The sequence below is a fragment of the Uloborus diversus genome, chromosome 7, assembly GCF_026930045.1.
Source record: "Uloborus diversus isolate 005 chromosome 7, Udiv.v.3.1, whole genome shotgun sequence".
Lineage (NCBI taxonomy): Eukaryota > Metazoa > Arthropoda > Arachnida > Araneae > Uloboridae > Uloborus > Uloborus diversus.
This window is the reverse complement of record NC_072737.1, coordinates 91,667,946-91,740,034: the sequence shown is the minus strand read 5'-3', so window position 1 is coordinate 91,740,034 and position 72,089 is coordinate 91,667,946. Positions and strand designations below refer to the sequence as shown.

At 35.1% G+C, this 72,089-nt stretch overlaps 1 protein-coding gene across 3 annotated transcripts; it reads left to right on the top strand.

Annotated features, from left to right (window-relative positions):
* The first annotated feature begins 39,942 nt into the window (after nucleotides 1-39,942).
* Nucleotides 39,943-67,860, top strand: LOC129225531 (acetyl-coenzyme A transporter 1-like). 3 transcript variants are annotated; one of them, XM_054859967.1, is made up of 9 exons: nucleotides 39,943-40,060; nucleotides 47,571-48,110; nucleotides 49,456-49,610; nucleotides 51,601-51,782; nucleotides 55,701-55,885; nucleotides 56,838-56,958; nucleotides 59,735-59,947; nucleotides 64,731-64,888; nucleotides 67,807-67,860. In XM_054859967.1, the coding sequence occupies exons 2-9, from the start codon at nucleotides 47,605-47,607 to the stop codon at nucleotides 67,832-67,834; spliced, it is 1,548 nt and encodes a 515-aa protein (XP_054715942.1). In that variant the 5' UTR covers nucleotides 39,943-40,060; nucleotides 47,571-47,604; the 3' UTR covers nucleotides 67,835-67,860. The 3 variants fall into 3 exon arrangements, with proteins under 3 accessions (XP_054715942.1, XP_054715941.1, XP_054715943.1); XM_054859966.1 differs by having other exon boundaries at nucleotides 39,968-40,276; XM_054859968.1 differs by having other exon boundaries at nucleotides 39,968-40,276; nucleotides 64,731-64,906; nucleotides 67,807-67,836.
* Nucleotides 67,861-72,089: the final 4,229 nt, after the last annotated feature.

The following is a 72,089-nucleotide window of genomic DNA, read 5'->3' as shown; positions in this document are numbered from 1 at the left end:
ATTTATTGATTTTCCAATTTTTAAAAAGTATGTGATTAATTATTTATTTATTTAATTTAAATCTTAAAGCGACATCTAAGACGTATTTCTATTTAATTATTTAGTTTATAAGTTATTTTTCTGATCACAGTATTTTTGTACTTTTGAATTAGCCCCTTTTTAAAATGCTGTTATTTTTACTTACTTTCTTATTTATAGTATCAATAACCATTAAAACATGTTTAAAAATATTTTTATAATATTAAGTCATTTTTGTTTTTAAAATTGGTGTAATTTTATTTTTTTAAATCGAGGGGGAGGGGGTGCATCTTCCTGCCGGTTCGAGTAGACATGAGCGAGGGAATAATACTTATCGTGATGTATTTTGCAGTTCTTTAAGGTATCTTGCAATTTTTCAATATGTTTACCAATTTAATTTTTATAAGGGGGGTCAAGGGTTTTAAGAATGCCCCTAAAAATAATATAAACACGTAAATATAGAAGAAAACCTTTTTATTTATTTTTTTAAATTTCTTATAAATAACTAGTAAAAAATTTAATATGAAAAAAAATGTCATTTGAAAATTGTTTTTTGATTTTTTTTCCAAAAGCCGTGAGATATAGAACACCTCCTGCACCGCCCTGCCGGTATCCATGTGCGCATGCTCTTATTCCCTGTGGAAGTAATAGGTGTCATATCATTGTCGTATGATTTACAAAAGTAAAAGAAAAGGAAGGAAAATAATGAGTAAAAAATAAAAATAATAAAAATATCGAGATGAAATGCAACGTAAATCCGCTTATATCGAGACGGCAGAAGAAAACGTAGCTCCACCCATTCTGATGACATCAGTAGTCAACGTAGCTGTGACGTCAGCGGTAGACCGTTGCAGATTTATCCGAACGTAAATTTACAGTTCGCTATCGACCAAAAGTTGAGATGAAGTACTGAATAATGATTTGAATGGAGGAAAGCCTTCGAAAATAAGGGATTTGAATTCAATGACAGGTTTTAATTTCGCAGAAATTAAGAGGTTTTAATTAATTTCTCCCGAACTAATTGAGATTTCGAAAAATCCTTTCTTAGTGGTTACTTTCGTAATCATGTGGACATGCCTGCCAAATTTCAAGTCTGAAGCTTCAGTGGTTTTGGCTGTGCATTGATATATATATATATATATGTATATATATGTTATCTCAGGACATTGATTTTTATATATTAAGATTAGCCAATAATCGAGTAATGCTCCTGCTGTCATCAACAATGAAACTCGCGCCACAGCATGATAATTTGATAATATGTTTTGGTAATGTTTAGTTTAAAATGCAAGGAAAGGCTTATTGTGACAAGGCGGAACTGGATCGAGTAACTTTATTGTTTTACTGGTAAAAGTTGTCAATAATAAACGCTATCTACTGGAGTTTAGGGTTAAAATTTCAGCTATCAAAATATCACCATACAGAATATTGCTTCGTTCAAATGTAGAAGCAATTTTCACCCGTCGTATCTTGACTGGCGATTTTCTAGTTATAAATAATAAAATCAATGTTGCTAAAGCACAAATTTGCTGAATGCTGCTACGTACATGTGTTTCAAGGTTACTAGACCATCTTTTGAAATATGAATGACATTTCAAGTTTATAGACATCAAGCAGAAATCACAATGAACTATTATTAGATCATGTTGGTGAGTCAAACCCATCTACGGAATGAACGCAAGTAGTTTCTTGTGGACTAACTTACATGTTTTGATTGATATCTGAACAATCTTTTTAGTTTTTCACTACACTAAGAAATAGCTCCTTTTTTATGTGTGTTGCTTTTTTCAGAAAACTGGACAATTTTAGCAAAGTTAAGTTTGCTCAAAATGAAAGTGTTTCACCTCTCAATGCTGTTAATAAAGAAATTATTTTCTAGCAAATAATCCTTGATTGCAAATCCTTCTTAATATCAAAACAGACTCAAGGATTTTTTTTTTTAACTAGAATTTTGTCAAGTCTTCTGAACTGTACTACAATTTCATGCTTATTTAATCAATCTTTTAATAGACATGATATTTTTCTTCAGATCTGCTATTTTAATTCATTTTTCTCTTTTCCATCTGAATTTTTCTACATTTTTTTTCTTTTGTGCATATTTGTGTGCAGGGTCGATCCTAGCAGGTGTGCAGAATGTGCACCGCACACGACCGGCCAAAGCAAGGGGCGGCCGCAGGCCGCATCATATAGTTCTTTTAATCAAGCAAAATTCCTCAAGAATTTCTCACAAGATAACCCAAAATTGCGTCTTTAAAACTTCTGTTTCAGAAAATTTTCGGGAAGAGCGCCGATCCTTCCTAAACTAAAGTCACAAAAAATAGCTGCAATTTGACATCAATTTTGAAAGAATTTCAGTAAAGAACTCCAACATTACTTTCCCCTCAAATTTCGAAAAATTTCCTTAAATTGCAATTTTTGACGTCAATATTGAAAATTTCTCGATGGACCTTGAATGTTCCTGACTCTTTTGTCCTTGCAAACAAACACAACCAAAGAATAATTACAGCTATTTTTCATACGCCAATTGTATATTTTCTGGGAGCGATCCCCCCCCCCCTTCCTCTGATGTCATCAAAGACAAACTGTTAGAACGTGATACAGAAATTTTAAGAAAGATTTATGTATGGCCGTTAAGTATTAGTCAAAACATAGAAGTTGCTCTTCAGGGGCGGCACATTAGGTCTTTGCACACGGGCTGCCGACGCACTAGGATCGGCCCTGTTTGTGTGTGGGGCATGTATCTAAAATTGCTAATCCTGTCCCAATGCTAAGCTGATGTTAAAGAATACTTTCAACCAGGGCACGGGTACTATGCTGCTTCAGTCTGTAATGTTCTTATCTGTTGCAAATCAATCAAAGAAGCCTTCAAAAGGGTTTGAAGAAAAGCTGAATAATGTTATTTGTTGCCATTTCTTGCTTGAGTGTCAAGAAGTAAAATTTCGCAGTTGGTTTTTAACGCATTAGGGCTTTTGTTTGTGTGTAGCCAGCATTTAAAATATATTCGTTGTTGATTAGGTTTTCTCAAGTCGATGTTTTCATGTACGATTTTAATAGATGCGTAGTCTTTAAAAAAATCTGACTCTTACTGGTTTTGTTAACGTTATTTTTAAAGGTGAATGATATGTTTTGTTTTAATGGCGATATTGAGGAATATTTCTCTTACGACTCTCTTTAAAACTGTTACCTTTATCAGGGCCGTCCCAAGAGGGGGGCGAGCGGGGCAATCGCCCCGGGCGCCACGAAATGAGGGGGCACCACAAGGTGCCCTCGTTCGAAGGAACACGACAACATTCACATGAAATGAGGGGCCCCCCCCCTCATCGTATAAAATGTCCCGATTGTATAAATCAGCGGCGCCTTGCGGCGCGTCCTCATTTCGTGTATCATAGACACACTGTCATAGACATGCAAAACAAAGAATGTTTTTCATGTCTATGACAAGAGTAGTCTATGAAAAGAGAATGCAATGATTCTCTACTTTTTCCTAGGGCACGAAAATATTCCTCGCTCTAAGTCTCTAAAACATTAGTTTCCTTTGCATCATTGAAGCAGTTACAATTTCTGAGGACATAACTGTAAAGAATCAAACAAAAGGCACTTCTCCTGTGTCTAGTTCTGACCAAATTTTCTTGAATTCTGCGTGCAGTGGCGTAACCAGAAAAAACTTTTAAGGGGGCACATTGAGAAATCAAAAAACAGATTTTTTTTTTAATCTGATAGGAAAAAAGGTCAAAAGGTGTCCGGTCAAAAGTCTGAAACTTCTAGTTTTGAAAACGCAATTTTAGCCTTAAAAACGCGATTATAGATCATGTTTATCGACGTTAGGGCAAGGAAGGAAGCTCATAAACTGTTTCTCGTCGATTATTTTTTTTAATAGATTGAAATCAATTCCTTCTCCCCCTGCAAGTTTTCGAAATTGAAGTTCCAAAACGCAACTTTCGACAAACTTTGAAGATTTTATGGCAAGAGAATCTGGAGCATTTCCCAGGAAAAATTTTTAAAATTATGTTTTAAAAATTTAAGCAATGTTTTACATACAGGGGCTATTCCCCTTAAATTTTTTGTAAGTGTTGTTTAAAAAAACCATTTTTTGTGACGTTTCAGAAAGGTGGCATGGGACCCTTGCACGAATATTTTCTTAAGCGTCTTAAAATTTACTCACGAATATTTTCTTAAACGTCTTAAAATGCAATTTGTAAGGCCATATTTTGTGATACTAGGGGCAGTGGTTTTTCGAAATTTGAGCACCAAAAACGCAATTCTGTGTGATGTTGTTGAGCACTTGTGGGTTTCTCCCTAAAACTTACAAATATTTGATGCAAAAGAATAACATCTTTCATAACATATATGAAAGTTCGTATTAAGTTGGTGCAAATAAAACCAAAAAATTCTTAAAAGAATCATTGGATAAGTCCATATCAAAATTTGATTTTGATGCAATTTACTTCGATAAATACACTTTCTCTTCATAATCAGTAACTTATTTATTTGTGTTCTTAGTTTGATCAATATAAATAACCTATTCAGTTTTGATTGTTTGTTTTTTATCTAGTAGGATAACATTTTACTTGATAAATATTTGAATTTTTAACATTTCCATTTTTTTGAAGTTTTTGGGGCATTAATGTTCCACAAATATTAGAAACAGACTCATTGCTTCTGTTTTAATTCGATTATGCATCGCCCTCTGATTGTTCTGTTCATTAATACGTAAGAAGTTCAAGTATGTATTATACACTGATGTAATAGCTAACTTGATTTTTCTGTGTGTAAAGGAGAGGGGGGGAGCGCACAGTGTTTCGATTAATACAAGCTAGCTGGACAAAAGTCAAGTTCAGAATGCATCATTTCATCACACAAAATTAAAGTGTTCCTAAATTAACATGATTTAATTGTTCAAGATGGATATTATTTATACTGGTAAGTGCTTTTTTTCCCTAATTTAATTACTCTATCTGATAATTAAACAACATGAAATTTTTTTTAAAGATAAACGAAGGAGTTTTTGCACGTTTAAAACCTTTCAAGTGATGGTAATAGTTCTACCCGTTTGTACCCGGGCTAAATATTCTGTATATAGTAGCTACAGCTTTCCCATTAATAATAAGACGTATTATAGTCCGCACACTCTAGTACAACATATTGTTACAAATTCTGTAAATAGTAATTTTTTTATGATTAATTTGTCGTAATCTAGCTAAATTCGGCGTTTACTAAATTGTCTTTCATCTAAAATTATTGTAGCAACGTAACCTGTAAATAGTTTCCTGTAGTGAATATACAGCCCCTGTACTTTCGGCTGAAGTATACGGGGCCCTCATTTCTGAATAATAAAATTTGTGAATAGAAAGAAATAAGGTAGAGGTAGAACCGTCTACGATTTTCGGGAATCTTGTGGAATATTTGAGAGTTCTCTTTCGATGTGTATAAAAAGCCGTTACGCATGATAAAAAGTCAGTCTCAATTGAGAATTTGTACTGAGAGTGTATTAGCTCTGTTTATTGCGAGGCATTTCGCTGTGTTGTTTTCGTATTTGGAAGTAAATACGTGTGTAAACGTTGAGTTTACGGTGTTTAGTACAGTAAAAATAGGGGTCGGACCCAAACATCCAAAAAAAAAAAAAAAAAAAAAGCTGAACCTGGCGCAAATTGTTTATTACCCTCCCAATGAGAGCAGGTAAAAAGTCCCACCCCATTGTGCGTCGGGTTTTGGAATGGGGGGCATCTAAAAATTGCTGTTTTGGGTATTTTTCCAGAATTTTTAGAGTAAATTTAAAGTGAGAATATTATGTTTGACTAAATTTAAAAGCATGAAATTAAAGGTGTTTGACCCCCAAGAGGGATGACATAACCCACCAATGCTACAGAGCCCCCCTATCCCCGTAAAACGAAGCAGTACCACCGAACCCCTCTTCATACATTTCATATGGAAAAATTATTTTATGCTAAGTTAAAGTTAGAAATCGAGTGTGTCCATTTTCCAAGATCGATGATGCACCTCCTCTCAAAGCTACAGCACCCCCCCCCCCCTCCACCAAATAAAATTAATCCTCACCCCCCCCCCCCTTTCCCTTTTATTTCAAGTAGAAGTATTATTTCATGCAAATCAAAAATGCATTAAATCAGGACTGTCCACCCCATAAGAACAGTAGCTCACCTCCCAAAACGAAATTATATACTAAAGTATTATCCTTCCCCCCACCCCCTCTAATGGTGCACATTTGATTAAATGGCCAGAAAAATTACGCTGAACTGTTTTTTTTTTTTTTGCTTTCAAATGATTTCTCCTAAGCTTCTAACAAAAAGGTTTCGTTATCAAGATGTTTTTTTGGAATCTAGATCCTCAGCAAACTCGTTATTGTTGCAGCTATGTCTAACACAGTTTGTGCATATAATTGAGCACTTCAGTCCAATTTCGGACTTTTCAAACATTCACTATATCCAATGAACTCCTCAGAGCAAGCACAAGATTTGAGACGCAGAAAGTCTTCTAGAGCAGAAGGCTTGACAGTTGTAATAGGACGCAGATTATATTTCTGTGGTGCTTTCTTTGCACCCATCAAAAATGACACTAGCTTTCTCATACTTACAAATTACCTATACACTGCATTGCTGGCATATTTCCTTGAAGTTTACAGATCATTACCAAAAATATGATCAAGCAGGTATCTTCCATCTATTACATATGAGGCAGTGAGAAGCAAAGGGATGCAAGTGGAAAAATTAAAAATTTGGAGATAACCAGTACAAATGACTGTGAACCTCTCCTCTATCTTGAGGCAAGAGATGTTACTAGTAGACCTGGTATTTGCTTCTATACAGCATAATTTTGAAAAGAAAATCAATGAAAGCCTACCTAGGATCTTATCTTTAAACGCGTTTTATTCAAAACTGCCTCATATATGACACCAGCTGTTCGTTCTCTGATGGTGGATGAACCTTTTGCTTCAGATAATAGCACTTTAACTATACAAGATTTCTTTCCTTCTGAAACCAGATTCATCGAATACTGATGGAGGATCAGCGCATAACTCGTACCAGAAGTTTTTAACAATTTGTTATTCCATCTTTACTGTTCATACCATTCGGTGTAAAAGATGGTTTGGGCTTACACATCTTTACCAATAGTAACTACTCTCCTAACAGAAGCTAAGACATAACTGTTTACCTCCTTTACAAAGAAATGCCACAAAATTGTTTGCCTTTCAATATCCTTTGATGTTACTACCCGAACGTTTAAGGTCTCATCGCAACTCACCTTATCATCAGCGAGCAATACCACTACCAACTTGAGAGGGAAGAAACTTCTGGGGGCTTTAGAAACGGATTGTGATTTTCCAAACTGGGAGACAAAAAGGTGCAAATATTTAGCATTCTATTGTTGTATTGCTCATTGCTCTCATCAAGACTTGTTCTACTCGTTGAATCACTACAGGTTCTAGACCACCTGAATTTGTCACTGAGTTAGATCGTTGTATAGCTGATGTTTGATGTGATCAAATTTTTTTTTATCGCATAATGTACTCAAAAGCTTGAGATAGTGTTGAAAGTATATGTCTGCATATTTAGCATAATTCACATAACCAGCTGCGTAAAAGAGAGATAGCTCGGCGTTTGCAAATGGAGACCCCCCCCCCCCGACTTAGAGGGTGCAGAATTGCAGCATTGCCCATCTCACTATTGGCAATTTCGGTTTGTCCCCCCTTACGGTGATGGCAAAAGATTGTAGAATAGTTGAAGTTTGTTAATCAAGAAGAAGTAGGGAAACTTTGGTCAATTTGGACTTTTTTTATGCTGCAAAGGAATTTTTGTTTTCCAGCGCTCTAAACAGTTTAACAACTCCAGTCACAAATAATTTGGTTACTGAGCTCGCTTAGATCTTTTAGAATTATCATTCTGACATTACTATATCATTGTGTGGCATTTTGTACTTCGGAAAAGTTTAAATCAGGGAAATTTTTTCGTAAACTTCACTGCAATAGTTGATTTTAAAATGTAAATTCAGGGTCCCCCCCCCCCCCAAAAAAAAGCGATGGTGCACCCCTTAAGTGTAACGGAGTATCCATCCAGAATAAAAGAACTCAAAAAAGAAAGAAATACCCCTTGAAAAAACTGTCTTAAAAATTCCAATGACGCAAAGCAGCTCCATGAACCCCCCCCCCATCTCCCCCCCCCCCGCCTGTGTACCCCTGTTAATTAGATTTTTTTTCTGTGAGAATTTATTATTTTACTATTATAGAGTGGTTTCTGCGAGGTTTGAGAATTTTTTTTAAGTAATAGAAATTATTTTTATTTAAATAGAGGATTATTTTGTCCCCCCCCCCCCTTCCCCCCAAAACCCGACGCGCAAAGTGCTGGGACTTTTTACCCCTTCTTGCTGGAAGGGTAAGAAGTAATTTGCAACAGGTTTCACTTTTTTTTTGGATGTTTGGGTTTGGCCATTTTTTGGCCTAATTTTACTGTACTAGTTGTGTGATAATTGCTTAATTGCTGATGAATAATTTAGCAGTTGTTAACGATTTCTCCTGTACATAGTGTAAATAAAGCTCCTGTGTTTTTATCAAGAACTGTGTCTTCATTTCAAGAAAGTGGAAGTCGCGCCGGATCCGTTATAATTGGCGCCCAACGTGGGGCTTCTTCTGGACTTTCTTGGAGTAAGTGTGACTTTGGGCATTTTTTCATAAAGACTGTTTGAATTTATAGACTTTGTTTTTATGGTGATTACTCGCGCAATGGATGACCAATTAAAACAACTTCTGGAAGCAATTAATGCTGCGATAAGTGACTTGGCTGAAAGTATGGCAGCTAATCATGAACAATTAAAAAGTGATTTGACTGCAAGTTTTACTGCAAATCAAGAACAATTAAAAAATGACATTGCGGCTAATCAAGAACAATTGAAAAGTGATTTAATGGTACTGAAAAATGATTTAGCTTCTAACCAAGAGGAAATTAAAAACGACCTTACTTCGGTAAAGACTGTGATGGAAAATAAATTTAATGAGATAAAGCATCGAGTTGATGCTTTTGATGAAAAATTTGAAACAGTAGAAAACCGTATCGCAACAGTTGAAAATCATGTGGATGAGAAAATTAAAAACATGGAAAGGAGATTGGCGATCGCGGAAAGCAGCTCTGTACAGTTTGGCGCTCCCACATCGGTTGCTCGACCGTCCATTAAACTTGCCACATTTGATGGGAAAACTTCGTGGCAGGTTTACAAAACTCAATTCATGATAGTGGCGGAAGCGAACGGATGGGACTCTGCTACCAAGGCCTGCCATCTTGCAGCATCCCTGAGAGGTGACGCAGCGGACATTCTTCAGACACTTCCGGACAGCCAGCGCCTGGATTTCGCCGCCCTCACATCTGCGTTGGAGCTTCGCTTCGGTGAGAAGTGCCAGAAAGATTTCAGCCGACTCCAGTTGAAGTCCCGTTTCCAGAAAACTGGGGAAACCCTGCAAGAGCTAGCGGCGGACGTCGAGAGACTGTCTCATCTTGCTTTTTGCGACTGTCCTGCGGATGTTCGAGACAACCTGGCACTCAACTACTACATCGACGGGGTTCGAGATCCGGAAATCCAGAATGCTCTACGGATGGCGGATGTCAAAGACCTGAATTCTGCTGTTGTGTATGCGATGAAGTTGGAGGCCGCCCAGCAAGCAACCCGCAAGGATCGCCATTCAATCCGCGGCGTGAAAACTGATGAGCCTGATCCGGTCTCGTCACGCTTTGCTGAACTGGAAAAGCAAATAAAAGAAATTGCAGGAACCCTCAAAAGTATTTCGGCTCCCAAGGACCAAAATCGACAACCACTTAAGTGCTGGAAATGTGGCGGCGAGGGTCACTTGCGAAGAAACTGTGAAGCCCGCCAAGAAACCGGAGGGAAAAGCGCCTCTTCCTCTCAGGTCCAGGAAAACTAAGCCATGGCAATCTCGCGGGCCGGAGGTCGCCAAATTGGAATGAGCCCCATTTTAAAGTTTTCCATATTTCATCGACGAGTGGCGGCAGTCGTGGACTGTTTGTTTACGCATATGTAAACGGGTTTCCCTGCGAACTGATTATTGACACTGGAGCCAATGTTACAATCATTAGAACAGATGTGGCTCGTCAATTTGGACTCAACATTCTATGGACGCCGCCCTGCGTTACCCTCCAAACTGTGACAGGTGACAAGATCGAGATTGAAGGTAAAGTGAACTTAGAAATTGTGTTTGGAAGTGCCACTTACCATCATACGGCATTCGTTGCTGCTATCGCAGACCCCTTCATTCTCGGATTGGACTTTTTAAAGAAGTATGACTTCAACCTCGACTTCAAGACTAATGAGCTGCACTCGATGAGAGAAGACATAGCCATCTTCAACGCTGAAAATGATGTAAAATCCGCTCATCAAATAATAGCCCAAACAGATTTATCGATTCCCTCAAGGTCAGAGTCATTAATACCTGGCTCCATCGAAGAAAGCAATAGTTTTCGATTTGGACTCATTGAATACACTAACCTAAGCAATAACCTAAAAGGAGTGCTGGTAGCATCTACGCTTGTGGACCTTTCTAAGGATGTAATCCCTGTGAGAGTCGCCAACGTGAGTGAAAGGCCAAGGAATGTCCGGAAAGGTGAAGTGTTGGCAACTTGTACTCCAGTAAACTGCATCATTAGAAGAATCAATTCCCCCCTCCCCCCGAGACTATGTCTTCTGAGTCCTTGACATCGAAGTTAATTGGGAGTGCGCCATTATTGAAAGATCAAAGAACTGCTGCGGAACAATTGTTGGACGACTTCAAGCAGCTGTTTCCATCTACATCGAAGGATGTTGGCCGTACGAATTTAACGCAGCATAGGATCTACACTGGAGAACAACTCCCTGTTAAACAGCATCCAAGACGACTACCGTTCGCCAAGAAGGAAGAGGTTGAGACCATCCTGAAAGAGATGCAGGAGAATGATGTCATCGAACCCTCGTCCAGTCCTTGGGCCTCTCCCATCAACTTGGTCCGAAAGAACGATGGCTCCGCCAGATTTTGTGTCGATTACCGACGGCTGAATTAAATCACCAAGAAAGACAGTTACCCTCTTCCACGGATAGACGACACCTTGGACACTCTTTCCGGACACAAGTGGTTTTCGACCCTCGACTTGAAGAGCGGCTACTGCCAGGTTGTGATACACACGGATGACCGAGAGAAGAGAGCGTTTACAACTGGACAAGGCTTATGGCAGTTTAACGTGATGCCCTTCGGCCTCTGCAATGCACCAGCTACGTTCGAGCGTCTTATGGAGACAGTGTTAAGAGGACTCTCCTACGAATCCTGTCAAGTCTATTTAGACGATATCATCATCGTGGGACGCAGCTTCGAAGAACATCTGGCTAATCTTAGGAAGGTGCTGTAAAAGCTTAAGGAAGCCAATCTGAAGTTAAGCCCGTCCAAATGTAATTTGTTCCGCCGGGAAGTGAACTACCTCGGTCACATCATCTCTTCTGATGGTGTACAAACCGATCCAGAAAAGTTATCCGCGGTCAAGAGTTGGAGTCGTCCCGAAAACATCCATCAGCTGCGAAGTATCCTAGGGCTCTGCACGTACTACAGGAAGTTTGTGAAGGGGTTTTCCAACATTGCACGACCTTTGCATAAGCGGACGGAGAGCAAGGAAAAGTTTGAATGGTCCAAAGAATGCGAAGATGCATTTCTACGACTGAAGGAGGCTTTATTATCAACGCCCATTCTCTCATATCCTCAGCCTGGAAAATCCTTCATCCTCGACACTGATGCGAGCCACGAGGACATCGGAGCTGTTTTATCCCAAGAAATAGACAGCAATGAACATGTCATAGCTTACTGGAGCAAATGCTTATCAAAGTCGGAGCGAAATTACTGTGTCACCAGAAAGAGTTACTGGCCATAGTGAAAGCTGTAGAACACTTCCATCATTACCTCTACGACCGAAAATTTCTGCTTCTGACAGATCATGCCTCGTTAACTGGGCTTTTAAACTTCAAAAATCCGGAAGGCCAGATAGCCAGGTGGATACAGCGGCTCCAGGAATATGACATGGAGATCAAGCACCGAAAAGGGTTGTCTCACGGTAATGCAGACGCTTTATCAAGAAGACCCTGTCCTGAGAACTGCCACTATTGTTCCCGAATCGAGACACAGTATGGAACGACTAGCGCTACTGCCTATCAGGTGACAGTGACTTCAACATCATCAGAACCTGATCCATGAAGTGACGACCAAGTTCGAAAAGATCAACTTGAAGACCCAGACATGAAACCAATTTTGAAGTTCACGAAAAATGACAGTCGGCGACCTAGCTGGCCGACGTTTCCACCTTCAGTCCTGCAACAAAAAGATACTGAGCTTTATGGAACTCACTCCATCTACGGAACGGCGTTCTGTACCGAAAATGGGAATCTGATGACGTCAAAACATCTAGCTGGCAATTACTACTTCCCCGATCAAGGATTTCAGATGTTCTGAAAGAAATACATAGTAGTGCGACTGGAGGACATTTTGGTGTCTTGAAAACCCTCAATAAAGTTCGGGAGCGCTTCTTCTGGAGCAAGGCGAAGGATGACGGGGAGAAGTGGTGCCATTCTTGTGACGCCTGTGCTGCTCGTAAAGGACCGAAGAAAAGAAGCAGAGGGAAGCTACATCTGTACAACTTTGGAGCTCCCTTCGAACGAATTGGGATCGACATCCTGGGTCCTCTACCAAGAACTACTGATGGGAACAAATACATTCTTGTTTCCATCGACTATTTCACCAAATGGCCCGAAGCATATCCCATTCCAGATCGAGAAGCTACCACCGTAGCAGAGACTCTAGTCCAACATTGGATCTCGAGATACGAAACATCTTTGCAGATTCATTCCGATCAAGGGAGGAATTTCATCTCTGCTGTGTTTAAGGGCCTATGTCAAATTTTCGGAATTGAGAAAACTAGGACAACACCACTACGCCCACAATCGGACGGCATGGTGGAGAGATTTAACCGCACAATCCTGAATAATCTCTCCGCTTATGGTCTCCAGAAATCAACAGGATTGAGACGAGAAGCTACCTTTGTTCCTGCTGGTCTACCGCAGTGCTGTCCACGAGATTACTGGATATGCCCCATCTCAGATGCTCTTCGGACGAGAGCTTCGGCTACCTTGTGATCTCGTCTTCGGTCGTCCTCCGGATGCGCCTGCATCGCCTGAGGAGTACATCCAGGATCGCCAGGTCCGGTTGGAAGGACGTTCATAACTTCGCACGAGAGCGAATCAACATCGCGGCGGAGAAGATGAAGACCCGATACAACACAAGGTCTACTGGACATGAATTCAACGAAGGCGACAAGGTTTGGTTATGGAATCCCATCGACGGAAAGGTCTTTCACCCAAATTGCAGTCGCATTGGGATGGACCCTATAAAGTCCTCAACCGACTGAATGACGTCGTAGTGAGGATCCAAAAATCACCTAATTCAAACGTAGGGTTGTACATTATGATCGGTTAGCCCCATACTATGGCCATAGCTCTTGAGTATTACGTAAACAACCATGGCTGATAACATAACAATTGTAGATAATTTTTGCTTTTAATGTTTAGTAATATTTCTTGTTATTATTGTGTTTTCGGTGTATTATTGGTTATTATTTAATGTGTGTACTATCTGTGAACTTGTGATAAAAGTTTGGCATCCTTTCTGGGGATTGTACTGCCCGGAACGTGAAGTCCTTAGGACGGGGGCAATGTTACAAATTCTGTATATAGTAATTATTTTTTTATGAGTAATCTAGCTAAATTCGGCGTTTACTAAATTATCTTTCATCTAAAATTATTGTAGCAACGTAACCTGTAAATAGTTTCCTGTAATGAATATACAACTTCTGTACATTCGGCTGAAGTATACGATCCCCTCATTTCTGAATGATAAAATTTGTGAATGGAAAGAAATAAGGTAGAAGAAGAACCGTCTACCATTTTCGGGAATCTTGTGGAATATTTGAGAGTTCTCTTTCGATGTGTATAAAAAGCCGTTACGCATGATAAAAAAGTCAGTCTCAATTGAGAATTTCTACTGAGATTGTATTAGCTCTGTTTATTGCGAGGCATTTAACTGAGTTGTTTTTCGTATTTGGAAGTAAATACGTGTGTAACCGTTGAGTTTACGGTGTTGAGTGATATTTGCTTAATTTCTGCAGTTGTTGACGATCTTTCCCGTACATAGTGTAAATAAATTTCCTGTGTTTTTCTTAAGAACTGTGTCTTCATTTCAAGAAAGTTGAAGTCGCACCGGAACTCTTAACAATATTTTTTTTTCTCTACAATTACTTCTTTCGAGTAGGGATATTTTTGAATTATTGAAGCACTCAAAGTTTTGAGTAAAAAAAATATGTTGTACTTGAGTGTGCTGACTATAATACGTCTATTATTAATGGGAAAGCTGTAGCTACTATATACAGAAAATTTAGCCTGGGTACAAATGGGTATAAGTGATTGCTATCACTTGAAAATTTTGAAACAGGAAAACATTCCGTCGTTTATCTTTGAAATTTTTTTAAATATTGTTTCACTATCAGATAGATTAATTAAATTAGGAGAAAAAAGAACTTACTAGTATAAAAAAATATCCATCTTGAAAAAAAATCATGTGAAATTAGGAACACTTTAATGTTATGTGATGAAATGTCTGGAACTCAAATGATTTATTCAATTACAAACGGATACGTACCTTTGAACCTTAATACTCACGTGACAGAAGGTAGTTAGACATAAACACATAACTACTGTCCAATCACGGATTGTATGGAATTTTCAAACGTCCAATTAAGACCAGTCTATCTGAATGAGGGGAAAAAGTAAAAATTTGATGCCGGTATTCCGCTCGTTTGAATGAGACTCTGCTTCTGCAAAAGCTCGCATCGCTAAAAAATAATACATTCGTCCATTTCCGGCTGTAAAACGGATGATTGTCTTTCCATACAATCCGTGGTCAGACAGTAAGTATCATGTTTTGGGTTATTGTTTGCATTATCCCAATACCAAAGTTTAGAATGTTGAACATGACTTTTGTCCACTTAGTGTGTACTAATCGAAACACTGGAGCGCCAGGAAACTTTTGCCCCGGGCGCCGTCAGAGCTTCGGTCGGCCCTGACTTTATTATATCGGAGACACTTTTTTTCTCGTTATAGGTACTTTCCGGCACATTATTGATCTTGGTGATTGTTTTTGTTTAGCTTATTGTTAGCATGTTTGATTCAACCTACGTAGAAACTACTTATTTGGCGAAACCATGTATTATTTTGTCACTGTACTTTTTTTAAACAAAAAAACAGACTTGAAACAAAACTAATAAAATGAAAAATAATTTTCCAAATAATTAAACCAAGCCATTTAAAGTTAAAAAGTCCGCCAAATGAAAAACCCCAGTAATTCGCCAGACAGACTTGAAATGATCCATTAACCTGCAAAATTGTTTGCTAAATGAATATATCGAGTCATAAATAAATGCGAACGTTCCATTAAAATATAAATTAGAAAAGACGGAGCAGGCATGACGACAAGGTAAGCATATTTTAAAAATGTTCTTACATTTTACGGGGTACGGGATACAAGATTTCCTTTTCGTCCTAGATGTACTGTTGTTTTTTAATTACGTTGTTTTTCTGCAGGGTAATTTTTGTTTAAACATTTTCGGTAAAAAATTCTGGATCACTAATCCGGTCGGAGTGCGCTTCACTCGCTAATTTGGTGGGTTACTGTAGCGTGGTCGCTTGGCCAGTTTTGGTGATAAACAATAGAGTTGCGGGAATATTTTCCATTTTAGAGCTGCTGTTAATGTAATTTTGATGTATTTTTTGTTTATTTGGCAAAACATTTAAATTGCAAATAATTGTTTTTAGGTATTTGAAGGGTGTTCACACATTTTAGTAAAAGAAATTGATTATTTTACATCAGTAGGTATTTGAAGGGTGTTTACACATTTTAGTGAAAGAAATTGATTATTTTACATCAGAGGGGAGAGGGATTAATCCTTTTGTTCAAGGAACTATTTTTTCTTTTTGATCGGATTGCTAATCGATCGGAGTTCGCATCACTTGCTATAATCGGCTGGGTAACGGCAACCGGTCTCGGAAGATTGGGCGCCGAGCATTTTGGGCGCCGGGAACTTTGTAGGACTCGACCGATGCATCGGCGCCGATGGTTCAACAATTTAGCCATCGGCATCGGTGGCCGATTCTAACTTGGAGGAAACATCGGCCCATCGGCCTTAAAAAACATCGAAAAGCCGATGGAATTGGCCGATGTTTTCGAAAAAAATGACCTTTTCTGTTTTACTTTTTAATACAAAGTAAAGGGAATTATTGTTTTCATGCAAATTTTTTTACTTGAATTTCATTATGAATTTCTATTTTAGTCACCTCTGAAAGAATTTATAATACTGCATTCAGGTACAAACAAGTTAATTATTGCGTTGTTTTTTGCGACTGGATGCACGTATTTATCTCTCATAAGTCATAACTCAAATATAGTAAGCTGTAGAAGGTTAAAATTTCGTATGTGGGGTCTGAGTACGTTCCAGTCGTGCACTTCCCTTTTTGTTTTCAATCGGGTGTTCTAAAAGGCCTATTTACTCATTTTTTGTGGCTATCAATTACTTATTTCAATGCAAAACTAATATAGCGTCTTAGACTGATCATTTGGTGATATATTGCCGAATTGAAGACTAACTTCGAAACAAATAGGAGAGAGTGGGCCAAAGCTGGTAGGTTTTCGAAGAACGCTCGAAAGTTGTAGTTTTTGGATTTTTATTGCAACAATTTCGGTTTTATTTCCTAGCAGGGCTCTTGAACTTCAAAATAAAAAGTGATTTTTGTATTATTTCAAACCCAATATTTTATTTATTATCAATTTTTTCAAACATTGGAAAAACCCGCTTTGCCCTACCAGGGAGCTCAAATGCGGGTAAGCTTAACTAATTGTGGTTCGGCACATTTGCCAATCAAATATGAAGTTACTAGCAAAATACCCGGCGTTGCCTGGGTCAGTAATAATTGTGAGAAACAATCGCTACTTTCTCTCCGGTTCTGTTTTAACTGAAAGAACTCAAAACACACCGCTTTGACGTGATTGAAAATTGAGCTTCTTCCTTACCCATAAAAGTAAAATAGCAATAAGTATAAAGAACGAAATAGTACTCAGAAACGAAAGCACGACATTTAAGCATATAAAAATTTGAAGAATTTCCAAAATATGAACTAACAAAAACAAAGATCACTATAAAACCGTTCGCTTTATTTATTAAAAAAATAGTACACACAAACACACACACACAAAAGAGAAGAAAAAACTCTCCACTATGTTTCCCTAAGTGTTGAAAAAGTAGAGTTTCCGAACATTTAAATAAATGACTTTAAATTCATGTTTGCTCCTGAGAAGCCTTGATTCAAAATTTTCATTATGATTACTATTAATATTGCTGTTGTAAGGCAACGAATTTTTGTAACAATGGGTTTTATATTTAATCATTTAATGGAGAAATTACATGAAATTTACTGTTTTCCATCATAACCTTTTTAAACTAAGTTTTTTAGAAACAAATTACAGCCTATGTTGCTCCCTGGTAATGTAGCTATCTACGGTGAAAAAATGGTTAAAATCGGTCCAGTAGTTTTTCAGATTACCCCGGACATACATACATATATATTGCATTTGAGGTGATAGGAGGGGGGGATACTTGACTCAATTTCAGAAATAAAATGAAGGAGTTTTGGAAGAGTTTTGAAAGAGTAAAATGAGATTTTGAAGGGGCACTAATGGGCTGTCATTAAATGATGTCGCACATTTTTCAACATATTTGACCACCTTCCCCCTTTATTGCAAAGTGTCACAATTCACGTAACTCCTCCTCTTGTTACATGTCAAATTTTTTATAAACATATTGTTACAATAACTGCGTGATGGCATTTTTTGCCACCCTCTCTCTTCCCTTGTCACACTTTCATGAACCCGTCTCCTCCTCAAGGCATGGCATTACGCATCACTTTGTGGATGACCCTTTTTTACTGTATCATAACTGCGATTTACTAAACAAGTGTTTTTTCAGCACAATCACTTAATGTAGTACATTTCCTTATGTAGTTTTAAATATTTAAATAATAATTAGACAACCTGACTTTTGCTGCTGAGAGTGTGGTAGAGGAAAAAACAATAATCATAAAACTTGAAAAAATAGCCAAGCAACATTTAAGCCTGTTTTACATCACTTATCAAATGTTTTAGTCTTCTAATAAAATTTTCATCTTCACCTTTTATGACTTAACAACGATCAATTTGTAAATCACATCTTTATGAAAAAAATAAATCTACGAAATTACTACATTAAAATCACCCTTGTGACAAAGTTAGTTGTCGATCAAAATATTATAAGTTACTGTCATAGAGGAAGATTAAGCAGTCTTGAACTAAAAAAGAAGGAATTTTGAAGGAGTTGAAACCAAAATGAAGGCGTTTGAAGGGCCCTACAAAAAAAAATTGTCCTAAATGAAAGAGTATTGGAGGAGTTTTGAAGGAGCGTGCGAACCCTGCGTGAGACCCGTGGCATAGCTAGGGCGGGGGCGGAGGGGGTGGTTCGCTCAAGGCGGCACTTTTTTTAGTGGCGGCAAATTTACCCTCAATATTTTGGAAAAACAAGCGTATTTTCCCAAAAAGGATAGTATATTTTTAATCTATATTTGCAAGCAAAAAGAAAATCTCTTAGAAATGTAAGTCTTTCGTATCACTACCAGACTGAAATTACTTAGATACCAAACAAGAGAGTTTTTCTTGATAGCATATCAGTACAATTCCTTGTTTTTCTGTCAGGGGATGGCAGAGGAAAATCATGGATTTTTTTTTTCTACTATAGAGGTTAACTCGAGGAGGAAGTAAACAATGAAGTTTTCCTAAATTTCGTCTTTAGAAAAAGTTAACACTTGAAAATCTCCTAATATAACAAAAACTTCCCTTTTTTAATATCAGGAAAATGATGGCAAGAGTGAGAAAGAAAGGGGGAAGGATTCTTCAAATCCCTGCTAATCTTGGCAATTTTTTTCCGTTTGATTTTTTCTTTTTTGCCATCGGCCTTCGGCATCGGCCATCGGCCATCGGCAATCGGCCATTTGGGAAAAACAATCGGCCATCTTTGAACAATCGGCATCGGCCCATCGGCTAAAAAATGCCATCGGTCGAGCCCTAGAACTTTGGGCGCCGAGCATATTGTGCCCAGTATTCCCGGGGCCCAAAATGCTCGGCGCCTATAATGTTTCCGGCGTCCAAAATGCTCGGCGCCCAATGTTCCCGGCGGCGAATTTTGAAACGCTCTCGATGCTTACGTTACGGTAGCTACCGGTTAGTTAATCACGTGACAGCTATTGATCACGTGCTCCAATCAACAGATTAATACGGTAACCGGTTGATGATAGAACCAAGGAGGATAGAAGAAAGGGGAGACGCCCAAAGCCGTAAACTTGCAGCGAGCACTTGAAGCCGCGGACAGAGCGGGTAAGGGAGAGGAGAAGGGGAAAACTCTACCCAAGAAAGCAATGGTATTCAATGCAGAGTAATAGGGAAAACGTTCAGAAAGAGAAATAAATGTGCGGTACTTTTATAATTTTTATTGTCGGAGCAAAAAAAAAAAATGCTTTTTTTGTCACATACAACAATGAAAAAAGCTATTTCTTTCGAGATTTTTTTTTCTCGTATTTTTATTCATTTTTGTGTTAATGAATGCATTTTTGGAATGTAGAGTAGTTGTTTATTTCCCCTCGATTACCACACAATTTCAGAAGCTTAAACGCACTTAATTAATGAAAAAGTATGTTTAAAACTGTGCTTAATTAGAATTAGAGTATAAACGCATAAGAAATAAATTATACTAAAAAATGTGGATGCCTTTAATCTTAAATTTTGAACATTGTTTGAAGGAACTACAGAATGTACCAAGTACATAAAATGTCTTTATTATACGCAGCAAATATTGACTCATTGAAAGTAAAACACAAATGTATGACAAAAATTTAAATTTCTTAAAAAATACGCTTAAAATTGCCAAAAATTTAAGTAATTTTTCTATTACATTTTCTTTCTCAAGAGCTCTCTTCAATACGTTTAGTTTTAAAAAAAAATCTGCCTTTTAGTTCAAAATTTATGTATTGCTTAAGCCATTTGCACAAATGAGACATTTTTACGCACTGTATTTCTGGAATATTAAACTTGTTTTTAATTGTGACACTTAAAATATGATGTATCATCATTATATATCATAATATGATGTAGCAAATTTATAGTTTTCTTGCATTTAAAAAAATATGTGCCATCCTCTTTTTTCTATGGTTCTAGTAGAGATATTTCGAACAAGATAAGTTATTCAAGTTGTGTTGCCAGGGTTGGCAACTATTTCGCCACAGGTGAAAAAAAAAAACACGGTTTTCCCCTTCCAGCAAGAATAGATTTTTTGCCAGTATTCAAAAGGGAACAAAAAATGGAATTTTTACAGACAACTTATGTAGTTTTTTAAATTTTGCCCTCAGTACATTAATAAAAAATATTAAACATGCTTTAATTAAGTTCTAGTTTTGGTTTTCTTTGACATCTATCTTAAAATATCTTGCTTAATTAATCTTGCTTAAAGGAATGCTTCCAAAGATTGTTATTATTTTTTTTAAATAAAAATTGAATTTACATTTTAGATCTGAGACAGGAAAATAAATGCAAAGGATGATTGTCTCAAAGGACTAGACATTACCAGTTCTCAACTACCTTTCCTCGGGTATCAATTTCCCCACTCAGGAAAAAAAAGATAATTTTCTATGTTATTTGACTATTTTCAAACAAAATTAAAATAGCTTAAAAAACTAAATGAAATCTGGGAAAAGAATAACAGTTTAAATTTTTGATGAGGTTGGTCGTCCTGCCCGCAAAGGGTTATTTTTGCCAGGATAGTGGCAAAAACTGGGAAAACAAGTAAAACAGTTGTACAATTTGAATAATCCAATTGAAACTTAAATTAAAGCAGACCAAGACTAGGTTCTTCATTAATATAAATGTACAATTAAAACAATTTAAAGTAAACTAGGGAAAATAGATAATGATTTAAAACTTGCATATTGCGATGCAATGTTTAAAAAAATATCCTGATATACCGGATCCAACTGAATTTGAATGAGCTTTGACTACTTTTAGGAGTAACTGTCAATAATAAAATTTCATTTAGTATGAATTATACATTTTTATCGCATTTATATTTCACACTATATAATCATAGTTGACCCCTTATAATTTTTATTACTCTGTTGGCATTGCAAAATTTGCACTTCTTCACTGATAAAAATTTAAAAAATGAGAATTTCTTATTTAATAGTTAGGACAGTTTAATATTTTATACCAAAGTCAGTGAGTTAATTTTTATTGCTTTTTACTCTCCACTTTCTTTCTGCATTCATAAAATAAAAAAGAAAAGAATTTCACTGAAACAATGGATTACTGTTCCACTGACGCAATTTAATATTTTAGGCACAAAAACATGAAAATTATTAGAATGCAGTTAAAATTACTATGATATTAAACACGTTATATCCAATCCCCATAAATGAAGCAAATCTAGTTTTGCCACTTTGGCAAATATGGGCAAAAAATAGTTTTGCCAGGACACTTTTAGAATTTTTTTTCCTACCTTTGGCAGAAATGTGTCAAACCTAATTTAAAAAAAAATTTACTTATCTGAAATTTTATGTTTAAAAGAATTAGGCTCATAGAAAAATTTTACTGCATTATATTGCAACATGTTGTGGTGGAGGTTTAAAAGGATTACTTTTGTTACTAACGCAAATTTTGTAAATTATAAATAAATATAATAAATAATAAAATTGATAGCTAAAAAATTTCCTTCCTATATCTTTGTTAACAGAACTCAATTCTACTTTCTCTAATTTTGTTTTTGCCATTTTTTCCACTGTCCTGGCATAAATGACTTCTTGCCTGCAAAATGTCTAACCCTTTGTGTTACCCACTATTGCCCTTTAAAGTGCAATAATTTTGAATATAATTGTCTAAGTGAATTGCTTTTTTTTTTTTTTTCAATATTTTTTCCCCACCTAAACTTTACATTTAAATAGTCTTTTATAATGGCACGAAAGATATCCCTGGAATCTTGTTTCCCGGTCTGTTTGTACACCCGTAAGCAACAGAAGCGGGCCTTTTAGTTAAATCAACAGAAAATATTCACTATTAAACACAGCATTCTAGGTAAAACAGCACTGATAAAGCCCTTCAAACCCGAATGTTTTGGGTAGACTCAGGGCCGATCCTAGGGTATCGGCCGCCCGTGTGCAAAGACCTAATGTGCCGCCCCTCAAGAGTAATTTGCATATTTTGACTTATCTTTAACGTCTATATAAATCTTTCTTTAAATTTCTATGCCAAGTTCGAATAAAAAAGGGGGGGGGGGACAAAAGAATGATCTTATAAAAAGGAAGAAATTTTTTATAGTAAGAAACTTCTTAGGTACAATTTATATCTTTGAAGAAAGTAATAGATACCAAAATTTACTAGTCGTAAAAACGCATTTTATAGTCTTTCTTCGGTGACATCAGAGAAGGGACGGAGGAAGGGGAAGCGTGGGGGGAGTTGTCAGGGATTCAGGGAAGGAGGATTGTTCCAAGAAAATTATCGAAATTGGCGTATGAAAAATATTTTTAGTTAATCTTTTGTTGTGTTTGGTTGCAAGGACAAAAGAGTCAAGTATATTCAAGGTGCATGGAGAAATTTTCGAAATTGACGTCAAATATCGCAATTTTAGGAACTTTTTCGGGACTTTAGGTGAAAGTAATGTTGCAGTTCTTTCTTAAAATTCTTTCAAAATTGAAATAAATTTGAAGCTATTTTTTAAGACCGTAGCTTAGGAAGGATCAGCGTTCTTCCCGAAAAATCTCCGAAACTGCAATTTTAAACCCGCAATTTTGGGTTACCTTTGTTGACGTTGCAAGAGGGAGAGAGATTTAATCTTCTCCCATCGAAAGATTTCGAAATATAAGTTTAAAACGCAAATTTAGGCCGTCTTTGGTGACGGTAGGGGATCTGGCGGCTTATCCTCCGGTAATTTCTCGGCACTTTTTTTTTTCAAAAACCCGTTTTTGGCTAGATTTGAAAACAATAGGGGAAACGTGAAAATATTCCGAACCAAAATATTTTTCGGAACTGAAATCCATTATACGCTATTTTTGGGAAGGAAGGATTTTGGGGCTCTTAAGCGGATATTTCTAAAATCGCAATTTTATATTATCTTTGGTGACGTTAACAAAACTGGGAAGCTTCTACGGATCTTTCGGATATTTTTCAACATTAATATCTGAAAAATATAACTATGGACTTTTGTCCACCTCACCTCGATAATTGATGGATATGCCCTAGCGCCGTAAAAAGTTACATAAGCCTGGCAGTTCTCTTCCGGAATTCTTTACAAATATAAGTCCCAAAATCGTATTTTAAGCATTGTTTGATAACGATGAGACTAAGAGCGGGCGGTGGTTCAGTGTGCCCTCACGAACTGTGTTTTTGAAACTGAAGTCAATTTCAGGCTAGTTAGTTTAGGCAAGAAGCTCTTCACGGAACTGTCTAAAAACGAAATTTTCAGGTAATAGTGATTGCGTTGGAGAAAAGGGGGATCCGGGGTCTTTCCCCAAAAGTTCTTGAAACTGATAACGCAATTTTAGTTTGTTTTCCAATACGTTAAGTGAAAGGGGGGGGGGATTAGGGGCTTCTCTAAAGACGCTGAGACTTCTTTGGTAGTAATGTTTGCGAATGGATTTCGGGGTCCTCCACTGCAAAAATTTCGAAAAATGAAAAGCAATTTTATATGACGTTTGATGATAGGAAGGGCTTTCGTCTGAAAACACGTTTTGGATTTTGGAGCCAACATTTTTAGGCTATGTTTGATTAAGTTAAGGTGGAAGAGGTGAATCAGAGACTTAATTGGATCCTTAAGATCGATGGTTCAACCAGCGAAATTTTCCAGAAGTAAAGTCCTAGAAACGAAATTTTAAGCCTTCTTTAGTTTCGTCAAGGAGGTCATGGCATCCTTTTGGATCTTCGTTTTGGAGCTACATTTAAATTTGCTTCTGGGGCAAGGGCCCTGTCCTCCTACCTGATCTGAAACCGGGCAGTTCATTCAAGATTTTAATCAGAAAAATTGTCGTAAAGGGGGAAAAGTACAACATTTTAGTTCCTCATTGTTACTCTCAAGGGAGTCGCAATTTTCCACTTTCTCTCCACACAACCACGATTGTTAAACACAGAGTTTGTCACATAGTTTGTTGTTTGAAATACTTGCGAGAGTATCTAATCAGTATAGCTTTTTTATAATAAATAAAATATGTCTTCATTGTTTAGGTCTATAAAAGCTTATGTGGTAAACATTAGTGGCCGCCTTCGGTTCTCCTTTTAGACGGCACCATTTCATGCTTCAGAAGGGGGCCTTTCCCCTCCCCTGTATTCATGCCTGATTACCGGTTCTGTCACTAACTTTACAACCAAATGAAGCATGTGTGTTAAGAGTAGATATTAATGGACAATGAACCAACACAATGCTCCCTAATATTCTATTTTTCTTAAACTATGCAATGCTATCGGGAAATCGACACATACTTTGACAATTGAACATTTAAAAATCAGCATATTTATTCTACTTATTATAAGTTATCGTGTGAGAAGTTCTTGAGGAATTTTGTTTGATTATAAGAACTATATGATGCGGCCTGCGGCCGACCCTTGCTTTGGCCACCCTTGTGCGGCGCACACTCTGCACACCTGCTAGGATCGGCTCTGGGTAGACTTTACCCCGCGTCAGGTAAAACCGGTTACGGTTTTAGCTTCAGGTTTTGTTGCGTTGAGCGTCTCCCCTTTCTTCTATCCTCCTTGGATAGAACGCAGCGGTTACTCAGTGGTCGACTGGTTATTCACCAAATATCCTAAATAAACAAACAAACCACTGACGTTGACCGGAAGTAGCGAGTCTTATTTCCGGTTAAGCGCCAATCTCCATTGCTAGAGATAGGTGTTTATAGCGAAAGCGATTTTGTTGTGCTTCTTTAAAAAGCAGAATAATGTCTTCTGCGTATTTCAATGCATTAAATGAGAAAGACAAACTTAGTTATTGTTAAAAATTATCTTTCAATGGCTGTGACCTTACCGATCCTTTAGTAGATGGATGGGCGAATCTATTGCTAAAGATTGATGTTTACAGTGTTCAGGCAATTTTGTTTCCTTTCAGTTCTAGGTAGAATTCATGTCTTTTGCGTATTTTAATGCATGAAATGAGTATAATAGGCTTTGCTATTCTCAAAAATTGTCGATCAACGGATCTGATTTTCCTGATCCTTTAAATACAGAAATAAGAGAAAAAAAAAAAAAAACGAGTCTTCGTTTGTCGATCATTACCGCGATTTCAATGATAAGCATTTATGAATTCCTCCTAAACAGAAATAAAGTTGATACAAAGTCTGCTTTCAAGAATCACAAATCTACTGGATTGCAAGTACGTTGTGAATTGTAATTCCTATTCTTAATTTGAAGCTATTTTTTCAAAGATGGAAGCTTTTCTGCACTGTGTTCACACAGAATGACTATGACAGTGAGTTTTGGTGTCATATTCAATCAATTCTCCTGTTGTAGCTTTTCAGTTCACACACACTTATTGGTTTACAGTTGCTACCTAATTTTCAGGTTTGATATTTAATATATTTTATTACATATTTGTTCATCACTTTTTTTTTTGTTTAATCAACTTGCTTCTGTAGCAAGATTGATAGGCATAAAAAAAATTGAAAGATAACAAAATTTAAATTTAATCTCCGAGTGCTTTCTCCTGCGTTAAAATTGCTTTGAATGTAATACCAATAGCTGTACTATGATACTATACTATAACTTTAATTAATGTGTTTGTTTACCGATTGTCGAACATCTAAATTTGTTTACAATTAGAGCGCCTAATATTAAAGTATCGTCAATAACTCGAAGTCCCAAGAGACGGGCTAAATGGTTCGAGTTATTAATAGTTCGAGCTATGGGAAGTTTTTTCTCATGAGGTAATGAATAGTGGTTCTTTATTTTAATCACACAAATCAAACTGTTTGAAACCCGTCAAAATACTGGAAACTTTCAGCTTTGCAGGAAGCAAATAAAAAATTGTTCAGGTTGAGTTTTTCTAATAATCAATTTAATATAGATCAATATAGATCTTCACACATTACAGTAAAAATACAAAGCTGATGAAATTAAGGTGAATGTTTCCAGCTCGTAAATACCTCGCACAAAGTGTGTTTACTACATAATATTCATTAAGATTCAATCCTTTCGCTTTAAAACATTGGCTTTGATTCGACGATCAGGACCTTTAGAAATTTGAACATCTTTATTTCTGACATCTTATTTGCTCCTGTCCTCATGCTGTACCCGAAAGCAGAACAACATCCGCTCTTTTTACGAAAATTTTGCGCCTTTGAAATTCATGATTAATTTAAAAAATTCAATCAAATTACAGATACGTAAACAGAGCAATTCGTCGTAAGAAGCAATACAAATAAGACTTCCGCCGGAAGTTTTGAGTGACCCCGTACAGCCCTGCCACCTAGTGTTCAAAAGAGTAAGCGTGGCTTGGAATTTGGTGAATAGGATCGTCGAACAAAACTAATTACAGTACATTGGCGAAACGAGATATAAAAACGAGCGTGGTAACCTGGATACATTAAAGCAACACCGTGTAAAATGTAAACAGTAAAATGACCCTTTAAATTGTGAGGTAGAAATTGCAATGCGAAATATTGCTGTTTAAAGTTTTAGTTCATTTTAATTTCACGATTTACTGTTTTTTGTGTTGTGAAATATTTCCGTTTTCGTAGGGTTTCTTCTGAATCTTAATTTACGTCTGTATTGTTGTTATGTTTGGAAAATTCTGCTTGCTGTAAACATTCGCAATAAACTCACATTGAAAGAGACGCAGAACAGATTTTAACATGATAGATAATACATGCTGTTTCAAAATGAGTTTCTTTGACTGTTGATTTTTCTTATATTCTTGAGAATAGTAACTGAAATACGATCTGAGTGTGCTTCTCTTATGTTGTTGATGTTTTAATTTATTGGTTTTCTCTGAACAATGTTGAAGATTTTGGTTAGTTCATAAAGTTTTTTAACGATAAAAATGTCGTGAGAAAATCTGTAAAAAATACTACCATTTAATGATCTAAGAAATACATTTTATCTCAGGAAAGAATGTAATCCTTTTCATTTAATTTGTAATTTCACCTTCATCTACCTCAGTTTTTAGTTTTACAAAAAAAAAAAAAAAAGAGGGAAAGGATGGGTGGGAAGATATTGAGTCGCTGCTCCTGTGCTCTGTGGGGCTCGTGAGAATCTGAGCGACCAGTGTCAGCCTTTGCACACTCCCCCTCCCCCATTTCCTAGAAAAAATTGAAATGACACGTTTGGCTACCACCAACTACTCGCAATCAGTAGTCTGGCCCCGGGAACTGTAAGCTGTTCCATTTCGTTTGTTTTATGCTCCGAGCTTGTGTCACTCCTTAACTGCACTAAATCATTATAGTCTAATAGGTGTGAGTTCATTTGTATGCTAATGATAATAATATATTCAGAGCTCTAAAAAAAAATTTTTTTTTTTTTGGCCTTGTTAATTTTGCCTGAATGAACTGATAATTGATAACAATTTGCAGATTGCACCAAAATCTTAATTATATTAAAATGTTCCCTATTAGGGGCTAATGGACCTATTGGCCCATGGGCCTGTGCACCTTTATTAAAAAAAAATTATACGTTCAAAGTGTATAGAGCAGCCCTACTCAAAGGAGTTTACAGCAAATATTGTATAATTGACTTTGAATGCATATCACCTGTGATAGTTAAGTTAGAGGGGGGAGGGGTGCCAAAGTGAGTGCCCTCGGCTAGTGCATTCTTTCACCCTTTGAACTTGTTCGTTTCCGTTTTTTTTCCTTACATTCATGGCGTGTGAAGCAATCCGGAAAACTTGCAGAAGGGGTTGCTATTCACATTGTATTGTAATTAACTCTGAATTTGGAGCACTTTAGAAGTGATTGGTAGTCAGCGAAAAGGGGGGGGGGGGCTCTTGAGCCAAAGTAAGCACCCTACAACATGTGAGCCACCCATGTTTTCTTTTTTAGGTTCAAAGCAATCCATATAAGTTTGCAGAAGGAGCTCGCAGTTAATTATTCTTGCATTATAATTAATTTTGAATTCATGGCACTGTGGAAGTTTAAGGAAATTTGGGAGAAGAGCCAGATTTGAAGCCTAAGTGAGCGCAAGATATGGCACGCTTCTCCATGACATTCAATCGTCTTCTCAACTTCATACTTTGTTCAGAATAGGGAACTGAATAAGATTCAGTGCAAAGAGTTGTGAGAGCCCATGGTGCGCCTACCATTCCTTACGCCCTTATAAATGAAGAACCTTTCAACAGAAGACATTTTGACGAAACCTTATTCTTTTCCAAGTCAAAGAATCGAGTCATTTTTCCTCCAATTCCTCAGCCTTGGTTACCACCTGCTTTCTCGACACTAGCTGGCTTATTAGTAATGGCAGATTAAATCAATTAAATTACCTGTCTTATTGGTAAACTTGCTGCTAATAACTGTATTTCATTTAATGATAGTTGCTTCGAAATAAAAACTTTTTGCAATTGCTAATTAACAGTGAAATAAGAATCAAACAGATCAAAGTGATATGGCATCAAAAAAAAAAAAAAATTGAGAAAACTACAAGAAAGGCACGCATATCTTTCAAGATTCAAGACAGGAACTTAACATTTTGTTTGATTTCTGCTTCCAATTTGAAAGTTAATGATGATTATGAGCAAGATTTGAAGTAAAACATTTTTTTTACACATTTGTCAATTCTGCATGTATGACATCCAGAGACTGCAATTTCATCCTTGTTATGGACTCATCAGTCTGGAATGGTCAATCACCAAGCTGAAGGCAGATGTCATCTCATTGAAGCTAAGAGTGCCAACAAACCGGTAACTAAATTTAATTGAGCAAATCACAAGGGTTCACAGCAGTGGTGTGCTTCAACTAAACAATCGAAGGCAATGCATAGGTATAAAGCAGAAAGTTACCGCCCTTAAGACTGGGCTAGGGCAGAACTACATGCAATATACTGACATCCCAGGCATGATATCCAGAGACTGCAGTTTCATCCTTGTAATGGGCTCATCAGTCTGAAATATTCAAGAACAGAGTTTGAGAGGCAGATACGAAACTCATTCAGCTTGAATGAGATGATTTCCGTATGTTGCCTGTAGTTCTACCTTAGCCCTGGCTAAAAGGTGGTAAACTGCTTTATACCCATGCTTTGCTTTCAATTGACGAGTTGAACTGCACCATTGCTGGGGACTCTCGCTGGTGTGTTAATTTTAATTTAGCTACCAGTCTGTTGGCACTCTAAGCATCAATGAGATGACATCTGCCTCCAGCTTAGTTATTGACTGTTCCAGACTGATGAGTCAATAACAATGACGAAACTGTAGTCTGTGGATGTCATAACCAGACTGTCGGTATATTCACTGTTAAAAATGGGTATTCAAAAATAATGAAAATTTACTCATTTTTGAATACTTTCATTACTCAATATAGCTCCGAATCAATAAGGTTCAATTTTGAGAAACACATGTACTCATTTCATGACTCGTATTTCTCGTATGTTTGTATTTGATGCCACATTTACTCATTTTTGAATCAATTGTATTCAAAAAAAAAAAAAAAAAAAAATGAATACATTTAGAGTTTCATTTTTGAATACATTTTTTTTAACAGTGTTGCATGTCTACCTTAGCCCTGATTGTTCCATACATGTTTTTCTACAACAATGTAATTGTCTTTAAAAGTTGTGCTGTAATTAAAGTCACTGAAATAAAGTACTTTTTGAATACATATCTGTGCATTAATAACTTTTCAAAAACTAATTAAAAAATATGGCAAAAATCAAATTATCTTAGGATCCTGATTTTGCTTCATTAGTTTTTTAAAACGAAAACGTGGACACTTTAATTTGGTTTTAGAAAAGTGGTTCATTATCTACATAGTTTAAAATTAATATGAAGTATTGATGTTCAATTTTTTTCACGGATCATTCTTTTTAGAAGACCCTGCATTATGATTAATTAATTTTGTTTATTTAAGGGTGTATTCAGGGGGCTTGTCATTGCTCCCCTCCAGCTTTTGGAAATATCGATTTTGAATTTTTTCTCTATAAAATGCAATGGTATGTACCATCCCTCCTGGAGGAACCTTTCCTTCCTAAATTCTCACTGCGGGTTTAGTTCAGGGTCATATCTAATGAGTGGGTTTTTAGTGTTTTAAACCCACTCAGAAAATTTTCTAATACTATTCCAAAACTTGCTTTATTACATTTTTTCTATTTTTTTGCAGAAAAATTAAACTACAATAAACTCTCTATCATCCGCAAGTCATTTAACAAACAGGAACGTGTTTTTGCAGTAAGAAGCAGAAACAACGACTGTTTTTTGTCTAAAAATTGTAAATAAACTCATTTATTTTTGTTTCATTTATTTATTGTACTGTCCGACCATCACGAGAAAAGCCACTGCCACTGCCGAAATGTCTTCGCCTCTCTACTGCCCTAGTAACGAGGCGCGTCTCATTTTCCCAAGATAAGCTTAATGTAGGGAAAATCCGTATAACTGCATAAAGGCGAGAGACGAGAAGCGAAATGGCCCCAGAAAACCTTCCTGCTTACCCTTACAGAAAATGAACTAAGTCTGATTCTATATCAGTAGACGGGCTTCAGACTTGACGGTGGGAGCTTTTCTCGTGAAAGACAAACAATACTTTCTACATAGTGCATAACACTTGTTCTTTATTTATGCAAGTTCCGTTGTGCAAAAATACTAAACTTTTTTACTTTACTGTATAAATTTTCAGTTTGAAGAAAGTATATTGACGCATCAATGCAACTATATTTTTGTGGGAGGACAATTTTTACCTTATTGTCCCTCATTTTAGCCTTCTTGGGGTTTATCTGCAATTTTTATTATCAGCGGCACTTATGACAACCGACCCGCTGATAATCAGAAGTTTACTGTATTATTTTTGAAGAATTGTACCACCTCAGTGCTTTAACTGCAGTATTTATTTTTATTGTAGTTATTGCGAACATCATTTGTTTCAAAACAATACAGAGTTCCCTACAGATGTTAAATACCTATCACATACAAAATTTTTGAATTTGAAAGTACCAGACTTTTGTAAAACATTTTAAAGGTGTCAAAAAATATTAATTTAATAGGTGCGTATATTTGAATGTGCATGCATGAGTACGCGCATCTATTCTTTTGATTTTGCTGGGGTATAGTACCAATTTGTTTTTTTTTTTTTTTTAAATTTAATAAATGTCATTTTTTACATTTGCTCATGAGGAGGAGCACTTAAAGCGCAACTTTCTCAATTAAATTAACTATCATTAGAATATATGAATGATATAGAATTTTATTCATTATTTAGATGTCACTAGATATACGTTTGGTAAAACTTTTCCCAAAACAAAAGTCTCGTTACAACACACTTTTGCAAAAGAAATGACTTTTTTATGGAGAGTTTGCAAAAGGGAAGTGTTCTTGATGCTGTATTACCCTGTGTTACTTCCATGGCGGTTTCAACTTAACAAAAGACCATAAACTTTCCCTTTTCAATGAACTCCCAAAGGAGAAGTATGTGGAGCAAGTTACGGGTAGCATCTGAAGATTTTTAATGTTTTTGTATTTTTGTCACCTATTGTAGGTTAGCTTTAATTTACAAGCTTGCTTATTTGTTTCATGCTGAGAAAAAGTGCAAAAAAACGTCTTATTCCAACATTTCCCTATTGTTAGTATTGAATACAAAACAAATTGCTTCAAATATCTCGAAAACTACTTTCTGCAGATACTGCCAATTACCTGCCCAATGCAGTATAAATGTTTGAAGGTGCACTGAATTTTACTAGTGCTAAACTCATCAGTAAAAACTTGAAATTGAAACAACCATCAATCGATTAATTTTTAGAAATACCTTGTTTTTTTATGTTTATTTTTGAAAGGGGACATATCTAATATTCTCGATACCATTTGGATGTGTCCAAGTCTTTATGTACGATATTTAGTATTATGTAGCAAAATTCTGAAAAGAGGCCTAAATTTTATGCATAAGGATAACATTAGAAACACTATCACCTCACTAAGAACCTTGATTACAAAAGCTTTAGTTTGTAGAAAACCACAATCCAATTTTATTTATTAAATTTATATAGGTCTTGCATATTTATGTTCTGATGGCATTGAAACTTCATTGACTCAACAGGCCTTTGTGAGCCCGAGAATCTTTTTTGTACAAAAATATTCTTATTTTTCTATGTCTTATACAAAAAGTGTACATTTTAGGTTGAAAATTTTGACAACTCATTATGCCCTTTTTTAAAATTAATAAATTTGATTCAATTATAATTAGGTTGCCAATGATATAAAATTTTTAAAATTTTGAAATAAGAAACAGATTTCAATTTAAATGGCATGAATTTTTGCTATTTAAATTCTGGGATCTTTGGGAGTCACTGTAGACCCCTTGTCAGCTAGGGCTTGCCAGCCCTCCATAAATATATCACTTTGATTCCAAGCTAGGCCCACTATAGTTGGGGCAAACCTAACCTGGGAATATTGTGAAGGCTACGCAAATCCTAATCACTGCATTACAGAGCTGCCGGTTAGGTTTACACCAGACAGACATGGCCTCTTGTTGACCACGTCGAAATTTAAACTTCCTATAAGCAGGCCTGTCATTTAGGAGGGTAAATTGCCTCACCCCTAGCTTTGAGAAATTAATGTTACATATAAGGGGTTGTAGTTTCTGCAATAATATTTGCATTGAATAAACACCCTCTCCCACACCTCAAACCCTGGAAAAATTCGAAATGACAAGCCTGCTTATACGAACTGTTAGCAGTTCAGGAATGCTAAGAAATTAAGAATTTCTGTACTTATTCATGTCTTGAGCAAACCAATGTGATTTTAGCCAATTGACTGTGAATAAGAAACAATTACCTTTTCACAGATTATAGGTAGTTCAAGTGTTTGGTAAATATTCACTTCAAATTACTTCAGAGTTACCAGAAGATTCGTTTTCAGTAGCTGATTTATAGGTTTAAGGGGCCCATTGAAATATATTTTTGGAGACCCCTTTGTCTGTAATTATCATCATAATTGGCTGGATAGCCCATTGCGAGCCTTGGCCTTTTTCCCGCCAGGCTGTCCTCCTCTTTGTCGTTGACCTCCAGTTTTTGATTTTAATGAAATCAAAATCAGTGTCCACACAGTCGACCTATCTCGTTTTTGGTCTACCCATTGGTCGCTGTCCAAATGGGACCGCACTAAAGACCGTCAACGCAGCTCTATCATTTTCCATTCTTGAGAGATGACCAGCCCATCTCATTGTTTAGTTTGGTAAATTTCAAAATATTGATATTTCTAAAAAGTTTATTAAGTATTTGTCTATCATAAAACTAAGTAAAAAAATTTAAAAAAAGGTTGCAATTTTGAATCATCTTTATAGCCTTATGGTCCTGGGGGCCCCTTACAATTGCAACATGGTAGATCTGCCACTCCATCTTTAGAATTTTTTTTTTACTTGTTTTGATGCTGTCCTAGATATTTTGGTCTAAACTCGGATTTTTTTAATGCAAAACCAAAATGCCATCATAGCTTCAGAACAACAGTAACATACCTAATCACAGATATAATACTAAGATATCCCAAAGCGCTCGGCGCCCAAAGTTCCCGGCGCCCAATATGCGTCGCCCAATCGACGGCGCCCAATCTTCCCATTTCGACGGCAACGGGGTCACTTGACGAGTTTGGCGATAAACAATAGATTTGCGAAATTTTTCACTTTTGAAAGCTACTGTTAATGCAATTCGACGCCTTTTTTTCTTTATTTGACAAAACATTTTTAACTGCAAAAAAAAAAAAAACACATCCGCTTCACTCGCAAAAGGACTGGGTTCCGGTAGTGTAGTCGCTTGGCGAGTTAGGCGATAACAATAATTGGAGGGTTATTTGAAGTTTTAAAGCAACTGTAAATGTAATTCAATGTTTTGGCAAATTGTTTTGAATTCCAAAGAAACTTCTGATTTGTTTTTTACCGAATAAAATAATCTACAACTTTTTTTTACGACGATTTTCGATGGCCCTGCGGGATTTTTTAAATTTTTTGACAGATGGGATAGCTTATTAATCAGAGTCCGCTTCGCTGGCTAAGAGCTGGGTAACGGTTGCGTGGTCACTTGGCGAGTTTGGCAACAAACAATATAGAGTTGGGAAATTATTTTACACTTGAAAGATACTATTTGATGTCTTTTTTTGGTTATTTGTTGAAACATTTCAAATTGCAGATAAAAACCGCTTAATTCGCTAAAGGGCAGGGTTACGGTAGCGTATTTGTTTGCCGCGTTAAGCAATGAAGTATACAGTTGGACAATTATTTTGAGTTTTAAAGCTACTGTTATTTTTTTAAAAATGTTTTGGTGAATAGTTTTCAATTCCAAAGAGACTTTAAAAGTTTTTTTTTAAATGCTCATTGCACATTAGGGGGGGGGGGGGATCATGGATTTTTTTATTCAACGGACTTCCTTTAAATTATTAGCACTGGCATCGCCGTGCGGGTACTGCTAGAAAACTATAAATACTTAACTTATGTATGATAAAGCAATTTCATCCACTCTTGAACTAATAATAATAATAATAATTAAGCAAAAATACCTTTTTTGCGCTTTATTTTTTCTTTTCGAAAACAGAACTAATAAATATTTCAAGGGGAATGATGTACTTTTCAAAAACAGAATTTTTTTTAAATAAAGTTATGTTTTTTTTTAAATTGGAATCTGTGGGAATTAGAAAAACTGATACTTGAAATGAAAAAAAAAAAAAGCTTGTAAAAATTCATAAACTCTATGAAACAATACCTTAAAGGTTCAACCGAGGAGTGAGGAGGAAGCTTTTGAACTCTACTTGGTTTTTGTTTAACTTGTGCTTTTTATTATTATCATTATGTCTTTTAAATACAAATCGCCTCCCTATTGCCTCTCCTGAATTTATCGGAATAACACCTTGAAGTGTGAAATCCCACCTTTAGGGTTGATCGCCCCCAGGATTGGGAACCACAGTATACTAAATCGTAGCAACGTCTTCATACCAGTATAGATGGAAAGTCACATACAAGTATAAAAATTCGCAACTCCAACAAACTATAGGGGGCGCTGCAGTCACTATCTAATGGCGGATAAAAAAGGTGAAACAAATAAATGCTGTAACAACTTGCTTTGACGCTTAGTGAATGACAGTAATTTTTCATCCTGTTTGTGGGAAGCTTTCTTTTCTATCTTCGAAATTACATTATATCATAAACTGTCTGAAGCCTGTAATTTACCCCAAAGAAAACACGTGGAATGGAATGTTTTACTTTTTTCTTTAGTATTGTTAATCACCGCAAAGTAACGTATTCAAGCTTTGGAGTTGCGAATTGTTAAAGTTTAAAAAAAGGGGGGAGGGGGAGAGCCTAGGTTCAAATAACGCTGTCTATCCTCAACTACACCAACTGTCTAAATTTAATTTAAAGCAAATTTGTGGAATGATCAAAAATAGTAGGGTAGACCGGGGCACATTTACGAGGATTTTTTTCAATGAATTTTCTAAATTTTATGTTTTAACTCAGAACATTTTAGACAACGCGGTTTTGTAAAGCAGTTAAAGGAGTCGAAATTGGTATATTCAGTTGTTGCTCTGATCGTGTTTTTAACCGTTACAAAAATTATTTTTGAGTCTAATGCGTAAACTTGTCCCGGACACGGGGCACGTTTACGCATATTTATTTTGACACAGAACGTGGTTCCAATTAGTGTCTTTGTATGTTCGAGGTGATCTCCGGAACCACTGCACCTATTTGAAAAATTCTTTCACTACATGAAAGGGGCTTTCTTACTGAGTAACATAGGCTATAATTCGGAAAAATCCGATATATAGTTCATTTTTTATTCCAATTTAGGCCAAAAATTTCACGTAAGTTGCCTATTATTGGCTATTAAAGGGGTGAAAAATTACTTGCACAGATTAATATTTTATATCGTTGAAAAGGGCAGAATCTTCCGCGTTCTAAGCAATTTGTTTCAATGCTCTAACTTCATTACGACGGGAGCAATTTGCATTTTAATCTCAAACTTTTTTAGGCTTAGCTGAAATTTTGGCAATACTTTCTTCATTGAAACTATCAATAAAAAGTGAAGGAATTGTCCCAGAGTTTTTTTTTTTTTTTTTGACACCGTTGGAAAAAGCGACATTTTTTACTCCAGAAATATCTCGACCTTCGGTCGAAAAAGTAACCTTCTATCTCCAAAGGAAAAAAAGTTACAAGCCGTTAAAAATCAAGTTTGAATAAATCTAATCTCCATTAAAATTACTGATGTTTTGTTTCGAATTGCCATGGTTACGTCTTTTAGCTTCGCTTCATTTTAATATCTTAAAGGTCCACAAACTTGGCCCCACGGAATTTAAGCAATGGAGAAATGTTTTCGCCAATTCTGCCCTACTAGCAAAATTTCTTGCATCAACCTTGACAGATCTTGATATTATACTGACGGCGTCAATATTGACGTGTTTCATACTGCATAAAGCTTGCATAAAGATTAAAAAGCAATATTACAATAACAACACGTATGCAACATTGCATTCATCTTAAAATATCAATATTGATATTACCTTACAATAACAACATTGCATACATGTTGACGGAGTCAAGATGATATTGATTTCATGCTGTCGCCATCAAGGTAATTAGTACACAATAGAACAGGTGGACCTTCGTTGATACTTGCGCATGCGCACAGTTCTTTCTACCCAGCGTCCCTCGCTTTGCTGGCACCTCTTTCTCCTTCGACCTCCGATTCAGTCGGTTCAGAGGAGCTGCACGTGGCGTTGCATTTCTTCAGGCTTCGTTAAGTTGGTTGCTTAGTTATTAGTGTGGAATCGTATTGTTTTAGGAATAACTTATGAATGACTGATAACTGCATTTGTTTATTAATATAGTACTAAACAAGTCATATTGCAGACGATGTGCGATCAATGTTAAAAATGGCCAAAAATAACTTTTTTCGTCCCTAGACTTTGAAACAAAGGACCATGAAGCCCAGAATTTCGTATTATCACTTCAATCTCATGAGTAAGATTAATTTTATTCAATGGTTATTTATGTTATTCTTTAAGATAAATTCATGTGTTTTGCCAATGGGATATTTTCAATGCTGACATCCATTTGGAAATGTACTTAACTGTATTTATTTACTTATTTATTATTTTGCTTTCTTTACTCCTAAATGTGTTATAAAAACTTCCGCAATTATTCCTAACTAGGCATTTTATGTCTTTATAATACAATTAGAAGCATGAATTTAAAAAATAAGTCAAGTATTACGCAAAACGAAGAAACTTTCATTTTTTAAATTGAATTGCGAGTACTATTAATACCTTTATATGAATTTTTGATCAGATGTCAGCTTTAAGAAAATATTCTTAGGCTAGAAAACTATTTTGAAGAATAACAGAAATAATTAAAGAATGAAATTTAATTCTCGAGTTTAAAGTGAAAATAATACAAATAAATAAATAGATAAAACACCTTGCAAACGTGCTGATTTCATACTGTCATGTCAATGTATCCTGACATTTTCCTGTCATATCAATACGTATGCAATATTACAAAAGCAAGATCATCTTGCCTAGACCTTGATTTCATGCTGTCATGACAACATCTTGATATTATCCTGTCATATCAATACGTATGCAAGATTACAAAAGCAAGATCATCTTGCCTTGACCTTGATTTCATGCTGTCATGACAACATCTTGATATTATCCTGTCATATCAATACGTATGCAATATTACAAAAGCAGCCTACCTTGATATTTTCCTGATATTATGCTGCATACACCTTGTCAGTCAATATTGTGGCAGCCTGCTGACAGCATAAATGGAGTAACATAACAACATGAGACAGCACTACATGAGTGTAAACTATGAGATTCGAATTTCTAACTCAATTAAAAATTAAATGGTGATATTCAAAACTAAATAGTCTGAAAATACTAAAAAATGTTGAGACAGTTCCGAGCGAATAAAAAGTCAGGGCACGTTTAGAAGTAAGACACAGCAAGAACGTGCGTAAATGTGCTCAGACGTCAACGAGTAAACTTGCCCTGTCGCCAAGTTTAAATTTATTTTTACCGAGCAAAAAAAATCAATAAAATGGAAGGATTTGGCTCCGGGAACATTGGGTGCCGAAAAAAATTGTTTGCTTCCGCCGTATTGGATTTCGGCTTTTCTCGCCTGCTTTTGCTTGACGCTGTTTGATTATTTTTTGTCCTACTTTAGCTATTATGATTAGATAAGGCATTAAAATGAATTGTTGCAATGTTCATTTATCAAGATGGCCGATGTCTGTCTGTATTCCAGATCTTAGAATGCAATAACTAGGGGTGCCATCCCTGCAAGTGCAATAGCCCCCCCTCCCTCCGACAAAGTTTTACTGGGTATATACCTAAACACAAATCCTCCAGTGGTGAGACTGGCTCTAAAGCTGTCAATGTTGTAGACTGTTTCATGCACCCCCTCCTCCCTCCCGTCGGCAACTCTGCTTCAGCCTTTATTTTTAGAATAAATTTCTGGAATATTATTTGATAAAATAGCCCATGGTATAGCAATCTCTATTGCAGATTTTAGTCTTCTTCTCAACAAAAAACGCGACAAAATAATGGAGAAACTTAAATAAAATTATTTTTCAAGAAATTCTCTAAAAATTTTAAAACTATATAATCCTTGCCTTAACCCCCCCCCCCCCGCCCTTACACAGGTACCCTTCTTTTAGCTCTTATTATTACAATAGATCTTAACCATTTATTTATTGAGATGGTCGATGTTTGTCTTTATTGCAGATTTTAGATCGCAGAAACATTAGTTGCGGATGGCCACCCCCCCCTTTCCAAATCAGAAAATATTTGTTTAAAATTATGAAAAAGAAAGTTAAAAAGTTTGTCTATTTGAAAGTTGCAGCAATATTTGGAGGCGGCTTGAGAATTGAATTTGAGATACATCTGAGAATTTAATTTGAGCTACATATTTACATCTTATGCAGAGGAGGGGAGAGAGGCTATCTCTCCTCCCCTCTCCTTCATCAGATGTAACACACTGATCTAATCAACTGATCTGTTTGCTATGATGAACAACAGAAAAGCACTTTTGTCCCAGAAGAATACAGGTAACTTATGCTTAACAGGCCGGAAACCAAGGAATTTCATATTATTTTGTGGGAAAAAATAGTTACTGAAATACAAGGATTATATCATTTTCTCTTTACGTGATTGCTAGTAATTCCTAATGATTGCTAGTAATTTCTTCAATTCAGAAAATGACAGTCACGGAGATCCCACCCCCCGCCCCTAGTAAATCCGCCACTGCAAGCGTTTCCGAACGCTCTTGCGGTGCGACCATGCCCTATTTCCGAACGTACCCATAGGAACAAAGCCTGAGGTAGAAAGATATAAACTTTTGGCCCCTCCTTTTCTCTAATCCTTATTTGAAGAAAGCTATCTCATAAAAATTTACACCCACATGCAAATAAAATTCACTTTTACAGTCACAATAAAGCTGTGAGCATCAAAAAATAATCTCACGCAGTCCTGTGTAGCAGTAAATATCAGAAAGATTAATAAAAAAAACTTTTAGCCAACAGGAATTTTTCAGCTTCGCCTCTTTGTATCTATTTTGTTGCACTTGAGCTGTAAAGAGCTGAGTGGCTGTAGAAAACTGTAGCGTGTCGTTTGTCGTTGTCTGTCATGCTGAACTCGCAGAAGACTACGCGAGTGTAAGAAATACTAATGCGAGTGCTTAGAAAACACTGGTGTGTACTCTCCAATTTTAATGTTATCATCACAAGTTTTGGAAAGTTAGAATGTTAGATACTGTTCAGTTTTACTTGAATGGTATTGACTTAACGTAACAATTTAAATTTATAGTTTTCTAAACACCGTAACTGAACAAAAAGTACACTTAGTTCAAAACTCATTCAGATCATTATTTCACTATTTATTTCATTGATAGAGTTCATTTCGTAACTGTAAGTAAAAAATTAATTGATTTAATTGCTTTTTATTTAACTCTTCATATATATCTATATATATTGTGCATTAACGTGACAGCTGTTAGTTGTTTTGTGATAGGTGAATTTTAAGGCTCATTTCTTGTATGTATATTTATATCTTTGTCCTCAATCCTCAGTATTAATGTGTTACATATGGGAACATTTCATAAGGATTGTCTGGCTGTAAAATTGAGGATTATATTTATTTATTTTATTTTCTGTTGACAAATACATTTCGAGTTCGTGTACTTGGTCACACAGAACCTGTTTATGAACTCGTGTCTAATATGACAGATAGCGCAATGCAGGCACATAGTGTAGGACAGAATTCACAGCACAGAGAAGGAAGTTAAAACCAGTGCAAAGGGCGCGAATTGAACCCACTACCTCAATATTACTAGTGACACACTAACCAACTGCGCTACCAAGACCCTAGATTTATTTTTTACAATAACGGGGGGATCGTACGGATCATGGAAATGCCGAAAAGTCATGGAAAAAAATAAGCGAATTTCAGTCCTGGAAAAGTCATGGAAAATTGAAATTTTCATTGAAAGTCATGGAAATTTATTTCAAGTCATGGAAAAATGTCCTGGACAAAGAGAATGTAACAGTAACTAGGACTCGACCGATGCATCGGCGCCGATGGTTCAACAATTTAGCCATGGGCATCGGCTGCCGATGCTAACTTGCAGGAAACATCGGCCCATCGGCCTTAAAAACATCGAAAAGCCGATGGAATTGGCCGATGTTTTTGAAAAAAAAAAGGACCTTTATTGTTTTACTTTTTAATACAAAGTAAAGGGAGTTATTGTTTTCAAACAAAATTGTTTACTTAAATTTCAGTATGAATTTCTATTTTAGTCACTCCTGAAAAAGTTTTTAATACTGCATTCAGGTACTAAACAAGTTAATTATTGCGTTGTTTCTTGCGGCTGGATGTACGTATATATCGTTTATAAGTCATAACTCAAAAATGGTAAGTTGTAGAAGGCTAAATTTTCGCATGTGGGATATGCGCACGTTACAGTTGTGCACTTCCCTTTTTATTTTCGATCGGGTGTTCTAAAAAGCCTATTAACTGATTTTTTGTGGTTATTAATTACTTTTTTCAAAGCAAAACTAAAATAGCGTCTCAGACTGATGATCATTTGGTGATATATTGCAGAATTGGAGATCATGGAAATAAATATGAGATGGCGAAACCGGTTTTGTTTCCCTTTGTTAGATTCCCATTGAACCAACGGTAATTTTTCATTTTTCGATGTTTGTAATATGAACCACAGTAATGCAGTATTTTCTGTATCGCTTCGGCGGAGCTACAAGTTTGGGGCCCGTCGAAATACATTTTGTGGCCCTATTTCTCTATCACAGAAGTTATAAAACATTTATCATAAGCATTTTTGTAACTCCTACGGTGCCCCTATGGTTATGGGGCCTCTCACGCAATTGCAACATTTGCTATATTTTAAATCTGCCACTGCACGTCAAAACAAACTCGGGTGCAAGTTTTCAAACGTTTTTTTGCTCAATGTTTATGATTATTTTTAACTCTATTTTTTACGACTATTTTTTGTATTTCCGAGAACACTTGCGTGCCCCTCCTCCCACTCCCTCAATTTCTGAAATTAAACTCGAGTTGTAGTTCTGAGTAATTTAAAACTAACACTATTCATAAAATTAGAGATTTTTTTTCAAGCTTTATCTATTGTTTAGGAAGAATTTAGAGCACTAATGTAAGAAATTGATTAAAGACGTTTTGAATGGTGACATAATTCGGAAAACAAAGGGACTTATGAATTTTTTCTTCAGAAATGCTGGAGTAGATTCAGAAACTCTTCCGAGGCGTTGGTGGTAGCAGTTCTGTATTTAAAAAAATTAAGCCGAAGTTGGGGCCGAAGTTTAACGTTGTGACGTGGGGAGTGACGTTTTGGAGTAACGTTGTCGTTACTCCAAAATCAGAGAGTGCCCCCTCTAACCCACCCTCGTCGTTTCAAGCATTTCTTAAATATTTAGCGATTATTTATTTTGGTCAAGAAAAGTCATTTTGTTTATTTCTTATACTTGTTTCACCTATATTTTGTAATGCGCCATCTTTTTTGCATCATTAGTAGCGATCGATTTTTTTTTCTGTTGTAAGTAACTATTTTTATGTATTTTTATAAAATCAGTGAATAAGTTATTTTCGTTTTCATCATATGTTTAATAATATGTTATAGAAAAGTTTCAAGGATTTTCTATTATGCAATTTTTTAAATTTCAGAAAATTATTGTTAAATTGAAGACTTTAATTTGAACTTGTTTGTAGTGCTTCATAAAAGATTAAACAATCAAATTGTTCAATATTACGTGTACAAACATCAGATCAAGTATAGTATATGTATTCAGTTATTAACTTGGTGTAAATATTGAGTTTGTTTATTGTAGCTGCGTTTTAAGAACCTCGCTCTTTTCATGGCTATTTCTTTTTTCCGCAAAATTTATGTCAGTTATACATTTTATGAAAAATGCAAACTTTTCTATTCATAAGCATAAAAATATTCCTATTATGATTTAATATTGTAATTTATCTGTTACCTTTTTTGTTTCATGATGACTAAAAAATGTCTACGTGCAATCTTTCCACTTTAATTGCGTAATTTGTTAACGGTTTCATAGTGTGAGTCTTATTTTTTTTGAATGATTAAACAACATAATTTAATGTTTTTTAACTATGTTTAGTTTACCTAAATCAATACATTATTGCAATGTTACTGAAATCTTAGTCATTTGTTCAATTAAAAAAAATCAATTGGTTATTAAACAGTCTCTTTGTTTTTCTTACTTTTTTTTGGTCTGTTGTTCTTTGTCTTCCATCATACAGCAGTCAAAAAAGGAGAAGCATAACTACACCCTATACAGATTGTACGTAGTACGATCCAAAAGTTCGGGGAACCAGCTGTATAAAACCTTACCCTGAATAGTTCACATAACCGAAGCACATCCACCTTCAAAAGGTCATCTTGAGGGACTGTGTACTTCTGCCAGTGTTCATATAACTTTTGGAAACACTCCTGGAAGCCATTTTTCGCTACCTTCTGTGATGCAGCTTTATCTTCTCCTGACGGAAGAAAGCAGCATCCATGCAAATGTTTTTTTGCTGGGAACAGCTAAAAGTCACACGGAGCTAAGTCCGACGAAACGTTATGTTATTTGTTTGTCATATCAAAGTATTGACCAATCAAACCGTGCATCCTCAACATGAAAGTCGCCTTTTTCCAAACGATGAAGTTAAAGCAGCAGCGCAAGAGGCCTTACAGGAGGTTGCGATAAATGTCTTCCAAGAATCCTTCTAAAAGCTATACGAACGTTGGCAGAAGTGCATAGTCGTTCAAGGTGACTATTTTGTAGATAGATGTACTTCGGCAATGTGAACTATTCAGGGTAAATTTTTATGCAACTTGTCCTCGAACTTTTAGATCATACTACTACTACGTACGTATGAGTTTTCAACTTACTACAGTGAAACCTCCGAATAGCGGACAGTCAAGGGACCAGAAGTTTTGTCCGTTATTGGGAGGTGTCCGCTATTAAGAGGAACTACTTAATTTACCTTTTTCAAAATGTGCTGTTGTTCCCTTTGTAGAACACAATCGAAACAATTGCAAAAGGTTTACTACATTTTACGTCAAGTGTAATTAATCTGTTTTTGCTTAATAAAGGTATACTGACAGCACACACTTGTCTTAAAAAGCATTTAATCAATTAAAGTAATCAGTTAAAACAGTTTGACATCTCTTTTTTGCATTACCAACGGCGGCGATTCGGCGGAGCAACCCCCCTCCCCCCACACACTTTTTATGGTTAATTTATTTATTTTATCTCGAGTATCACTATTGCATGATTGACAGTTGGTAATATGACCTTGAATATGGGCAAATCTTTTCCATGTCTAAAAATTAAACAACCCAACGAAACCACGGCGCCATAAAGTCGATTACTACCGGCGCCTGTCTGCTCAATTGCATCTCCCGAGAGCCGAGAGCCCCACTTAGAAAAAGCGCCCAGTTTCTTCTTTTTTATCTTAACTTTTGAATAGTTATTGTGTACAAAATTCATTAAAATCTTAAGAAAAACGTACGTTAATTGTTAGGCTGACATCAGTTTTCACTTATCTGCTTCAATACTCTCAAAACTAGCCGTTACAATATTGTGACTTTTTTTACTTATTCATTTTTTTGCTCCCCGCAAAAAGTACCATATCTTTTAGTTCTTTTTTTTCTGCCTCCAACTTTTAAGCCCCAATCGCTGCCTCTGCCCCTTACCACCCTTTTAATTCCAAGAAACAGTGATAAGGAAATGACGGGGGTGGGGGTGGAATATCAGTTGTGGAGGATGAAAAGCTTTGTAAGGCAAGCAGTTACTAAGATATTCTGTGAAAAGAGAAAAAAACGGAAGCGCTGCGATCGCAAGGAAATTTTTTTATGAAATAACTGTCCGTTATTCAGAGTGAATTACATGGAATGGCCTATACTGAGGGACTGGGACTTGCAAAAATGTCCGTTAATTAGAGGTGTCCGTTATTCGGGAGTGTCCGTTAAGGGAGGTTTCACTGTATTTCATAACTTTTTGAGTGACGTAAGTTTACGCCCATGAAGACATCACAAGAGAATTTGCAATAATTAATTTTAATTCCTTATTCATAGAAAGGAAGTAAAGTGAAATGAATCAATGATCCTTTAAATCCCTGACAATGTTATCAATTTATTTCTGTTAGATTCTTTTTTTTTTGCCATCAGCCAACAGCATCGGCCATCGGCCGTCTTTGAACAATCGGCATTGGCCCATCGGCCAAAAAATGCCATCGGTCGAGCCCTAACAGTAACTAATGGAGCTTTAGAAATCTTGAGTGATTTAACAGTATATCACATAAATGCTATTAAAAGTGGAAAATTGAACGATTCCAAAATCAAATCTGAATTTTGAAATCTTATTGCATCCACTTCTGTCGCAGCCGCTTGCCTCTTTTAGCGACATGATTTTACTGCTTGGATATCACTTATTTTGAATTTACTGTTACTTTCAACGCTTCTGATGTTTCATATTCTGTAGTAGCGATATTTCACGTTCTTAGTTTTACCATGCCCACTCAAAAAAAAAAAAAAACAATTCAATTACATCCCGGTTCAATTCCATTACTCGTAAGAACTTTATTATTAAATTTATCAGAGTTTATCTTAATTTGTTGAAGGTTTTATAAAATAAAGATCTTTAGTCAGGCGATAGAATACAGGAAAAGGAATTTTAATACTCTAAAACAGTAGTGCCCAACATACGGCCCGCAAAACTAATCTATGCGACCCACTGCTATGCTCAATGTTGGGAATCAAACATGTTCTGGAATTTCTGAACCTATTAATTTATATGCCTTTGAAAATGTGCAAATAAGTAAACAAAACAAGTATACTTTTAAATGAAAAGATTGATTCATTACTGAACGGTTTTTTCAAAAAAAAAAAAAAAAAGATCTGGTTTAGAAACAAAGAACTAAATTATGTAGCTTTACTTTAAAGAAACAAAATACTGTCAAGTTACGTGGATGATTAATTGCTCTATTGACACTAAAAGGCAATTTTTGAAGCAAATTTATTGAAACTTAGTGATGACTCATTCAATCTTTGTCCCACTCAATATCATTCTGCATGTTTATTAAAAAAGTGCTAGACACTTAAGCATCATCATATTCATTTCACTGCATTTTTACTTCACTTAAATTTATATGATGAAGGCGAATAAAAGAATAGTTTAGTTTTTTAAGTATACACTTATATTTTTTCATTACGAGTAAGTGCTTCAATAAGGCTGTGACATTCATGTAGACATTTTGCTAATGCTCATTTCCAAAAATTAGCAAGTTTGCAATTAAATAATTCTATACTCTTTGTATAAGAAGGTCATGAAAATTTTCATCGAAGTTATGAAAAAGTCTTGGAAAAGTCAAAGGCATCACTTTTTTTTCTCTTCTCCCTCCTCCCTGGTTGTTTCAAGAAGCAAGGGAGAGAGGGAGAGAAAACAGAATTCAGAAATGCTCTGATATTCTAAGAACTGAACAATTAAAAGGAGGGGGGAGAAATCTTATAGGGGAGTTTCTCCCCTATAAGATTATAGAACATTGCATTCAGTGAATGAGAAGAATTTTAGGACCCATTGGTTTCTAAAGCACTCTTTTCTTTTCCAAATATTGTCACTCAGCTGATATGCCATTGTTGAAATGAGTCCTGGTGGATATAGAAATCTAAGTTGGGGGCCACCAGGGTCAAAAGGGATATAAAAGACTGCCAGGCACAGCACCCTGCCATATCAGCTTAAAATCAACAATAGGGCTGCAAGGGGGGGGGGATAAAATATTAACATAAAATAGCTGGGCAAAAAACAAAGTACCTAGAAAAGTTGCTTATTAATGGAGGTGATAAACAGAAGTTTTACTGCACAACTTTTTTTATGAGTGCGTAGCCAAATGAATGTGCTACTTGCATTTATAAGTTTCATTAATGGTGCATCTAGAAAGAAAAAGGTGTAAGGGCCGAAATGAAAAATTTGAAGAAAACAACTTGTACAAATGTCAGAAGAAATCCAAATCTGTTTTGGGTTTTGAGAGATGCCCTGGAACGTTCTGTCTGCAAGCAGCGTGATCTAGAAGAAAAAATATTTTTGATAAAAGCCTTCCTAACTTTGCATATGTTTTACTTAAAATGTTTGCTTTCACTGCCTCAACTGATATTTATAGCAATTATATAAATCACAACAGTAAGAAAAAGTGACTCTTGTAAAAACTTCTGATAAATTCTTGACTATTCTAGAAAGTAAGTAGTATAATCCTATTAGTATATACATAATACTATTCACTAATCGAGTAACGCTGATGTCATCAACAAAGAAACTCGCACCAGTGCCATAGCATGAAAATTTGATAATATTTTTTGGTAGGTAATGTTTGATATGGCAGGGAAATGCTTTATTTTGACAAGGCTGAATCTGATCCGGTTACTTAACTGTTTTACCGGCAAGAAGACTGTGTCGTTTCAAGAGAATGAAGATACGAAAAAGTAGTCAATGAACGCTATCTACTGGAATTTAGGGTTAATCCACTGGAGTTAGAGTTTAAATTTCAACTATCAAAATATCAACAGACAGGCAATTGCTTTGTTCAAATGTTGAAGGAATTTTTTCTCGTCATACCTTGACGGGCGATTTTCTAATAAGTAAGAGTAATCTGTGCTTTTTTTTTCAGACGAGCATGTTTTCTTCTTGAGTGACATAGCTCGATGGAGAGGCGCAACGTGTCTCGACAGGCCGGAGTTGCACCAGATGGGCAGGAAGATCTTGAGCAGGAGCCTGCCCATCGTCAAGGTGGCCTTGGTGATGACAAGATCAATGTTTGCATCCTCCTATTCTTATATGTCCTTCAGGGCATTCCCTTGGGTCTTGCTGGCAGCATCCCGATGATCTTGCAGAACCACCATGTCAGCTACAAAGACCAGGCTGTCTTCAGCTTTGTTAACTGGCCCTTCAGCATCAAGCTGCTGTGGGCACCTGCTGTTGACTCTCTGTTCTGGAGACGCTTGGGACGGCGCAAGACCTGGCTCATTCCCACTCAGTATCTCATCGGGCTCTTCATGGTGTTGCTGTCCTCATCTGTGGCATCTCTGCTTGGGGAAGATGGTGGTCATCCTAATGTTTATTTGCTCACCACATTGTTTTTTTGCATGAACTTTTTAGCTGCTACCCAAGACATAGCTGTCGATGGTTGGGCTTTGACTATGCTTTCTAGGTTTGTATTTTGATTTGGGAACTATTTCAACTTTTTTCATTGCTATGTGTCTTCTCTAAGCAATGAAGAGACTTTTTATTTATTTTAGCTGATAACTTTAGATGCAAACTTATTTTTGAGTTAACTGCTCTTCTATTTTAAAATACAATACAGTATTTTTTTTTTTAAATGTTTTAAATAACTTAATTCAGAATTTAATTCAGAACTGAAAGTAAGTAGCTGTTCAAGTTATTAGTTTAATCTGATCTTAAAATAATTCATTGATTAAAACCAGGCATTTAAAAAAAGTAAAACTTTGTTTAATATTCAAAGATCTTTACAACTGATAAACTTGAGTGTTTTTAAGTCACTAAGTTAAAAATGTTTCAGAATCATCTTGATTCTGTGTGAAATGTTGAAAAATAAGTAATGTTCACAAATTAATAAGAAATAGTACAGGTTGTGAAACATCGTAAAATTGATGTGGTATATCACTGTCTCTCAAAATTGCTAACTTGAACTAAAACAAATTGTGAGTCAATACAATTGAAATTCCTGAGCTTGCTATGTAACATCAAAATATTGAAATTATGGTTTGGAAGTTGCATGAAAGAGCAGCCTTATATTGAGATTTCATTACAAACTTTTAAATTTTTGATTGGATTTTTCTTTTTTAATGTGATCAACAGTAGTCAGATATATTTTGCCAATTGTTAATTATTTTAGAAGAAAGTTCTTCAGCTGTTTGAGCCTGCGTACAATGTGCAATGGTCCAAAACAAATATTATATAAACATTTTACTTGTTCAATTTTTGAAATTAAAATAAAAATACTTGATGTAGTCTCAATGTATGTCTCCAAAAAGAGAATTTACTAAATGTCTTTATAAAGGAAATGTGTGCTTTTCAACACATTCCTCTGGCCTGTAATTTCGAATTTTTCTGGAGGGAAGGGGGACTAAGAGTGCAAATTTTGTTACAAAACTGAGAAAACATTGGAAAACAAATAAGCCTGGTGGTCCAATTGACCCCTCCCCCCTGACTCCCTAAATGACCGACCTAACATCCTTACTTTACCTCATTAGTCAACTTTTCTCCCAACTGGCCTTATTCTTTTCTTTTTTGCACATTTTCCCTATTTTAATGAAAATTAATTTTTGTTCATTTGTAATTTTCTTTATTCTGGCTCATAAAAAATATTTTAAATTTTAATCAACTGTCTTGTCTAAGTGTTGAAGAGTGTTTTTCAATTTTGGTTCATATTTTTTCTAATGACTCCTGTTCAATGAAGTAAGCCATATTTTTCTTTTATCATATACATTTGTTTTTTAGCAATTTAGCATTTCTTTGATATAGTTCCATTTTAGGCGAAATGTAAGTTATGCTTCTACCTGCAATTCAGTTGGACAGACGGCTGGCTACTTTCTAGGCAATGTTGTGTTTCTGGCACTTGAATCTGCCGACTTCTGCAATAAATACTTAAGAATAGTCCCCCAGGAGGAGGGGCTTGTGACACTATCCAGTAAGTAAACCTGTGAAGTTACGATGTTCTATATTTTACAAACATAGAAAACCAAATTGTTTAGCTGAAGGGGCATTCCACGGTATTTTTGACATTTATGTAGAGTCCGTAACGTGACCTTTTTTGCCATAACTTTTTAATTTACTGTTTGATTACCATATTATTTTATTTTGATCTTTTCCTACCAACACACCAGCTCAAAATAAAATAATTTGCAAATCAAACGGTAAATTAAAAAGTTATGGCAAAAAAAGGTCATGTTACGGACTCTACATAATGTCAAAAATACCGTGGAATGCCCCTGAAATAATTTTTTATTACAAAATAGCATTGTTAATTTGTTATTTCTTTTCTTGGTTACAATTCAATTTAAAAGCATGTAAAATATCTCGAAAAGAGTAAAAGAATTTTAAAATATTTTCTATGATGTGCTGATTAAACTCAAAATAGTTAAATGTCTTTGTGATTTCATATAGCATCTGTTCTGTTCATAGTATAAAATGTATCTTTTCATAAATTTCATTTCACTCCAAAAGCCTTTTTTTAAAAATATCAGCATGTGAATGTCAAGCTCTGATTTCTGCTATTTAAGTTTCTCAGGCAGGGTTGAATTTTTCTCTGCAACTGAACTCAGTAAAACAAAGTCTTCTAGATAGCTATATTGTTAGAATCTCTGACATTAAATAAAACATGATCTTGATAGTTTTAAATTATTTTAATGAATCATGCAAAAATCAGTCAGAAAACAAATGCATGTAGCTACATGCCATTTTTTTAAAAAATTAATATTTAATGACTTTATTACTGGAATGTCCCAAAAGTAACACCCTTTATTTTCAAAACAATATTGATACATTTCAAAACGGGGTAGAGGGATATATCGAGAAATTTCTTTGAAAAATCAGCCAAAAAAATTTGTTGTTAGTTCACTGTCACGAGTTAGAACGAAAATGTCTGTTCCAAAATTAATAAAAAGCAGTACAGTCATATAAATTTCCTATGTAACACATTATAACTGAAAGAAAAAGCGTCCTCGCAGCAAAACACATCTGGATAGTTTGGAAGAAATAAGTCACAGAAACTTTTTTTGTGCATTTTTTTTTGTTTTGTTTAAAATATGTTATTTGCTTTCGTTTTCCTTTTTTAAAAAAGAAAACCTGCTAATGGAGAGGGAAACTTAAAACTCTAAAAATGCATGCCAAATGGAGAGCAAATTGTTTGCCCTTTCTTTCTTCTTTTTTTTTTTTTTTTTGATGGAGTGGCACAATTAGAAAAATATCGGGGGGAAAAGAGGGGGTATGTTCAGAATCACATAAAATGGTTTCACTTTTTACAAAAGAAAGGGGGGGGGGGAAGAGGTATAATCAATGGAGGGATTACTTTCCAGATTTTACAGGAGTACAAAATGAAATTAAGCTGCTTAATAGGTCAATTTCTACGAGTAGTGAAAGATAAGCTTTTATAGTTAATTTAATAATTTTTTTACTAAAAAGGCTTGTTTTAGAATACTTTTCGTATAAAGTATAAAAAGTAGTTGAAGTCCCACTTGTAACTAGGTCTTTCACTTTTCAGTATGATTTAATGTATATTTCTTTACTATTATAAATAAATCCTTTCCAAATCTCTATAAATTTGTTTTCCATAGCATGAGTTTAAAACTTTATGTTTAGCGCACTGATCAGCTCTTAATCTCTTGGAAGCAAGACAGTGAAATCCTCTGTGAAATTCAGGGTACCGGGGATTTTGTTTGTTGTAACTGGAGTTTTCTTGTGATGGAAATTAAATTGGCACTAAAAATGTATTTGATTCAAACAGACATTTTGTTGTATTAGTATTCCTTGTAAGAGGATTTCACTGTATATCCATTGCCATTCAATCCTCCTCATTGCAAGGTTTTGAATTGATTCTTTTTTGTTTACCTTTTTTATTTTTGAAAAAATATTTAAATGAATGAAACTTTTTGATCAACTTATGAAACTTTTCTTGCAAGGTTTCCTCAAATTTTGGGGCGTCATTTTCTTTATTACCACAACGCTTGTGTTGCTTTTCAAGACAGAGAAAGAGGAGAGAATATCTGATGAGATTGGGATCCGAGACACCTATGTGAAATTATATCGAATCCTGTGCCTTCGCAACATGTGGCTTATGGTAGCATTTCTACTTACTTGCAAGGTAAAATCTTCAGTGTGTAAAAAAGATCTGAGTATTTGCTTTCAGGGTTGGAAAATTTCATGATATTTTCCAAACTATTAAAAATATCATATATTTTCGTATGCAGGGTCTGTCCTCATACATTGCTAAGCCTAATCTATTTTAATCCTTAACAGTATTTGAAAATTTTACCTTAGGAGAGCTCAGCAATCGTCTTCAAAGCATAGACCAATATTTTAAAATATTATTTTTCTTTAATCTATTTTTTTTCGTATGTACGGAAATGAAATAACAAAAAAAAAAGTACTTCTCTCAAATGTTGTTTTTTACAGGAAAAGAACCAATGCAAAGAAATGGTCTGAAAAGCCAGACTGTTTTAACAGTAAACATGAATTCCCTGTCAATTTATTAGATGTCATGGGCTACTTGAAAAATGCATAGCGAAGCGTGAAACGATCTACAAGACGAAATTGCTTTTGTCATGGAGGGTTTGAAAGATTGCATGAAACTGTCTAAGAAGAGCTAGATGAAGAAACAACTTCTTCAGTTTTGGAAAAGGCTGTTAAAAGAGGCCGCCTTTGTTTTGAAGAATATAAAAATAGATGAAAAAGCCTTAACGTCAGATGTATATTGAGATCAAGATAGCTATTGAATCCCAAAAGAAAAATTTAAGGGAAATCGAAACAGACAAAGAAGATGCTAATCTTAGGGCCCAAATTTTAGTCGCTAAACGATGAGTGGGTGGCTTTACAAACTATGCAACAAATCTTAATGCAACAGGAGAATGTGTGTCGGGTGTTAAATTGTCTGAAAGAAATAGATACTTTTGTGTGTATGTGTGTAAAAAATCTGTTAGTTCTTAACATAGAAGCGAAAATCTATAAAAGTTTTTTTCAATAATGTTTTTAGGAATATTATTATTATTCCATTTTGATAACTTTTGTTTATTACTTGTGTATTTGACTTATAATAAGATTCTTACTTAAACTATAACTATATATGCTAGTGTATGCATAAAAATCGGGTGAACATGGAAATCAGTTAGCACGAAAATTTTTCACGTACTCGTCCAGTTTGTGTTAACGAGGTTTGACTGTATAACTGCCTCTCAACTAAAAATAAAATTTTAGGTGTTTATAAATTTAGATGTCTATCAAAATATTTAGTTTTAGTTGTTTAAAAAACTACTCAGAGGTAAAAAGTTTCTCAGTTGTAAAATATCTTTTCCACAGAGTGCCAAATTCAAATGTTCTGTTCATACTGATACTGAGAGAGAGGGGGCGAAATAATTCAATTTTTCCTCCAAAAAAATGATGCTTAGAGCAGTAATAAATTATCTCTTAACACCTACATTTCACCATGTTATATCCCATATGAATGTTGGTAAATATTTTTTCAAGAACTTTTAAGAATAAAAATAAAAGATAGATAATTATAGGAAATGATTGACTTTTCTTTATGCAGTAGATTGTGCATATACATGCAATATTGTTATACAGAAATTTGGGAATAGAGAACTAAAAATAAATATTGGGGTAAGTGCCCTTTTTTGAGTATTTACTCAGCAAGTTGGTTTTTTAAATATCTTGCTTTTGTTTTTGTTTTGGTCCTTAAAACATAGGCTGATTTAGAACTGAGTTCCTGGGGGAGGGGGGGGGGCAGGATTTTTTTTTTTTTTTTTGAGCAATATTAGTTGATTACAACTGGCTGGATTTAGACTTCCCGTGCTCCTAAGCTATTTCAGGTTTTGGGTCTCTTTAGTAGTTCGGACAAACTTTTCTATCGGTGGCAAAAGGCTATTTTTTAAAGCCCCCCCACCCCCCGCTGTGCATCATACATAAAGGTCCCTTTTAAGTAGGGTGTAGAATATCCCCAATTTTTAGGGGGTCTTGGAGTTTCAACCCAGGAGGAATTTTCGTAAAATAGATATAAAATTCTGCATTTTGAAGCCTTATAAGGGGTAATTTGAACTACAAAAATCTTGGAGACAAATAGTAAAATACTCTTTTGAAAATTACTATAATACAGAGTAAAAAATGTTTTCGGTTTGACAAATCAATGAGAGCATTCCTCAGAGAGAAAAAGCGTGGAAGAAGAGAAGTTATGCATTGTTATTTATTTTCTTTGGCTGTCGGTTCAATTCAATTAGTGTTTGATCAGGCCTCCAACTCCCCCAAAAATACAACAATGAATTGAATACAAAATGATCAATTATAAAAAATGCTTTTAAAAGAAATGGTGTATAGATTTAGAAAATAGGAGGAACATGCTGCCCATTTAGACAATTTATAATTTATACACTTGATGAGAAATAATATTGAAGCACACTTTGCTTAGGAATTTCAAAGACTCATCTAATCCGTTTCAAGGACTCGAGAACAATTAAAATTTTTTAAAGCACTTCATTTGGTTTTTCCAGACTCTGAAATTTAGTACTTTATTCTACAGTTTTGCAGTATAGTTCTAACTTTGAAAGAAACAACTGCTTTAAGTTTAAAAGAAAAAGAAAGCTATAGATTTCTCATTACAGCAACTTTTTTTTTTTTTTTCAATTACAAGCAGTGCAAAAAATGAAAACAAAAAAAAAGAGGTAAGTGGGTTTTTTTTCCTGGGCTGAACAGATTAACAATATGCAGTAGAAGTAAGATAAATGCAAGCAATCCAAAGAATTTCCAAAATTACTGTGTTTGGTTTTAAATAAATAGCATTATATGAAACACGTGAGTCGCAAAAATTTATCTCAAGTAATATGCTACAGAAACGTGAGAACCATGATTTTTACATTTTTGATGCAGGATGTGGCAAAAAGCTAAATTTGACACATTTCGGCATTTCTCCCCCTACCCCCTATCATTTGTTATAAATTTTTACATTTATAGTTTGTATCCACTTTTCCAAATTTTCAAGGTTTTCAAGCAGTTGAAAATGAAATTTATTTTTTCAAGTACTTTTCTTCTTTTTTAAAGAACAAATCTTGAAATTTTCGTGAGTTGGGGGCCTTCAACAAAGAGAGTGCCCTGAACTAAAGCTTGTTTAGTTTATAGGTAAATCCATTTTTTTTAAATCTTTGTTTCAGTTTCCAATTTGTTGAAAAAATAGTTGGTTATTTCAAGTATTGCAGCTGATTACATAGCTTATTCAGCTGATATTTTCATTCATATACTTGCCCTAATGGTTTCCAACTCAAAGTAGTCATTTTCAACACATCCCCCCCCCCCCCCCCCATCAGAAAAGCACAGTCGTTATTCTCTTCATTTTCACTTCTGAACTTTTCAAAAAAAGAAGAAAACTGTGATTTTTTCTTTTAAGATTTTGTAAGGTGTTTTGTTACCATGTGTAAAATCCTCCCAAGACTGGGGGGGGGGCATTGACCCCCCTCGCCCCCCCATAAATCCATCCATGCCTTAAAACTACTTATGTACCTTTAGTTTTAAAATCTATCTTTGAGTGTTGATATGTAATTTTATATGAGACTAAAGTAATTCAGAGAAGAAATTTCTTTAAACATATATTTTGATAAAAGTTCTTTATCAGAAACTTGGGAAATATTTTTTGAGAAATAAATAGGGTCTTGTGTGCTGCTCTTCCTCACATCATGTGATATGGTGTGCAAAAGAATTGGGAGGAAGGCATTTCTTCATAGCATTTTAAGTTGGTTGCCAGCAAGTTCGTACAAATTTTGCAAGAAAGGCCTTATCTCCCTGAATGACTTGTCTCCTTGAAGTCGGCTTTTGACCACTTAGAAATGGTTTAGGTGAGAAATTAGGGATAGTGCACCCTTTTTCTGTGAGAAGAGAAGTTGCTTTTGCATACTATTTTTTTTTATGCTTTTAGATGTGCAAGCAAAAAAAAAAAAGTTTAATCTGATCAAGTGCAGCAGTTTTCAGGAAGTACAAAACTAACTTGCACACAAACTTTAAAGATTTATTTTTGTTTTAGGTAGCCTTTGCAGCAACAGATGCTGTGACTGGTCTGAAGTTGATTGAAGCAGGGGTGCAGAAGGAGAATCTGGCCCTGTTCGCTGTGCCTATGGTCCCACTTCAGATCCTACTTCCTTTTCTCATCAGCAAGTATACAGCTGGACCCAGGCCTCTTTCAGTATTCCTAACAGCATATCCTTTCAGGTGATGATTGTAATGTGTAATTATTGATTTTTCTCTCCTTTCCTTGGAGAGGAAGAGAAAAAAAAAATGTGAAATCAGTTTTTTGACAATCTACCCCAAAAAAAAAAGGAAATGATTTGCTTTTTTGAAACATGCCAACATTTAATACGTATGTTGCGAAAAATTGCTTCCTGTGCTTGAGATTTCAGTTGTTTTGCATCTTGTTGATATTTTTGACAGTTGAAAGATATTTTTAAATGTTTACCATAGATTAGCATATTTTGCTGTTAACTTAAATAATTAATGAAAAATTTTACTTTTGGACACATGCCAAGTCTAACATTCAATGCCTAATTCGCAAATTTGTTTCCTGTATTTCAGATTTCAATCATTTTGCATCTTGTATTTTCAATTTTAATACAATTAAAATTGAACATTATTTAAATATCCTGAAACAATATCCTGAGACATTCATTGTATACTTCTGAATTTAAAACATGAATAATCTACTAATTATTCATCTATTCAAAGCTTGTATTGAGTTAGCACACTTCAGCATGTGAACTAGTATAGAGAGATGCTTCATTTTTTATAGTGACCACCTTAGGTATTTCTATGTCAAATATACAAAAATAATGAACTTACATGCTTAGTTAGAATTTTTCTGGTACCCAATTAATGGTCTGGGTAATCATTTTGCAGTAAAATTAGCTTTAATGTTTTTAAAGACTTCTTTTATTTTGATATGAATTTAGTTCAAAAAATAAAAAAATAAAAGAAGGATACAGTTGGGTACAACAATGGCTGTTATTGGGCCCTGAATTTTAGCTGTGCCTTTTCAATTAAAGTAATGAAGTTTTCAACATTAACTTTCCCTGTGTGTCCTGTTTTTAGTGATTTATGGTTTTAATTCAGGTTTTATTCTTATGAATAATGTGATTATTATGTTTGATGAATGATTTTCTATTTACAGATTGGCTTTTGGGCTTCTCTTTGCTGCTTTATTGTGGTGGACTCACCAAGTAAAGCTCGAATCGGGTGGTTTCCCAGTGTATTATTATATTGTTATTTTGTCTGCTTTTGCATTGCAACAGGTAAATAGATCAATATTAGTAGTTGCTTATTTACAATTGATATTAGTATGGGATATTTTAATTACAGGATTTTAATGATAATAAATGTCTGAAATACACCAGTGGCCTGACTCCAAAAATGTTTTATTTGTGTCAGAATTTAGAGATTGCGTTTAAAAGTTTTCTAACAAAAACGCTAAAATTGGAGAGAAATGCTTTAGCAAAATGTTAAAATGACCAAAATTAATGAATGCGTCCACATATCTTTCTAAATGCCTCAATCTATTTCATCTTCAGCAGATGCAGGCTTAAGGTTCCTAAGCCCTCTTGACTACTTATCTTATGAGCCCCCCCCCCCCTTAAAGAAAAAAGTATAAATACATTTTGAAGCCTTCTTTCTGCACATACTCATATTTGTTCTTTAAAAATTAATGCTTCCCTAAGAAGTTTTTGCTCAGCATTGTACATTGTACGACAAGAATTTCCAACGTTTTCCAAGTTACAGCACCTCTTGAAAAGTTATAATTTTTTTGGGCACCTTTCCCTGCCCACCCACTTTGAGAACCCCTGCTCTATGAAACTTTTCCTCTTATCTCATGCCCTCTAATTTTGCTCATTGCTGTTTAAATAGATCAAGAGATGTCTAGGGAGTCTGTAGTTGCTGGATCTAGAGCCTTGTTTCCCGGGCGGCAACTTTTTAGGGTGAAAAATTGAGAAAGATAAAAGCCATCTTCTTGCTTCTGGACCATTCCATGCAAAATGAGCAAATCAGCTGCGGCTGACGTCACAGATTTTAATGAAAATTTATATTTAGGTAAATCATGCATATCTTTGAGGGAATAATGCAAAGTATAGAAGTTTAAAAACTGTTTGTTGCTTCGTTATTGAAATTAGAAGTTGGTGCTTACGCTAAGCCTAAATTTTCAGAGTTAATGACAGCCAGTTTGTGACTCAATAACTCCGTAAGTTATAAGCGTACACTTAAAAATAAAATATTTCCACATTCTATAAACACATCTCTATTACGAAAGAGGAAAATAAAACTTATTCAGAGCTTTTTTTTCGATCTGCGATATTACCAAAGATTGAAAACTTGCCAATTTGCTTCAGATTTCAAATCACTCTTCTAGCTCTTTTAATGAAAAAATTACAGTAAAAAGGATTCAGATTGAAAAACTATCTATAACCAACTATTGCTCTAATTTAGTAATTGTTTTTGAACTCCTTGATGACGAAATCGTACTTTAAAAAATCAAATTTCCGAAATTTTCAATTTTTTCTCTATTTCAGATGTTTGTTTGAACATGTGGGATTTCTATTTTTAAAATTGTTCGAAATATAAGCCTGTAAAAAAACTCAAAAAGTGCAAAAAAAAAAAGTGCTTACTTTTAATTGATAATATCTTTTCTCCAAATTATAGTAAAATAAAAATTCAAAGAGGGGAGTTGCTAAGAGTAGAGCTTCCTATTAGCATATTACATGACTTTCTCATGGCTGATTTAGGTTTCATCGTCATTCACCTTGGCTTTTGATCTTGAATATCTCAACCCCCTACCCCCCCCCCCCCCCTCTCCTTGGAATTTTTCTGAAAAAATATATTTTATTGCCCCAACACTAGTCTTGCTGTTCCAAAAATTAGGCTACGACTGCCATGGCAAGGCATTGCAAAAAAAAAAGGAGCATTTAAGTATTTTCCATAGATGAGAAAGTCCATATCACATGAAGCTAAAAAAGTGAATTTTTGCCCTCATCATTCTCGATTTTGATAAAATTTTGCATAAAGAACACATACAACAAGGTGAGTAATCCTGTCAATTTTTCAATTTCTATTTTCAGAAGGCCTGTAAAAATTTTTAAAATGTGTGGGAAACAAGAAAAGTGATAACGTTTTCAAATAACCGTTAACTTCTCGAAAAACTATAGTAGAATAATAATTCAAAAGACATTATAAAGCTAAGAAATAGAGCTTTCTATTGACATGTTACATGACTTTCTTTACAATGAGGTCAAAAACTTACTCTTTTGGCTGGATGTGATATAGAATTCTAATCTATGGAAAAAAAGGAAACATTCCCTTTTTTTGCAGTGCTTTGCCATTGTGGTCCCAGCCTAATTTTTAGTACAGTGTAAAAATAGTGTTGGGGCAGTAAAGTACATTTTTTTCGAAAAATTCTAAGGGAGGTGTTTTAAAATATTCAACTGCCAAAAGTCACAGTGAATGACCTTGAAACCAAAATTTGTTGCAGGAAAGTCAGTTAAAGTATCTATAGGAAGCTCTATTATTTAGCTTTATTATGGTTTTTGAATTTTTATACAACTATAATTGAGAGATATGTCATTTGAAAGAACCCACTTTTCATTTTTTCACAGTTTTTGAGTTTTTTTACAGGCTTTTATTTTGAACAATTTTCAAAATAAGAATCTAAACATTGGCCAGATTACTTACCTTGGCGTATGTATCCTGTATGCCAAATTTTATGAAAATCAAAACTGATGAGGTAAAAAACTGCCTCTTTCAATTGATCTGACATGGAATTGCTCACTCATGCTAGGAATACGCCATGGTGTAATGTTGTATAGATGCATCTTAAAATTATCAATAAATGTTATGTGAGAAAAGTTCAGAAAAAACAAATCTATAAATTAATACGTATATTTACTTTGATAACAAGGCATTGAGGAAGAGTTATCTGATATGTCTCATGCCAAAATCTAGGCTTTGAATGTATTTGTGATAATGCCTGGATATATTAGTCATAGTAGGAATGTGGTTTCAACTGTTTTTTTTTTCTTGTAGGTAACTGTATATGGCATGTTTGTGGCATTAATGGCTTTCTTTGCTAACGTAAGTGACCCTGCCATTGGCGGAACATATATGACTCTCCTGAACACTGTTTGCAATTTGGGGGGCAACTGGCCCTCTACCACAGCCCTCTGGATGGTTGATGCCCTCACATTCAAGGCATGTAGTGAACCCACGCTTAGTTGCGACACCAAAGAACTAGCTGCAGTTAGTATCAGTTTTACTTCTGACTTTGACTTCATTATTATTATTTTTCTTTTTTGCTCAAAAAGAAATTAACCTTTTGATGTAGATTTTAATTGATGAGAATGCAAATTATTTGGAAGAATATTATAATGTGTATTAGTTACCAATTTTTTTTTTTTTTTTTTTCATTTTGTACTGCAGTTCATTTGATAAAAATTCTTTGTTAATAGAAAAGTAAAATGCTGTCTTTGCACCTGCTATTCAATTCAAAAAATCCAATGTGGTAAGACAAAAAATTTTTGCAATGAAAATAACATATTTGTGTTTTTGAGTTATTTGCTTTTTGAGAGAACTAGCGTTTCTTGTTATTCTGACTGATAGGAAAGTAATTTCTGTCGCCATAAAAAATCGTCCAAAGTTTTTTAAAAATTATTTTTTTAGTTGAATTTGATAAAATTTATATTTTAGATGTGAGTCAAAGATTATTCTCTGAGAATGAGAATTTTTGGAGAAATTTATCTTGCATTGATACTGCCAGAGTAATAAATATTCTTTTTTTTGAATGAGTAAATGAATAATGTTTTAGATTAATGTTATGAAAAAATAGCAATTAATTATGATCAACACATTCCTATGAAATTTTCTAAGATTCAAATTATTTTTAATGGCAGTTTTTATTTAAGGGAAAATTATTGGATCAATGCTTGCCAGAAAATATTTTCTACTCAGTAGTTATACTTCTAATAAAATTGTTGTGAAAAATCCTTAAAAACTATACTTAAAAGCAGTGGCATAGCTAGGGTGTGGCCACTGCGGCGGTTCGCCCTGGGCAGCATACTTTATGGCAGTGCTTCTCAACCTTTTTTACTTTGCGGCACACTTAAGAAATTTCTAGATCAACGGGGCACACTAAACTTAATTTCGCAATGGTAATATAGAAATGTTCTTATCATTCACTGGTAGAAAGACGGGGGGGGGGGGGGGCTTTTTTCATATGAATAATACAATTATAACTAACTTAGTGCATTTAAATTTATTTAGAAAGTAGAAATTCAGTAAAATCCCTCTAATGCGGACACTAACGGGACAATTTTTTTTGTTCGCAATAGAGGGGTGTCCAGTGGACAGGGGTTTAATAATGTTATTTGCCTTGGAATCGGGAAATTAAAAACTGTCTGCATAAGAGGAGTGTCCACATTTAAAGGGTGTCCGTTAGGATGGGTTTTACTGCATTTGGAATGTATTGAAGGTGATAATAAACAACAAAATTACCTATATCAGATTTCACAGAAAATTATACTTGATATATGTTTCAAAGCATTTCTGTCAAACATGTCATTAAAGTGCAGCTGCAGTTAAACGATTAATCAAAAAATGTCTCAAGAAAAAAGCAAGCAAGAAATTAAAACCAAGCACCTAACTTCCGTTTGACACTAATGAGACACTTGAGCTTGCCTTGAGGAGCAAAGACGTTTGTAGTTTGGCTCTATGCTGGAAAGAGCTACACGAAGTTCTTGATCAGGTTCTTTAGAGATGATCTTTTGCTGTTTTTTTTATAAGTGTGAGCTGTGAGGGTTGAGAAGCTGAGTTGGCAAAGATATGTAGTTGAAAATGGTAGCAGCACATCAATAGCAAGACAAGAGATGATGAGATACTCATTTTTAACCAGCAACCAAAATTCGTCCAGAAGCACTTCGCTCAGCTTAAGTTTAAAAGTACGGTCGCTCTTGAGGTCCATAAATTCTTCTCGCGCCTTCAAAGAAAGGTCTTTAACTGATACATCCGCAGATGAAGAGAATGGAACGCGAATCCAGTCATACTGTTCCATGTTAATATTCTTGAAATAGTGCTTAAACTTGTCCTGAAGTATGACTTAATGTTCTGCCACCACATTCAACAGCTTTTCTTCCATGTCATTTCGTTTACATACCATGTTGACGGTCCGTTTGAACATATCCAATGAGCCATGATCTACTTCTTATCTCCACAGCTGAATTTTTGATTTGAACCCGTTTATAGCTTGTCCATACATGTAACCCAAATTCTCTTCTTGTCCTTGAATTTTCCGATTCAATTCGTCAAGGTGTTCAAAAATGTCAGCCATGTAAGTTAGTTTTCCCAGACAATATTTATCTTGCAACAAACTGGCGTACTGCAGTTCGTTTTTTAAAATCAAAAACTCTCGTACCTTGTCCCTCAATTCGAAAATTCTCGATAGTACCTTACCACATGAAAGCCAGCGAATCTGTGTGAAGAAGTAAGGAGTGGTGATTTGCCTTCAGTTCTTCACAAAGTATACGTGAAGAATTAAGCAGCCTCGATTTTAATGGAATTCACGATTTTCACAACTTCAGCCAAAGCTGACTTCAGGTCATCTGGTAAGTTCTTTGCCACGAGAGCTTCACGATGGAGGAAACAGTGTATGGTTTTAATTTCTAGTTTGCTAAGTCTCAGAACCGAGCTTTGAGAAACTACAATAAAATGAAATTAGTGTCGGAACTGGAAAAGAGGGAAACAGAAAAGTTAAAGCTGCGGCTAAAATTCTGGGCGGGAGGGTACGATCCCTGCCTGTGGGAGGGGGCGATACTCCCATTTCGAAAGATTTAGAAAAAAATCAGTATAATTAGTTTATTTTGTGGAAATTAGAATCCGTTTTCAAAAACTGAAAGTAATAGGATCACAAGAAGTTTAAAAGAGGTGGGGCAGCAAATCCCGCCTCTCCCCTTTTTGAGTATGTCTTATTGCACAGGATCTACAGGGTGAATTGAGAAGTTACAGAACGATACAAACGCTATTTGATCGTAACTTTAAAATAAAATACATCAAGGCTCTTTCTTTTTATATAACTACGAAAATACCGCGGCACACCCGGTTCCTTGTCGCGGCGCACCAGTGTGCCGCGGCACACCGGTTGCGGAGCCCTGCTTTATGGGACGGCTATTCGGCATCTCATTTTCCTTGATGTTTTCAATATGGTCGTTTCCAAAATTTTAAAAGTTTTTTTTTCTGAAAGAGCATGCTTAAAAACATAGGGTCTGACCATTTTTTAAATAATTTAAGTTTAATATTTTTAAAAAAATACTTTAATGGGTGCGCTTTCATTGTTTATACTTCTGTCGTGTGACATCACAAATGATGAAATGCCATTCAATGTTGCCATTCCCAGAACAAAATATTTAATTCACATCTTTACTCATGTGTATTGGCAACGATAGGGTTGATAGCAAGCGTAGAGCGCAATTTTAATTCGCTGCTTGATTATCACAACATGGAAACGTAGTAGAAAGATGCGCCAAATTTCATCATTTGTCACATCATAAGGACCATGCCTTGTTTGAAAAATCGGACATTTAAAAAAGTTAATTAAAAAAATAACTGTTGGGAAAATGAAAGTATTTTCTGGGTTCATGTAAGTTTTTTTGCTCATTCTATCCATTTCAATGACTAAAAGTTGTATTTTTGACTGAAGGAAACCACCCCATTGTATGTTCAATATTTTTCGATGGTTTAATCTTCTAGCAATGTCTCAATAAAAGGGCGGCAAATAGAGAAGCCGCCTCAGACGGCAGAAACACTAGCTATGCCATTGCTTAAAAGTAATTTTTAAAACTGATTTCTGTTTTTCTCGCTATATTGAACAAAATATATACAGGTTCAGAATGATCATCATTGTTGGGAATACTTTCATGCTTTGTCGGAGGGACATGTAACCTGATTCTGTGCATTTCCTTGTAACTCATTATCTTGTTTTCAACAATGTGTGCTATTAATGCCAGCTGTTATTCTACTTCATTTAAAACATCCTTGTAATTTTTTTTTTCAAAAAGTGATTTCATGCCTCTTGCAATATGTTATTTCGATTTTAATGTATTTCCAAGCACTGAGTTCAGTGAGGAAAATGTTTTGGTTTAAATTGCTTATATGTTGCAGCTGGGTTGTGTAGTAGTTAGGTGTTAGTCTTTGTATGCCTTGGGTTGCAGGATCTTGGAACCCACAATCCAAGTGTACAGTCAGTAGAAATTTGAGGTTAAGAAAATTCTCAGCACATATGTATCATGACTGTTGATCCATTATGCTAAAGATTCATTGAGTGCTTATTTGGCTCAAACACTATTAGCTAAATTAAATTCTTAGTGCAATTTTGCATTGTAAGAGTCTACTTACATCCATCTGGTTCAAAATTGAGCTTCAAAACTTGCTTGTGTAATTGAAATCCACCTTTGAATAAAGGATTTTGAAAGACTGGATGCCATATTATGGGATTACTTTAGGCCTGCAGAAGGCTATGGTCCCTAAGCAGTCCCTTTGGAGAGAAAAAAAATTTATAGCTATTTTTGCTTCTAATAAAACCTCAAAAACAGCATTTAAACTAATGTAATAAATTTGCTTAGTTTAAGCAGTTGATGTTTGTTCTTAATCATTGATTAGCTCTTACTCTTTAAAACAGAACATTCGCAACTATTTTGTACATTTTTTGAATTATTCTCTTACATGTAAATATGTTTTGTGATGTGATTACAATTCTTAAGATTTTTTTTTTCTTGAAAATGGTTGCTTAGAATTCTACATCCCTTAATTTATACATTCTATGAAGGTCTTAGCTATATTTTCCCCTCAATGCTATGCATAATTTTCAAAAGTTTGGTGTAGTATAGCCCGCTCCGACTCTTTTACGCGAAAATCAGTCCGACTCCGCAGCCCTGTTAATAACTATAACTTCAACAAAATTCTCCAAAAAATTTGAATTTAGTCAATGTACATAAATTTGAAGCTGTCACTCAATATATTTTTATCCACTTTCCAGAAATGCGTTGAATCTGGCCACGAGTGTCTTATTCGGGCAGATGGCTACTATGTTGAGACTGTTGCATGTATCCTGTTTGGATTCCTGTGGCTGCGCTGGGGACGGGGTGCTGTCAGGAGGTTGCAGAACCTGCCGCCCTCTGCATGGAAGTGCCCCAGGTAGGGATTTTTATTTTGGTAAGTTCTGGCAATCGCTCAGAGACTAGTTATTTGAAAAACTTAACAATCTGTATGTGTATTGCATGGCTGCTAAGAAGCTGTCCATAAATGAGGCAGTGATAAGCGTAGGGATGTAAGTGGCAAAATTAAAAATTTGGTGATAACCAGTACAAATGGTAGGCTAACCTCTCCTCTGACTTGTTGCAAGAAATTGTACTAGTACTGCTGGTAGGTGCTGTTTATACAGCATGATTTAGAAAAACTTTTCAATGAAAGCCTACCTTGGATCTTATCTTTAATTGCATTTTACTGAAAACTTGAAAATGTCCACTTACATCCCTTTGCGTCTCACTGCCTCAAATGATGCCACGCTTTTAAAACACTTTTGATCTCCTCCTCTTGTTGTAACACAGTGTTCTTACTTCATCTTGCCCCCTCTTCTTCCCTTGTCACATGTCACACTAGTTTTAATGAAGATGTTATAAAAACGTGACTTCGCACTTCTTGTTACCCCTCCCTTCTTGTCAGAATTTCACTACCCGTTACATCACTTGTGGACCACTCCTACATGTTGTTTTAAAAAACATGATGTCACACTTCTTGTTACCCCTCTCACCTCCTTGTAACATCATTTGAGCCAGTAAGAGGCAAAGGAATGAAAAGTGAGCGTTTTCAAGTTTTGATTAAAATGTGTTAAATGTTCCGATCCTGGATACGCTTTCATGGAAAAGTTTTTCAAAATCATGCTATATAGCAGGGCTCTCCAACCTATGGCCTGCGGGCCAGATCCGGCCCACGAACAGATCTTGTCCGGCCCGCAGGAAGCTTACAAACTATTTTTTTTTCAGAACAGAGACAGCCTTGTTGGAAATATAATTGAAATATTATTTTTAAATAAAAATAATTATTTAAAATCTTTATACCATTAATTTAAATCATTTTTTAATCCTTGTTTACCTATAACTACGAGTGCAGAACCAACCCATCTCTCTTTTTGCTCTTTCCGAGAACAAATCTCTTTTTCTCCAGGCCACATCCTCCCGTTAGTCCCCTAGCATTTCCTGGCCCCGGGGAGAACATGTTCTCACTCCTGCATTCACGTGTTTTGTTAGTGGTCAGCTCAGCCTGAGTGGGAGGCTGACACCAGATTTAAATGTTTGTTGCCAAACTTAATACTAGATTCTGAATTTTGTGAAAATACTTGATAACGGAAATCAAAAGTCTCCCACAAATAGCATTTTAAACAGAGCATCAACCATTGTAGATTAATCTCTTCATATTTTTATTTTCATAATGTTCATTTATACACATGTGCTTTTTATTAACTAAAATATATGGGAAAGTGGATTCCCAACCCCTTAAGAATTCTATCTAGAAGAGAGGACAATTTTCGCTCAGGTTGGATTTTTTTTTTTTTTTGCTAATACCACGAAGCGGTTTGGCTGTTTTTTCTAAATTTTACCTACTTTCATTTTACTGTTCTCTATCAGAAAAAGACTTTAAGAACTTAAAAATTCATGCTAGAGCAATGTTTTTTCTTTCTGCATCCACTTACAAGTGTGAACAGACGTTTTCAAAATTGAGGTATATTAAATCTATGTATAGATCTTCTTCATCAGACAAACATTTAAAATCCCTGTTAATGATTAGAAGTACGAAGTTTGTCCCTGAATGGAGTGAAATTTTAAGTGGTAAACAAATGCAATCTTTTCATTAATCTTTCATCTTTTTAAAAGCTTTACACGTGTTGTGTTCTCATTTATTTCCAAGTTTTTAATCATCATTAATTCAAATGAAATAAATTTGTAAGTACATTGAAATAGTTTTGTCTTATATCAATCACTCATTAGCCCTTTAAAAAAAAAAACTTCATTTTATTTTGTGACAAAGAATACTTTTTATTTCAGTTTTCTGAACTATTCTAAATTTTACAAGATTCCCTATCATTTTATTATAAGAGCTTTATGGGAACTCGAAATATAATTTAACTTAGCTAACAGCAAATATGTATAAGGAAATATAACTTAGAAGCAAGCCCAGAAATTTTCGAAAACCACCCCGAGAGCTTAATTGAAAAAATATATAAGTATATATATATACTTGCGATGCATGGTTGGGGGGGGGGGGGGCGTTAAATGGACCATCTGAGCTAAAATATTATTGGACTAGCCCGCCTCAGCTTCAAAAATTTGCAATGTGACCCGTGAGCGAAAAAGTATGGAGACCCCTGCTAGTCAGGGTTTAAGTTGGATTCAAAAGTTTTTAAGCATAAAAACTAAATTTGTGGGAAAAGTTTTAGCAAAATGCTACGTATTCTCATATTTTTCTAAATGCCTCAGTGTGTTTCATCCTCCAGTTGAAAATAAATTTCTTATTTCATCTGTGACATCTTTAAAGAAATAAGTATAGCAGCTATTTTTTTAACATAAAATAAAAAAAGAAACTATATGTTTGGTTTTTAGAATGTTGCACTCCCCTCAACCTAATAATGCAGTTGTTGAGAAGGGTGTAATGCTGAAAGACTAAGTATTGTTGAACTAAATAGTACTTTAAAAATCTTGGCTAAAGATTTATAAAAAGATTTATTTTTTGTTAGAGCAAAAAAGCAAAAATGCTTTGCTTTTTTTTTTTTTTTTTTTTTTTTGCAAGTGTTTTCGCATTTTGCAAAAAATGCTACCGTAGCGGAAACCCTGTTGCTAGTATCAGCTCTTGCTCCAAAACATAGGAGAAGTTCTTTTACCATTTGTACTGGTTATCTCCAAATTTTTGATTTTGACACTTGCATCCCTTTGCCCCTGACTGCCTCATTTTTTGACCAAACTTTTGAGGTCTCTGATGCATCTCAATAAATGTTTTGCATGAGCTTTTGTTGCTTTAGAATAGTTTTCCATTTGTAGATGCTTGTTTTAACATTTTAGTCATGCAAGAATGAAAATGGTGGTGTAAAGAGGTAGTCATGTAGAAAATTTTTGGTGAGTTTATTTTGTGCCTACCTGTTGGTATTATTTTTGGATATATCAATAAAAAAACATAGGCAGTATTTTTTTAATTTTTTGTATGTACATTTTCTATGTGGAATCATTATATATATCGGTGCAGCATGGTTGATTATAGCTGAACTGCAAAATCACAATAAGTTGAAGCAAAGAAGCAGATATAGTTGTATTCATTTATTTGTTGTTTCACACCAAAAAGAAATGTTACTTGCAACGCTTTTTGCCTATGCTTAAATGGAAAATCGAATTTAAAAAAGAAAAAAATAGAGCCCACAATTTCTAAAAAAATTCTTTGGCAGAAGCCTTGCTTTTGCAAAAGTTTTAGATTCCTGGTACTAATTTCTGTTACAGTTTAGTTTGTTATTGATAATTAAATTTAAAAAAAGAGTGCAAGTTACCAAGATTTAATGGAATACAAAAGTAATTATACAGTTATGAATTTCAGCCTCATATGTTACATTTGAAAAATGAATTTTATTTGGTATTGAAAAATATCAACTTTTGATTTGAAAGTTTCTGTGTTGTTTTTGAAAAGTTTTATTGAGTGAAATTTTTCTTGAATACATTTATCTCTAGTTGATGACAGGGTTCTTGATAGAGAGAGAGAGACCATGAGAATTGTGTACGTTGAAAGAAATCTCACTCCGAAAATATTTCGATTCAAGACTTCCTTGCAGTTTTTTCATTTCTGTTAAATTGAACATTAAGATTTTAAAAAATAATTCCACTCTTTATTTCAGCAGAGGATCAGATTATCACACCCACATTTTTTCCTACTAATGAGAGCCCTGGTTGACGATTCCCTAAATTTAATGTTGTTGCGATTTAATTTTTGCTTAAGGTTTGGACCATTTTCCCCTTAATGTTCCAAAATCAAAAAGTAATATTTGACTGAAGATTCCCAATAAGTAAGCACATAAGTCTTGATAAATATGTAGTAATTAAACTTTAAAGTATTCTTTTTTTTATTATCCTTTCATTCTACAGACAAATGCAGAAATCAATCCATAACTTTTAAAAATTTGCAAATATTTCGTTGGGATCTGTCATATTTGTTTACACTAATAAACTCCTGAATCATGAATAACCTACCAAAACTGACAGGTTTGACTTGCAGCTGAAAAATCAGCATGTCTTTCACAAGTTTGACTGAATAAATAATTGATAATAAGGTTTCTTGGTGTTACCTATTATTCCCGGGTGAGAGGGGCTACTCATGATTTGTAATGATCATGAGAATGTAAGAGATCCAAAACTGACTTGAGATCCATGGTTAAGCGTTTAAGCAACACATTACCAAGCCTAGAATGCTAGAGAGCCATAGTTTTGGAAGCAAGTTAAAGCATCAAGTTATTTCAGTTCTCTTTGAGATAATGTTCAAAAATAAAAAAGAATTGCCATAAAAATTTTCACTGCAACTTTTTGACAGATTGTAAGTTCAAATATATTTAAACTAGGGTTTGGAAACTTTTCAGATTTTGGCAACAACTAGTTGTTTTTAAAAAAATTAAATATTTCAGTTAGAAATTGATTTGCTTCTAAACAACAGTGCCTTTTGTATCCGGTTTTGATTACAGAGTGGAGTGGAGGCACCTATACATCTACTTAAATCACTTTGCAGTCATAAACTTTTTGAGCTTAAATTTTGAATATTTTTTGCTACTTTAATTTTACTATTTGGAGTCTAAAATTTTGTCATACCTAGTTTCATTCGTATTAGTGTTGATACTTTATGGGCTACTTACACACTTGACATGGGACTGGTATTAGTCCAAGAGCTAGCAACGTCGAAAAAACAAGAATTTTAGGAAAGCTGGTTCTTTAATATATCTTTCCCGAAGACGTTTCGAACAGCGTGCGGGTTGTCTGGCGGCCGGTAAACGTTGTGTTTTTTAGTGCGCATCACATCTTTAGAAGTAAAAATATGGATTTTGAAATCATTTTAGTAAGAATCTTTTCTTTTTCAGTGAATTCTAAACACTTTTCGAAACACACAGACAATTTAATATTGCCAGACAATTTTGTTGTTGCGAATATCGTGCCAGATTCAATTTTTTACGAAAAAAAAAATTTAAAAAAAAACTATTTTAGTATGTCTGTCATTTTAACATTATTTTACCTACATATGAATAAGTACAAAATTAATTTGACAGACATGAATTTGGTTGCGTACTCGACAGACAGGACCGATTTTTTGCTGTAGAGTAGCGCAGCATTATGCCTCTGAATATGAGAAAAATGAAACATTATTATTTAAATTCGTGCCAAAATGATATAAAATAGCTGGATATATATTTTGTTTAATAACAGGAGAAATATGTCACTTATAAGTATCAAAGTTAGAATATTTACAGATTATATTTAAATCATAAAAATCCAATTGTAACTAAATTACATTATTTTTGTAAAAAGATACAGGAAAAAGAATTAATTTAGAGCCAAAGTTCTCACTACTTATAAATATTATACTTAAAAATTACAATCCATTTTTAACTAAAATAGGTATGTTCATTCTATAATTGTATCGCAAAAAAAGTGATGTATCTCCATAGTCGTCAATCGTCGTCACTGCTCTCATCATAATCATTGTAATCATCGTCATCTTGCGTAGAGTTTTCGTTGGATAATACTTCACTTTCAATAACGATGTCAGCAACTGATGATGGAAACTGCTCCCCAGCAAACCAGAGAAAATCGTATTTATCATCATTGATGACCCAACCGGAAGTTAACGGCGATAAAGATGACGGATTTTTTAAATTAGCGTTCTTCTCCAAATTTTTGTCACATACCGCACTCGCAATAAATGCTGATATAATTCAGCTTTGCATGGGGGTAAGCTCGATGCATCAAAATTTCGAATTTTTTTTTCAAAGTTATCACTACATTTTTTCGATTCATAAGTTTTTGAAAACAGATAAAAGCGAACATCGTTAACATTTGAAGGATTAGTCACCCCATACATGTGACATATAAAGTTTTCTAACCTGTCAAATGTGCGTTCTAGTACACGCTCATCGTCTGTTGTAATCTCTTGACATGCCAACTGGTACTCAACAGATTTCTCTAGCAACTTGAAGGGCCTTAGTTTACCTTTCTGGAAAAAAGCTGGGGTGTAATCACATCCTGTTATTGCGTGGAAACATGGTAGAGCTTTTGATAAGGAAATACCAAGAGCTTGATATAACTCATTGACGTTTATTAGACGTTCATGGTTTCCTACTCCCCATTGAATCCAAAGCTTTAAAGGTGCATTCAGGTGATCCATATTGCCTAGAAGTATAATAAGAATATCAGAGTCTGAGCAACGTACAAGAACTTAAGAGTCAAAATTTATCTGGCAAATATGGTATATGATACGAGTATCAGCTTCTTCGTGTTCTTCACATGATAATGATTCTTCAACGATTCTAATAACTTGATTATTTACAACCTGATACGAGTAACACTTATCAAAACTCAGGTAAATAGTTTTATTCCCAATAAAAGGAAACATGTCATCATTTGCCCAATGATCAATAAAAAACCTTACAAGAGCTTCCTTGAACTGCGAGTTTCTGAGTTCACCAGCAAAATGATGAGGCCGAATTTGACTAGGTTTGATGAAAACTGTACTGGTTAATTCACTGCGACGTAAACGCTCACAATCTTTTATGGAAGGTTTGAAGTACTGATCAAAAACAATGTCAATGCGAGATGATTTAAAGTGTGAAATCATTTTGAGGAATTTTTTCGATATGCCATCGAAAGTTTGTGGTATTTCTTTCATAAGGTGTAACATGAAGAATCCGTCCAAAATACTGATATCAAAACATAACAATTGCTGATTGACACTGCTAACTTTCTTTTCGAATACTTTGACTAATTGTGCTTTATCCGTTTTACAAATACTACCATCGGCATGGCACATTGATGTTGGTACTGGTGTTAGTGGAAATCCTAATACTTTTTTCAATATCAACCTTGTTGTTCATAGATATCCCCAACATTCTACCGAATAGATCTCTTTGCATTCTTAGCTCAACAATTTTGTTACCAAGAGTTAGTTTTTTCTTCTTTGGAGCACAAGCAAAATTAAGCACTTGATTTTTTTTTATTGGTTTGTCAAATCTCTCCTGATCTTCAGCGCATTCATTTATAAACTGCTTTCGCAAATCGTCACCCTTTTTTTCAATATTCAGCAAAAAGTCAGCCGTATTTTCAGG

Bases quoted from the DNA above. Each gene is read 5' to 3' on its own strand.
- LOC129225531 (XM_054859967.1), top strand. From the start codon at position 47,605: ATGGAGAGGCGCAACGTGTCTCGACAGGCCGGAGTTGCACCAGATGGG. The intron at 55,886-56,837 runs GTGATGATTGTA...TTCTATTTACAG, and splicing joins CTAACAGCATATCCTTTCAG to ATTGGCTTTTGGGCTTCTCT. The intron at 56,959-59,734 runs GTAAATAGATCA...TTTTTCTTGTAG, and splicing joins CTGCTTTTGCATTGCAACAG to GTAACTGTATATGGCATGTT.